Here is a 72,089-nt window from a genome sequence, read left to right as displayed (position 1 = left end):
GCTACTTCTGATGTTGAAAAGCACAAAGGACGACAGACTATTGAGTTTTGGGATGTTGAACTCATTGGTAATAAGTGTTGAACCATACGACTTTTTAATTGATTAGCTAATGATATTGTTATGTTTCTCACATGTTGTGCACATTGTAGACATGAATTTGATTTTTTTTTCTATTTCTAGATTCTGATGGAATAGTCAAGCAAGTTAAAATGAATGTGAGGGAGGCTATGGAGCGGTCTCTTAATGGAAGCAAGGTCATACTGAGGTTCAATGACAAGCTACAAGCAGTCGGAGATGGAGCTGGAATGTTGAGTGACATTCTAGGAGTGCTTGGTTCTGATTACAGCAAGTTTCCTATCTGTGAGAAGAGTTGGGCAAAGGTGCAAGCCAAAGACACGGTTTATAATGATTGCATAAAGGTAAAATGACTTTCAGCATTTGTTGAATCATATCAAACATTCAACTTACAATTACTTACTGTTGGACCTTATTTGTCGCAGGAGATGTTCCACTTTCAAGAAGATAGCGGTGGTAGAATCGAGAAAATATTTTTGCGACAAATAGGGAGGTCCTGGCAATAGAAAGTGTGCTGAGTTATCTGGTCCAAAAGCAAGGTGGGAAGCTGCCACAGACATCGCTGCACGGATGAATTCTTTGGATGAACATGACAGAAATTAGAAATTAGGATATATGTGATAGTTTGTTTTTCAGTATATGCTTTTTTTTTTATAATAACTATGCATTTTTAATTATTAGCTAAGTACTTTACCTTTTTGGGTGAATATTGAATTACTTTATTGATATTAAAATAAATATGTTGGTTTATTTCGTAATTAAATATTCATGAGTTTTTTTTCATAGTGCAAAATTTTAGAGAAAAAAATATAAGATTCTTTAAATAAAAAATAAAAGATAGAAAAAAATTATAATATAATAAAAAGTTCATAAAATTAAATAATGATAATATTCTTTAAATTAAAAAAAGAAAAAAAACTCCCGAATTATAAAATAAATTTTTATAAAATTTTATATAAAACAAATGCTATGAATAGCGGCGGTTTAAAATCGCCGCAAATAAAGTCAAGTAAAAAATCTGTAGCAAATAGTGGCGGTTCGAAACCGCTGCAACTAAATTTCTTAAAAAGCGTTTGTGCAAATTGCGGCGATCGAGGATTGTCGCAAAAACGTGGGTGAAATCACTCTTGGATAATATAGCGGCGGTTTTAAACCACCGCTAAACAGAACGACACAAAATACCCAATTTGCGGCGGTTATGCTAGTGGTTGCTGGAAACCGCCGCAAAATGTGATGCCTGCGCCTTTATGTGCTGCGGATAATGTGTCGCTGAATCGCCGCAAATCAGCAATTAAACCGCCACTATTCTCCGCATGTGCCATAGTGAGCTGCCATCAGACATCGCTGTAGGGATGAATTTCTTGGAGGGACAGAGCAAAAAATAGATATTAGGATCAGATGTTGTTTTATTTTATTTGAATTATATATTTTTTAAGGTTGACTATGCAACTCTTAACAAAAGATAAACTTTTATTGATATTTTTATAAATATATTAAGTTGTTTCGCAGGTATATCTTCATTTGTTTTTACCGTTAATTTAGATTTTTAGATGACAAATAATAAGATTTGTAATATTAAAATAATCAAAAAAGGGGAAAAAATATCTCTAAAATATTAAAAAAACATGGCAATTTGGGCTGCAAGATACAACCATTTGTGGCATTTTATACTGTAATGAGCATAACAGTGGACAATAAATTTAAAAATTGCGCCGTCGAATTTTGCAGCGGTGGATAACTGTAAAAAAAAATTTGAAAAAATTAGTTGATTTGGATTGCGGCAGTTTCTGTCAATCACAAAATATGAGGTTAATTCTGTCAGTTCTATATTGCGGTGGTTATGAACTACCGCAATATTATCTCACGCTATATATATGATTTGTTGCAGTTATACCAGTAGTTGTTGAAAACTGTTAGAATTAAGTTTTGCGACAGTTTTAAATCGTCGCAAATAGCAAATAAAATCGCTGCAATTTTCTATGTTTCTTGTAGTATTTATTGTTTAAATGTATGGTTATTTTATATGTTAAAAGTGCACAAAATAAACTTATGAGAGAAAGATAAATATATCATAACTTTTTAATTCAAAGACACATAGTTTTTGACTAATTAAAGATATAAAAACATCCATGAATTTTTAAATTAGGAGACATTTAAGTTCCTCCGTCTAAAATATATAAAAATAAATCAATTTTTCAAAGGGACTTAGATGTCTCGCGTTTTAAAAAGCGAGAGATGTTTTTGTATTTTTAATTAGTCAATAATTATTTGTCTCGAAGAGAAAAAGTTAGAAACTCATTTATTGTTTACTCTAAACTTATTATATAATAATTGTGTATCAATAGTTACTAATATTTTATGATTCTACTTTTATATCTATTAAATATGTAAAAGGATGATAAAATTAAAATTAGTTGAGATGCAATTTATTTATAACTTAATTAAGAGATTTTATATTCAAATTTTAGAAATAGTTAAACAATAATTTTATAAATTATATATAATAAAAAATGTTAAAAAAGATTGTAAACTAACCCTTCTTATATCTCTATTTTATATGGTATAAATATATTAGAGATAATAGTTTATTGTCTAATTTTAAAAAGAATACGGGAGTAATTAATTATCATAAGTTTATATTTATATGGTAGAAGAAAATTTTATAAATATTGATATCCAAACCCGTATTTTTAAGTAAAGTCAAAACTCAAAAGTTCATTCTTCGTAAGCACTTTACAGTTTACACTCGAGATCGTATAAACTACGTAACCTTTTACCCCTTTATATATACGTACATAAATACAGACGACGCTACGGAAACGCGGAAAGATTCAGAGCAGAACAGAATATCAAACAACTCGCTTTATCCCTTCCTCCGACACCGAGTCCGACTCGGTGGGCTTCCCTTCCAACTTACAGTTACATACACTATTTAACCATTTTTCCCGCAACACATACACAGACACTGCCACAATTACACAAACATTTCTCTCACAATACACACAGTGTTAGAGAGAGAGAGAGACACACGCGCGCACTTAAAGCACAAAATCGAAATCGTTTATTTTCAGTGCCAACCGAAACGTGCATTTTGCGTCGTTTAATCCCCGTCTCCGTCGTTTAATACGACGGATCACTGTGACACGCCGTTTTCACAATCCCCGCCGTCGTTTCGCGATCTCCGTCATTGTTGTCGTCGTTGTCGTATTAAATTATAGCAATAACAGTTGAAAACCCCAAGGAACAGAGCTGGAGCCGCTACAAGATTCCAAGCAGTTGAAGGCTCCGCCAGTCGCCGCCGCCAACGGTCAGATCCGTTATCGATCGCCGTCCTCCGCCGAGCTCTTCGACGGACAGTCCAGCGGGAACTCACCTCCGTCACACGCCGCGGACCACAACTCGTCGGAATTCGAGCATTCCGGAAAAATGCTGAAGCGCCCCGGCCGCCAGGAGTCCCTCGCCGACAAGATCTACCGGTTCCGAGCAACGCTGCTCGTGGTGTCGATCCCGCTTATCCTCATCACCTTCGTTCTCTACATGATGCCTTCTTCTTCGTCTAATGAGTCCGTCGCAGAGTTCACCCTCGTCAACCGGAAGATTTCGCCGGAGAAGAATCCCGGCGGATCCTATGCCGTGATCTTTGACGCCGGCAGCTCCGGCAGCCGCGTCCACGTCTTTCACTTCGATCAAAACATGGATCTCGTCCACATTGGAAAAGATCTCGAGCTCTTCATTCAGGTCAAAATTAAATCGCTGATCTGTTTGCGGCTTTAGATCTTGCAGTTTTCTTTTTTTATCGTTTAACTTAATAGTGTTTGATTTTGTGTATTTTTGCAGATTAAACCCGGCTTGAGCGCGTACGCTCAGAATCCGCAGCAGGCAGCGGAATCTCTGGTCTCGCTTTTGGATAAGGCGGAGAGTGTAGTTCCAAGGGAATTGCGATCCAAAACACCAGTGCGAGTTGGGGTGAGTGTCTTCCTTTTACTACTATATTTTGTGTGTTAATTTTGCATGAGTTTTCTGAAGAAGACTTGAATTTGGATTTGTTTGATAATGCAGGCAACTGCTGGTTTGAGGGCTTTGGAAGGAGATGCATCTGATAGGATCTTGCAAGCGGTGATTATTGCTGTGTCCCTCTCATGTTGAATTATTTAAGCAGTTAACCGAACCTTCTTATTGATCTGAATTTCATTGATTTAAGGTGAGGGACTTGCTTAAACAAAGAAGCAGCTTGAAATCTGAGGCCGATGCGGTTACAGTGTTGGATGGAAATCAAGAAGGTGCTTTTCAATGGGTATGACTTGTAAACTTAATCTTGTTTGTACCATTATGTATCCTGAATAGAGGAGGATTGTCAAGCTTTTCATTGACATAGATTGGATTTATAAATCTGAGACCAGGTTAGGGACTAGAGGAGCATCGGCTTTCTATTACTTATGTAGGTCATAGAGCATATTACTAAAATTATCCCTTGATTTACCTGATGGTGATTGTTGTGGTGGTTGTGGGATTTGAATTCTATACAACAGGGTTTAATTGCTAGTGGTTGGGGAAACAAGATCCAAATGCCTCCTGGTCAAACTTTGTCCATTTCCAACCATAAAACAAGCAAGCCTGTAGGATGTGAATTCTCCAAAAAGAATGAAATGTTTCAGAATTACTATACTTCAGTTCATTGGCAGTCCAGTTTAATTGCTGATTCAGTCTATAATGAAATAGCAGTCAGATGTACAATCGATACTATTACAGTTCGAGTTAGTGCATTTTTTCTATAATAAATATTTTACAGGGGATTAAATTAAAATTTATGTATCATTTATAAAGAAAATTTGAGATTTGGGGGGTTCTCCGCCACTGGCAGTGGCTAGCTTGGTAGTCCTATCCTAGTTGAAGCAACCTTTTAACAAACATGCCCCGGTATCTACTATCATGATGGGGAGCATGTTTACAACTTAAACCAACTACATTGCATCTTTTGAAAAACCTGCAGGCCGAAATTGAAACATAAACAAACATGCGGATCACTAGTGTGTTTTTAATGTATGCTAGGCCAAAAGCTATTGTCTACATTCCCATCTTTGCTTGGTTTCAAAAACTGATATGGCAACTTTTACAACATGATTTGTTTCTGAGTTTGTGTAGTGCATAAAACTTGAGCCAGACCTGTTTTGACAGCTCCAATTTTGCATCCAAATTCCAATGGATTGTGATTGCATCTATTACTCATTGCCTCGGGGAAAATGAAAATATGGGTGTGGAGTGTTACTCGCTCTACGATTTTTGGGTAATTTAGTGAAGCTTGAATTATTATCTATTAATGCCATTCTGCTTAATGAGAAAATATTTTTTGTTAGTTGAAGAATGGGTTAAAAAGTTTGCTGGTTTACATATATTACTAGCTCTTCCATGGAATATGCGCTTGAAAATATTCTCTTAACATGCAGAAGTAGAATAACCTGCTTCTATGCTTGCTCTAGAGAGTTTCATTCTTCCTAATTCATTTTGATCTCCTGTTCCATGTAGGAACTTTTCATAATTTTATCCATCCTATTTGTATGATGGAATTCTTATTTATTTTGACATGCAGTCCTTGTTGAAAATGTCTGGCTTGTGAGTAATCTTAATGCATGCACTTTGTACTTTGGATTGTAATTGCATCACCTTTCTGTGACTTTGTGATTTTCCTCTGTAGCTTTAACTTGAGTTTTACCTGCTCCATATTCTCTTGAATTAGTGAACGCTTTGTTAACCGTTTTCTTATTGATCCAAAATGTTTTAAAGCCTATTAATATTTTGCTAACGACTGATGTATGTATAATAAGATTTTTCCAGGTAAAATTGATTTTATAATTTAACTATTATCTGTTGATTTGCAGCATCAATTTTCATATATTTTCTTTAAGTGTAATTTAATATTTTAGTTATTAAAAACTATTCAATCTGAATTAATATAGTGTTCATATTAATTCAAGTTTCCTAATTATTACTCTAGCAATCAGCCAACGTTGAAGATCCCTCACTATTTTTGTAGGGTGTGATTTTTATTTTTTTTTATTAAAGAAAGTAAGAGAAAGAGAAGGGAATGGATCCTCTCAATTGGAACTCAATTGTAAAATCCAATTGAGAGGGCTGGTTTAAATGAGAGTTGTTTTATACAAGACTGATATGATTTAATATGATTCTCTTGCATTAATGATCTAGACTAGAACAAAACGTCATGTGAGCATTTTAAGTGATCATCTAACCTTTTGATAACTTTTGATCCTGCCAACCATGTAGGTTGGTTATATGTTTATGTGTAAATGTGTGAGTTATGTACCGAGCCAATTAGAAATTAAGGACCTAATTGTAATTGTGTGGGTTGGGTAACTAGCCTAGTTGGGAAGTGAGTGAGGGTGAGCGTTCTGTTATGAGAGAGAGAGGTGAGAACTATAAAGGACTATGGGGAAGTAGTGGGAAGGGGTTAAAAAAAGAAAGAAGCAATGGGATCAGAGGCTAGGAGAGAATCAGATCTCTTGAATACGTGATACTTTCTTACACCTTTTTAGTAAATAATATAAACAAATACTAGGAAATTGGGTGATATCTCATTGATGAACTCCATCTTCCTTGCCCTATTATTACTGCTTCATTCTTCTACTTACTCTAGATGCCAGGTTCTTACATTGTTAAGTACCTAAAGAAATTAGGCAACAACACAACTTAAAAACTAGCTATTAAGGGGGAAGGACTACTCTGTTTAAATACAACATCAAGCATCTCATACCAACCGATATAGGACTTTGGGCACTCTATAATACCCAAGTCCCTAACAATACACCGCCCTTGGAAAGCCGAGTTCTACAGCGTCTTCACTCTATCTACACTGGTCAAGTGGTAGCCACTTTGCTACTAGCTATTAGTATTCGGTATTCACCTTAATCCAGCCTATGGGTAGCCCTTTCTATGACGCCGACAACCAAGGCTCTGATGCCATTGTAAAGTACCTATGGAAAGTGGGAAGCTACACCTTAAAAGCTAGCTACTAAAGGGGAAGAACCACTCTTTTTAAATATAACATCAAGCATCCCATACTACTTGATGTAGGACTTCGGCCATCCCATAATACCCAAGCCCCTAGCAGTGTGTGCGTGAGAGTGTGGCATCAGGAAATTATTATTTATTTTAGATCTCCAAAATTTAGAAAATAGATTTGTTTAAAATAACAGAAAGACCAAATTACTACAATATTTCGGTTGTTGGGTACAAAATTTTGAGTTGCAGCTTTGAGGGAATTAGGATATTGTATATTCTATCCCTTCTAAGAGAAGATTCAGTAATTTATTGATCTGACCTGGTCCTGTTTTTATTTAGGTGACTATCAACTATTTATTGGGAAATGTAGGAAAAGATTATTCAAAGACTGTTGGTGTAGTTGATCTTGGGGGTGGATCTGTTCAAATGGCATATGCCATTTCAGAGACGGATGCTGCCATGGCTCCTAAAGTATTGGAAGGAGAGGACCCATATGTTAAGGAGATGTTCTTGAGGGGAAGGAAATACTACCTCTATGTTCACAGGTTTCTACTTACTCTTGATATGCTATTTTGAGATGTTATCTTCTACAGCTTCTAGGAGCATTAACTTTTGGACCTGAATACTTCCACTTTTTGGTCTTTATCATGATATATATTCAGATATATAAGTTTTCCATGAGTACCATGCTCCAAGGCTAATATATTTTATAATATTTCAGTTATTTGCACTATGGTTTACTAGCAGCCCGTGCAGAGATTTTAAAGGTGTCTGATGATGCAGAAAACCCTTGCATCTTAGCTGGCTTCGATGGTAAATATAGCTTCTAATTTTTGTATGCTTATTGTTTGTTTTGATGCCCCTTTTTCTTTTAATTTTAACCGAATAGGGACAAGAAGCTCTTGAAGTCAGTTTTTGTTCATATTATTGTCATATGTATATATTTTCCCTTTGCACCTTATAATTTTGATAACAAGTAAATGTTTTCAATTCTTCTTAGGATCATATAATTATGGGGGAAAATCAATTAGGGCCTCATCTTCCCCTTCTGGTGCAAGCTTAAATGAATGCAAAGGCATAGCTCTTAAGGCTCTCAAAGTTAATGAGTCAACATGTACTCATATGAAGTGCACTTTTGGTGGGATATGGAATGGTGGAGGTGGGGATGGACAAAAGAACCTTTTTGTTGCCTCGTTTTTCTTTGATCGCGCAGCTGAGGTATTTTATCATGTTATCCAACCTTGGAGCAATTGCTGATAGTCGTCATTTCTAATGCCTCCTGTATGGCCATTCTAATCATGCTATTCATTCACAGGCTGGTATTGCTGACTCAAACTCACCTGTTGCAATAGTTCGCCCAGCAGATTTTGAGGATGCAGCTAAGAAAGCTTGTCAAACAAAACTTGAGGATGCCAAATCCAGTTATCCACATACAGAGGATGGAAACCTTCCATACATTTGCATGGATCTTGTATACCAATATACATTGCTTGTTGATGGATTTGGTAGGTTTTATTCAGATGCTAGTATAGTTGTGCATGAGAATGGTATTCGTGCGAAGTCTGAGTAACAGTGTTTTCTTCCTGCACTGATTTCTTCCATTTGTTGGCAGGTATCTATCCATGGCAAGAGATTACATTGGTGAAGAAAGTAAAATATAATGATGCCCTTGTTGAGGCAGCATGGCCCCTAGGCAGCGCCATAGAAGCTGTATCATCTACGTAACTGATACGTATATCGTCTAAATTGTTGGGGCACGAGTTTTATATGAACGTTTTTGAGCCAAAATACCGCCATCAATTATGATCAGAAATTGCTTTCAGGCTGAATTGACATTGGATATGAATATGAATTGTGTCGACATTTCGGGAATAATGGGAGAAGGTTAGCTTCATTAATTTTTCACATGTAATTAATTCAGATTATACCACCTGATTTATGGCCTTGGAAGATTCATTCGATTCATTAGTGCATCTAGATATATGTTGTTTTTAAGAGGTGAACTAAATGGTGATACTTATACCATTTCATTTTTGTTCTATAAATGATTGTATCCGTGGTAATAGTCAATCCTTTCCTTTCTCTCGTTGGGTTGTTGAGCTTTAGCAAAGGTTAAACATGCCAGCCAGTGGAGTACTGGAGTATCAGATAACTCATCGTTGTTTTACTCATACAATTAATCGCTAATTTATACAAACCACAATGGCACAGACTCGTTAATTTGGTATGATGTTTAAAACTTTCTCGATACTTCTGGCTGAGCAACATAGCATTTTATCCACTTTTGATTGGTGAATGTCAATTTTTTTTCATTCGTTTCTATAGTACCTGTGGTGGGTGTCTACCAGATATCACAATGGTGCCTTATTTCATATCACAAGCCATGATGAGTCCCGTTGGAAGTGAATTCATTGATTGCTTAAACTATATCTGCTGGGATGCAAGTTTTGAGTAGGATTGTAATGAATCTTTCATATACAAAATAATATGCTAATATCTCTCGGAATCAACCTCTTATTTTGTAAGAAGCCTCCTAGATATGTGATATTACTTGAGGGGTTAATTAGGCATGTGAAAGAAGCTGTCAGTCTCTTTTTTTTTTATTTTACCAAAGACTCAACCCACAACCTCTTAAGTAAATATGGAGAGATTATGTTATTTGAGCTATAACTTATTGGCAAGCTATCAATCTCATTAGAACAATGGATGCTAACAATGTTACTCCAAATTCTGTTAGCCTGTTACTTACAACTCCCTCATGAAACCTTTCTGCAAAGCCTGCGAAATGGATGAAACTAAAGAAGTCTTTGATGCCATGCTGAAGAACGGTCTATCACCAATGATTCGGACTCTTCGTGCTTTCTTTCGTATATTAAGAACCAAAGCAGAAGTATTTGAGCATAAAAATTTTTGAATTTTATAATTATATTAATTCTTTAATTGAATAATATATAACTATATATGATAACAAAAAATTATGACACATAATAAATTGAATTTTGGGTATATTTATTATTTCAATATAATAATCTTCTATTTGAGACCATCAATCATGTGTTTAGTTTTGTAATTCAAAGTTGATGTTGGCTAAATATATCTAATGTATAAGCGATATCAAGTTGTAATCAAAACATGATAACTTCCACTTAAGTAACACAGTATTATTATGCACTCTTTTTAAGTTTTAAGGAAACTTTTTACTGAGATTAATTCTATTATCTATCAATAGGTAACTGTAACTCTTTTTAGAATTTCCCTTTTATAATTTTTAGTTGATATCTTGTTATACTTTTTACTGAGAAAGATTTTCACAAATTAATTGATTCACTCTTTGCCATTAACTGCTGAAATTGATTTCTGATGAGGATCAATTTCTGTAAAACTTTCGTTCTTCTTCTGATGAACAATTCTATGAGGAATGCTTTTTTGAAGACCTGAACCGAGGAGGAAAAAAAATGCCATCATTGATTTCTTATCCGAAGAATATGTAGGATTTGAGTAATGATTGATTTTTTTATTTTATTTTTGAGTTATTGCGGCAGAATCATTTATGGTGGTTTTATTTTTTATTTTTTTTGGTTTTTCACGGTATCTCCCAACTCGGCAAGCCAATGATTAATCCGCCGTGATACTGAGCTTCATTTAAGGATTTGTCGTTGGCCAATGAGTTGCTGCATGCACAAGGCAGAATTCGAACTCCCGACATTAACTTAAACGGACTAACTAGCTAACCACTAATCCAACTTTGGTTCTTTATGGTGGTTTTATAATTATAGCAACTTCATAAAGTTGACTTCTCAAACTTTAAGATGGTTTTAAGTCTCTGTTTTTGACATTTTCAAATTTATGACGGTTCGAATTTGGGACCATGATGAACTGCTGGTTCGCTATACCCGCCTGTGACGTCACATGGGTCGATGGGATAGTCAGGGTAGAGAGCGATGACTAAATAGTCCTTGGAGATTCGGTGGAAGCTCTCCCTCTACCACGACCACGAGATTCACTCGATCTACTTCTGCTACCTATCTTCCTGTCTGTAAAGAGAATATATTATAACAATAATCAGCATATATACTACACAAATAATTCAATATTTAGATTATTTAAAAAAAATTGACATATATCCACCTTTACGGTTTCCACAAATCCAACTAACCTTAATTCACAGCATCAGTCAAAGCACAATTAAATTCACAAATTTTCTAGCAGAATATATTAACTTGTTTTGATACTTGCATTCATACTATATATGTAATGTTGTACATATAATATTATAATGTCTAACACAGTAATTTATTTAATTCAATTAAAGAGTTTAAATAATTCAATATTTAGGTTATTTAAAAAAATTGACATAACCTCTCCTAAAATTTGATATATATCCACCTTTACGGTTCTCACAAATCCAACCAACATCAATGCACAACATCATGAGTCAGAACACAATTAAATTCACAACATTTCTAGCAGATTATAATAACTTATTTTCATATAAAGGTAAATTTACAAACTTTAGAATTAACTATTGCTACTATTAAACACTGCATAATATATAGGTAAGTGTATTATATGAACTTAAGGCTTGTAACATTTTCTTGGTATATTTTCTACTTCGAAATTCAAGCATCTTATACTTCTTCCTAAATCCTAAGTCAACATACAACTAAATATAATTCCTAAATTAACTTCATCCTAAATCCTAAATTACCATATGATAACCAAATCCTAAATCCTAAATTTAACTTTGACCCTAAACCCTAATTAGCATATAATAATCAAATCTTAAATTCTAAATTAACATATGACTAATTCCTAAATCCTAAATCCTAAATTAACTTCATCCTAAATCCTAAATTAGCATATGATAACCAAATCCTAAATTCTAAATAAACTTAATGCTAAATCCTAAATTAGCATATAATAATCAAACTCTAAATCCTAAATTAACATATAACTAAATACTAAATTAACATATAACTAAATTCGAAATTAACTTAAACAAGAAAAAAGAGAGACCATAGAACCTAAGAGGAGAACAGAGGAAGAAGAATAGAGAGAAAGTGGGAGTTGTATTGGTGCTAGACGGCAACAGCGTTAGTGCTGGACGGTGACAGCGTCGGTACTGGACGGAAACGATCGCAAATTAAACGAATAGAGAGAAAGAGGGAATCACGGCTGATGGAGGGGCAGGCGGCGACAGGGCTGAGGACGGATGTCGGGAAGAGGCGGTGGTTAGAGGAGAAAAGAGGTTAGAGAGAGAGAGAGATAGAGAGAAAATTTCAAAATGAAGGGGGAGAGGGTTCACACTTTGAATTTTAGGACTCGTTACCATCGGATTTACCGGCAGATAAATCCGATAGTAACTCATTGCGGGTCACCAAAACACATTATTTCACTAAAATGGGTTTACTGGCAGATTCTTCTGACGGTAAATCTGACGCTAAATTTCGCGCCTATTTCTCCCATTTTTCCTCCAAGTATTACTGGCAAATTTACTATCGAAAACTGGAATACACTAGTAACGAATTGACCAAATGAGTTCCACATCAAAATCGTTCATAAATCTGTCAGCAAATCCGACGCTAATGTGTAACGCTAAATCCGAGAATAAATCCGATGGTACACAACATTTTTCTTGTAGTAAAGAGGAAGAAGAAGGAAAGGGGGAGACATCGCAACGGCTCTGTGGTTGCCGGCGGTGACAGTGAAGATGGAACAATGGTAGTGGCGGTGATGGTAAGTGGCTGTTCGCGAGGGCTAAGGTGTGACCAAAGGGAAAGAGAAGAATGGGAGAAGAAGAAGAAGGAGAGAGGGGTCTTTGCGGTGGGTTGATAGCTAGGAGAGCGGGCTGCGATGGTGGTAGTTCCGGTGGTGACAGATGATGGTGTTGGGGAGAGCAAAAAAAAACGGATGGGAGAGAGAGAGAGTGAGATTCAAATGAGGGGAGAAGAGGGTTCATTCTTTGAATATACGGCTCAACTACCGTCGAAAAAATTCGACTGTAAACCATTGCGGGTCACCAAAACGCAACATTTAACAAAGTGGGTTTACCGTTGGATCTTTCCAACGGTAAATCTGACCCTAAAAGACGCACCAATTTATTTTTGTTTTCCCCCAAATATTACCAATGAATTTACTATCAGAAACATAAATCTGCCGGTAATTACTTAACCATACGAATTTGACTCCGTTACTACCAGTACATTCGCCGCTACTCTTCGACACTAATTTCAATGGTAAATTCGACGGTATTCAGCGTTTTTCTTGTAATATCGTGTGACATATTTTAGTTGATAAATTAATAATATAATGTAGTTATACTTTAATTTTAATTTTAATATTTTAATTTTAATTATAATTAGAGTATATCATGTTATACATTTTGATTATTAAATTTGTAATTAGTCATTGATAATGATATATAAAAGAGATAGAGTAGGTGAATGAACGAGAGAGATGGAGAAAGAAAAAAGAGGAGAGAACTCATTAATTTTAGAAGAAAAAATTTTATTTCAATTACAATGAGAGACTAAATTAGTAAAATTAGTACTAGATAATAGATAAAATAATAAAAAAAAGACTAAATTGAATCACAATTTGAATTTGTCCACATCATCTAGTTGTTGTAGTGCCCAGTGTGGCAATATAGTGCTATATCATTATTGCAATTGCTGACTTAGAACTGAAAAGAATTCCAGAAATCACTATGGTGCCTGAAACTCAATCCAGGAGACTACTATAATAAAATTAGAATCTTAAGAACTAAATTATGTAATCGCATGGATCTCATAGACTACTACGAGAATTTACTTGATGCTTATCGGTATGGACGCAATTTAACTACACTACTTCCATACTATAAATTGGCCCTTGTTAGGGATTTTTTTAAATAAATAAAAGGATAAGTATAATAATTACTACAAACACTATAAGAAAAATGTTGAGTATATTTACCAAAAAATAATCTATCGATAATATATTTATTGGCAGATTTCCATTAAAACTAATCCGACAGTATAATCGTTGTTGGTAATAAATTATCGTCAGATTTTTCAATCCACCAGTAGTTACCGTCGGATTTTGTGACAGATTTTTTGCCTAAAAACTATTTAATTACTGACGAAAATTTTTTGCCGATAATTTTAGCGCTCTATTATTTTCTTTTTTGCCTAATTATCGTTGAATTTTTTTCTCGATAAATTAAATTTTTTTAAAAAAATATATGCACAATTAGTGGTCAAATTCATTTTTTTTTGCACAATTAGTAGTCAAATTCTAAATAATAGGAACCAAATATGATAAATTAAATATCAAGTGTACAAATAAAATGAAAAGTCAAATAAATAAAATTCAATGAAACAATCTAAAACAAAACTCTGATCACTAAAGATCCTGATAGTCGTCGTCATCATCCCCTACCTAGTCCTGCTGAGACGATGGATTAGGCGGTGATGTCAGTGCCCCTTCAGTAGCGCCATTGCCACTGGTGTGCATATGATCTTGGTACACCACCATCTATTATTCCATTCGCTGAAGCCGCTCCAGCTCTCGCTTCCACTCCAGCCTGAGAGAATTTGTGTCTAACATGCATGTGAGGATCTTTTGATAGCTCTCCTCAGACTGTTGCAGCCGCTAAGCCTGATAGTAAAGGCTCTAGATGAGCTCCAGCATCTGCTTTCTTAAATCAATGTTGTCTTCGGGATCGACAGGATGGTTGGTGGAAAAGATGGATGAAGGTCTCAATGTGGAGGCGCGGAGGTTGTTAGCGAAGAACGATCCCAACCCATAGACACAATGCTTGTACAACTCAGATGTGGTCTTGTGCCAAACCGTATTAGGATCGACTTCTGATGTAGCGAAATTTTTGCCGTCGTCTCGAGTATGTTGAGATTGCTGGATTGAGGCCTCCAATCTCTACGTGTAGGACTCCTATGTAACACATATTATGATTACGACTATAGTTAATTGCAAATTTCTCCTTATTCTCCTTCAAGATGTGAGTATACTTGAAGGTCTTCGCTATCATCACATCACAATCCAATGACTTAGACTACACTTGTTGAAACAATATATTTAACCAAGTAATAATGACATTATATTTCAAAAACAAAGAGAATTTAATAACAAAATAAAGCAAGTTACATACCAACCTGGCCTTTGTCTTCATGAAAGTTGCTAATCCAACGATCTACTTTGATGACTTGGACAATGCGCAGTTAGCTCTGTTTGTGAGATGGTGATGCCTGAACCCCCCATTAGTCTTCCAATGGACATACAGTGCCTTCTTGATGTCGGGACAGAGCCAAATAGTGAGGTGGTTGCACCTCTCACGTACGTCCTCAATCATTTATTGAAGCTACCTAGTCATCTGATGGTCGAAGATCTTCCTGATGATGACATCGTGAGTCTTGTCTCATATAAATTTCTCCTACTCAAAGAATATTTAGCACTAGTTAATCAAAATTAAATACATAATTAAACAAAATAGAAGATATAAACTAAAGTTTGAATATGTTGAGTTTTTACCGCCCACTTCTGAAACTATTGCTCTCTGGTTTCAGCAGGGATTATTTTACAGCTCGGCCATGGGTACTCGCACATCAGCTTGATGACATTGGTACACTCTTGCATACATGCATTGTTATTTGGCACAAAACTATCAATGAAAAACTTAAAGATTAGTAGTTTAGTAACAAGTTATTTGAAGTAATCTATAAACTTCAATTATTTTTAGATTTTTAGAAATTTTGACAAAGTTTCATCTATAACTAGAAGGTGCCAAAAACTCTATTCATCAACAATTCACTTAAACAATTCACAAACAAACTAATATGAAATTATATGACTTAAGCAGCAACATCTATTAACAATAAAGAATTCTTAAATACTTTCAACAGTTCAAACCTACTAACCTAAATCGAACCTATCTTAACAATCTAATTCCGCTAAAATTAGAAATTTGAGTGTAACTAAATTAAACTAACAAACTAAAGAAGAAAACTTTAGATTAGCAACCACATATTGAATAAGAATGTCAAAATAGTTTGCATATAAAAGACTTAAAATAGTACTCACGCCCTCAAACCATCAAGCCAAATCGTCATCTGTACAATAAGAGGTGGTAGAGGGACATCTGGCTAGGATCCGGGAGAAGATTCTGGCACCACGGTGTTTGTCGCGAGAGAAATCATCATCGAAATAGTGGGCTGCTAAACGGATGGAAGTGGTAGAGGAATTCACTCTGGTGAAGCAGTCGGATGATTTTTTGGTGGCGGAGGTGGTGTAGCATAAGGAGCCACTTAGTTAGGGTTAGAGACCATGATGAATGGCTGATCCTATGCACCCATTGCCTGTGATGTCCCACGGGTAGAGGGTGATGATTGAGAAGACCTAGGGGTATTAGTAGACACCCTCCCTCTACCACAACCACAAGGTCGATTTATGATACATCTGACTATCGTCTAATAAACCACAATTTTATAGTTTATATTGGATTGAATTGAGTGGATTTTGTCATCTTTTGTCACACTTATTCATATAAATTGCATGTATTTGAGATTCCTTCCTAATTGTGCTTAAGAATGAAAACGTGCTTCCTAGGCCTTAAAATTGCTAATTTTTAATCATCTTTTATCACCATTCGATGTTGTGATATGTTTGTTAAGTAATTTCAGAATTTATAGGATAGAAATGACTTAGAGGATGAAGAGGAAGCACGCTAAGAGAAAAGAACACAAGAAATTAAAGATTTGAGAAGCTGGCTTCGACGAGTACGCGTGGCTGACGCATGCGCGTGACCAGGAGCGTCGTCCAGTGACGCGTACGCATGATTGACGCGTACGCGTGGCCAGGTGCAAAGTTCAACGACGATACGCATGGCTGACACGTACACGTGACAAATGGCACATGCCTCAGTAAAGCAAAAATGTTGGAGGCAATTTTTTGGGTGATTTTGGCCCAGTCTCAAGCTCGAAAATAAAGACAAGAGGCTGGAGATGGAGCTGGGGGGATTCATTGATTCATCCTTCATTCCTACACTTTAGTTTTAGGTTTTAGATGTATAATTCTAGAGAGAGAGGCTCTATCCTCTCTCTAGGTTTTAGGGTTTCTTCTTTTATTTTCAATTTCATCTAGGTTTAGGTTCCGCTTCTTATTTTGATTCAAGTTCCTCTTTTAATTTTTTGTTATTACCTCTTCGCTTCCTTAGTTTTATATGTTGTTTCCTATCTTGTTGCTTTATTGTTCATGACTCTTTGTTGATTCCAATTTTCTTTTAATACACTTTGAGGCATTCTATGTTTATTGTCGCTTTCTTCAATTTGCTGTTATTGTCTCTTGCAATTGTTACTCTTAGATTTTACTATTTTGTGTTAATTTTCTATGTTTTTATTTTGTATCTTCCAAGTGTTTGATGAAATGCTTGGGTGTATTTTAAACTAGATTTTGTGTTCTTGGTTTGGATTGAGTAATTTTGAGACTCTTGAATTGTCAAAGTCTCTTGTTGATTGGTGATTGAAAGTTGCTAGTTGGCTTGAGTTTCACTAAATCTCGTCTTTAATTAGGACTTGTGAATTAAGTTGATTTTGCTCACTTGACTTTTCTTCAATTGTTAGAAGTTAACTAAGTGAGAGCAAAAGGCAATTACCATCACGATTGACGATGATAATGAGAATAGGAATTCCAATTCTTAACCCTTGCTAGGACTTTTCTTAGTTGTTAGTTTATTTTCTTGTTACTTACATTTTATTGTTAATCAAACCCAAAAACCCCAAAAAAGATACAATCTCATAACCAATAATAAACACACTTCCCTGCAATTCCTTGAGAGACGACCCGAGATTTAAATACTTCGGTTTATTTTTATTGGGTTTGTACTTGTGACAAACAAATTAAACGTTGATTAAGGTTTAATTGTCGGGTTAGATCTATACTTCGACGAGATTATTTTTGTGAAATTCTATACCGACGATTTTTCTCCATCAAGTTTTTGGCGCTGTTGTCGGAGATATGCAAATGTGTGCTTTGTTATTGGTTATATGTTAATATTGTGAATATCTTGATTTTTGGTGTGTTTGTTAGTTTTTGTTAGTTTTAGAACTTTGTTTGCTTACTTTTTATTAGTATTTGTTTTTATTTTCTCTTGCTATTATGAATTCTCACCCCTTTGGCTATGAGTGTGATTACAACTATGTTGTAGGAAATGAGAACTACAATGAAGGCTTGCATAAAAAATGAGAGAATCAAAGGTGGGAGGAGCCATATGCTTATGATCAACCATCTTGGCAACAACCTCCTCCAATGTACTATGAGCAAGAACCATTCCATGATGCATACCAACCCAATGGATATGGTGGACTTCCTTATGATTATCAACAACCACCACCATATGCCCATGAACTCCCTCCTTAACATAGTTTTGAACTACTATACTCACAAGCCCCACACCACCAAACACCTTCATATGACCTTAACCCTTATCCACCATACCAACAACCATCATATGAGCCATATAAACCATACATAGAACCACAACTATTCCAACACAATTACTCCCAAGAACCACCTCAATATACACCATCTCAATATCCTTATCAAGATGAACTACCTTCCTATCATGAATCCTTCGTCCCAAGCAATGAACCCTCATATCTACTCCAATCTCCAATGGATAACACCCTTGGTCTTATTCTTCAAGGATAAGGAGAGATGCAAAGGACGACACTAGAATTCATGGCTACCTTGACCGAGGTAGTAAATACTCTAGCCTCCCAATGCTTAGACACTCAAAGCACTCCCATGGCCGCATGTGGAGAATCTAATGAGGAGCGTAGCATGAAGGAGAGATTAGAAACTCCAGTGGAAAATGAGAAATGTGACTTTGTATTGGAACAATTGGAGGAAGCCGTAATTATTGAAGAGGAAGAAGTGGTCGAAGACTTAGGAGATGTTGAACCTCCATGGGAATATAAAGTTGTAGAGTATTCCTCCAAAAAGATTGAAATTGATGTTGAGGAGGATAGTGCACAACCTCAAGGCATGTTCTCGATGAAGAATTGGATGGAATAGAGCAAGAAGCAAGTTCCCTTAGTGATGATGATCATGAATCAAGTCCTCCTAGTGATGAACTTACATCTACAATTGAACTCCTTGAGTTTGAAGAACCTTCTCTGAGTGAATCTGAAAGTGATGTGATGAATTCACATTTTATGGTATTTATTTGCTCTAATTGGGTGGATTTCATTAACTTTTCTTGCATTTATTCAATGAAATAGCATGGTTTTGTAAATTCTCCATAAATTATGCTTAAAAGTGAAAACATGCTTTTTAGGCCCTTAATTGCTAAATTTTATTTACTTTAATTCCATTTGATGCCTTGATGTGTTTTGTTGAGTGATTTCAGGCTTGTAAGGAAAAGATTGGATTGAAGAAATGAAGAAAAAGCATGTAAAAGTGGAGAATTCATAAAGAAATGGAGTTTCGAGCTTTTCAGCAAGATTTCGTATGCACAACTACGTGTGCGTACGCACAGGTGGAAGCGTGCAGTTATGCGTACGCACAACCCTTCGTGCGTACACACAAGTGGAAAAATCAGAAAGTGTGCGTACACACACATCTATGCATACGCACAGATCCCAGCACCTGACCTCATTAATTCAATTCGCTGGCAGCGTATTTTGGGCCTCCAAAATCCAATCCAAATCATTTTTAAAGCTAGTCAACCCTAATCCAGGAGGAGAGGAGGCAAGGGGGAGCAATTAGGTTTAGATTTTTCCATATTTTTTTCTTAGTTTTCTAGAGAGAGAAGCTCTCCCTTCTCTCTAGAATTAGGTTAGGTTTAGTTAATTTTCTCTTAGTTTGATGCTTTGATTCTTGTCTTGATTTAGTTTCTCTACTATTTCTTCTTCTAGCTTCTTATTTCTTTTAGTTTTACTTATTATTTCTTTTATTTGGTTATTTCATTGTAATGAACCTTTGTTAATTTGAATTTCTATTAATGGAATTTAATGTTTCTTTTTTGTTTATTGTTATTTAATTCAGTTGTTGTTTTCTTGCACTTGGTAGTTTTACATTTTATTTTGATTGCAATTTAATAAGCTTTTATTTTCATGCACACCAAGTGTTTGATAAACATGCTTAGCTTAGTTTTTGCTTAGGTTTTTCCTCACTCTTGGCTTGAAATTGAGGACTTTGGTGACCTTGAGTCATTGATGTCCATTCTTGATTGATATATTAGAGTAGTTAGTTGATTTGGTTTCTACTAACTCTAAGTCTTCCATTAATAGAGTTGACTAAGATTTGTGGATTGAAATCAATTTTGCCTATTTGACTTATCTTCGATGTTAGTGTTGATTAAGTAGGATTAACTCTTCATAATCATCATATGTTTGTGGTCAATGGCTAGGATAGGTAACCTTAACTCTCAATCCATGCCAAGAGGTTCCTTAGCATTTAATTTTCCCTTTTCCTTGATTAATTGCTTTCATTTAACTTCTTGCATGTTTATTTACTTTCTTCATATTTACATTACTTGCTTCTCTTGCCATCAACCCTCATTCCCCCTCATAGCCAATAATTGAGCACTTCATTTGCAACTCCTAGAGAATACGACCCGGGAATTTAAACTCCCAGTTTATATTTGTTTTGGATTGTGACATATTTATTCTAAACTTTGATTGAGATGATCTATTGCCGGTTTGGACTATACTTGCAACGGAAGAAATTCTATTTTGTCTAAATTCCGAATTGGCATAAATCTTCTCTATCATGATGTTGAGGTAGACTTTTCTCAACCTCCAACTTATGAATTGAGTGACGAGAAAGAATTAGAAGAACTCGATAAGGAAGCGGTTGAAGTGAAAGAAGCTTGTCAAGAGGTGGAAGTTATCAAGGAGGAGTCAAAGGGAGTGAAGCTCATTTACCAAAGTTGTTTGCAACCCCTCTTCCTAAGTCACCATCATCCTTTACACCATTCAAGTGAGTAAAATTCATATCCCTTAGCTTTATTATCCCACTTGAATATGGTTTGCTTGAGACGGACGGATAACTTAGAGCTCTTTGTGGTTTTAAAAGAAAAATGGGAGATGGTTAGTGGTTGGCAACACAATCCTAGGTTCATTATAGTTGGCAGTTCAAGGTCTAAGTGCAATGGATGGTATAGTTCTCAATTGATTGGGTCTAGGAAGATGTCTTGGTGCTTAAATGAGAATTCTTCAACTTTGTCACCCGTATGGAAGCACGAAGATCAAGAAGAAAGAGTGATGACAAACAAGGTTTGGGACCACCGGAATACACCTCAACCATCATCTATCTTGGGGCCTTGTCTCTTGTTCAAATTTTCTAGGAAGCTTGATGCGCCTAGTTTGGCATCCCGAAGGCTATTGAAAATGCAAACGTTGGTGGGGATTCCAGGAAGAGTTCAAGCATAAGCCACCCTAGCAAGGACCCCACAAAATGTCCAACTTAAAGACAATAACTAAAAGTGCTAGGTGGAAGACAACCCACCATGGTATGATCTTCCTTTTCTATAGTTTTTTTTGTTTATTTGCTTATCTTTGTTTCATTAGGTGCGTATGATACATTTCAAATATGCATCTTTGCCTCTGTTTTGAAAAAAAACATGCATCTCACACGTGGGCATGGCCGACACGCACGCGTCATATTTAATCTTGCAACGCTTCTGGTACAAAATGCAGAGAATTGTGCTGGAACCATGCGGGTGGGGTGCTTGGCGCACAACCCAATCCACGTGGGCGTCTTGCTGGCACGTTCGTGTCATTTGAATTTTTGGCCATCCACGCATAGGCGTGACCGACACGCACGCATCGGATCTCAATGTTGCTGCTGCACAATACAAAATCCAGAAAGTTGTGATGGTATTGTGCAGACTTCGTGCGCGAAGCACAATAGGTCTTCACGTGTACGCGTAGCCGACGCGTACGCGTCATGGTGCACGAAATTGTGATCATCAATGGCGCCATCAACATGGTACGCTCAATTGCAATCTCAACTCTTTATCACAACTTCGCACAACTAATCAGCAAGTGTACCGGGTCGTCCAAGTAATAAACCTTACGCGAGTAAGGGTCGATCCACAGAGACTGTTGGTATGAAGTAAGCTATGGTCATCTTGTAAATCTCAGTCAGGCAGATTCAAATGGTTATGCATGATTGATAACTAAAAGATGAATAAAACAAAAAATAAAGATAGAGATACTTATGTAATTCATTGGTGAGAATTTCAGATAAGCGTATGGAGATGCTTTGTCCCTTCTGTCTCTCTCCTTTCCTACTGTCTTCATCCAATCCTTCTTACTCCTTTCCATGACAAGCTGTATGTTGGGCATCACCGTTGTCAATGGCTACAGTCCTGTCCTCTCAGTGAAAATGTTCAACGCGCTCTGTCACAGCACGGCTATTCAGCTGTCGGTTCTCGCTCATGACGGAATAGAATCCAGTGATTCTTTTGCGTCTGTCACTAACGCCCCACAATCGCGAGTTTGAAGCTCGTCACAGTCATTCAATCCTTGAATGCTACTCAGAATACCACAGACAAGGTTTAGACCTTTCAGATTCTCTTGAATGCCGCCATCAATTCTAGCTTATACCACGAAGATTTTGATTAAGGAATCCAAGAGATAAACATTCAAGCCTTGTTTGCTTGTAGAATGGAAGTGGTTGTCAGGCACGCATTCATAAGTGAGAATGATGATGAGCGTCACATAATCATCACATTCATCATGTTCTTGGGTGCGAATGAATATCTTAGAACAAGAATAAGCTGAATTGAATAGAAGAACAATAGTACTTGCATTAATACTCGAGGTACAGCAGAGCTCCACACCTTAATCTATGGTGTGTAGAAACTCCACCGTTGAAAATACATAAGAACAAGGTCTAGGCATGGCCGAGAGGCCAGCCCCCAATGATCTAAGAACTAGACGTCCAAAGATGATCAAAAGATCTAAAATGATCCAAAGATGATAATACAATAGCAAAAGGTCCTATTTGTAGAGAACTAGTAGCTTAGGGTTTACAAAGATGAGTAAATGACATAAAAATCCACTTCCGGGTCCACTTGGTGTGTGCTTGGGCTGAGCATTGAAGCTTCTATGTGTAGATACTTTTCTTGGAGTTAAACGCCAGCTTTTATGCCAGTTTGGGCGTTTAACTCCCATTCTTGTGCCAGTTCCGGCGTTAAACGCCAGAATTCTTGAGCTGACTTGGAACGCCTATTTGGGCCATCAAATCTCAGGCAAAGTATGGGCTATTATACATTACTAGAAAGCCCAGGATGTCTACTTTTCAACGCAATTAAGAGAGCACCAATTGGGCTTCTATAGCTCCAGAAAATCCACTTCAAGTGCAGGGAGGTCAGAATCCTACAGCATCTGCAGTCCTTTTCAGCCTCTGAATCAGATTTTTGCTCAGGTCCCTCAATTTCAGCCTTAGGTTTCTCCGGCCTTAGATTTCTCCGGCCTTAGGCTTTTGCCTTCCTTTTTCTCTTTCTAGAGGTTTCTCCGGCCTTAGATGCCATAAATGGTTATGGAAAAACTAAAAGCAACGCTTTTACCACACCAAACTTAAAAGGTTTGCTCGTTCTCGAGCAAAAGAAGAAAGAAGGATGGAGAAGAAGAAGAAAATGGAGGAGATGGAGAAGTGGGAGTGATTCGGCCAAGGGGGAGAAGTAGTGTGTATGATGTGTGAAAATGAGGGGGTGAAGATGGGTTTATATAGGGGTGGAGAGGGGGGTAAGTGGTTTGAATTTGAATGGTGGGATTTGATAGGTGAGGGGTTTTTGAGGTGATTGGTGAATGGGTGAAGAAGAGAGAGAGAGGTGGGGTAGGTGGGGATCCTGTGGGGTCCACAGATCCTGAGGTGTCAAGGATAATTCAACCCTGCACCAAGTGGTGAGCAAAAATGCTCCTTATGCCAATCCTGGCGTTAAACGCCAGGCTGGTGCCCATTTCTGGCGTTTAACGCCAGCTTGGTGCCCCTTTCTGGCGTTAAACGCCTGTCTGGTGCCCCTTTCTGGCGTTAAACACCCATAATGGTGCCAGGCTGGCGTTAAACGCCCATTTGCTGCCCTTACTGGCGTTTAAACGCCAGCAAGCTTTTCCTCCAGGGTGTGCTATTTTTCTTTCTATTTTTCATTCTGTTTTTGCTTTTTCAATTGATTTTGTGACTTCACATGATCATCAACCTACAGAAAACATAAAATAACAAAGGAAAATAGATAAATATAACATTGGGTTACCTCCCAACAAGCACTTCTTTAATGTCAGTAGCTTGACAGTGGGCTCTTATGGAGCCTCACAAACACTCAGAGCAATGTTGGAACCTCCCAACACCAAACTTAGAGTTTGAATGTGGGGGTTCAACACCAAACTTAAAAGTTGGTTGTGGCCTCCCAACACCAAACTTAGAGTTTGACTGTGGGGGCTCTGTTTGACTCTGTTTTGAGAGAAGCTCTTCATGCTTCCTCTCCATGGTTACAGAGGGATATCCTTGAGCCTTAAACACAAAGGATTCTTCATTCACTTGAATGATCAATTCTCCTCTGTCAACATCAATCACAGCCTTTGCTGTGGCTAGGAAGGGTCTGCCAAGGATGATGGATTCATCCATGCACTTTCCAGTCTCTAGGACTATGAAATCAGCAGGGATGTAATGGTCTTCAATCTTTATCAGAACATCCTCTACAAGTCCATAAGCTTGTTTTCTTGAATTGTCTGCCATCTCTAGTGAGATTCTTGCAGCTTGTACCTCAAAGATTCCTAGCTTCTCTATTACAGAGAGAGGCATAAGGTTTATACTTGACCCTAGGTCACACAGAGCCTTCTCAAAGGTCATGGTGCCTATGGTACAAGGTATTGAGAACTTCCCAGGATCCTGTCTCTTTTGAGGTAATCTCTGCCTAGTCAAGTCATTCAGTTCTTTGGTGAGCAAAGGAGGTTCATCCTCCCAAGTCTCATTACCAAATAACTTGTCATTTAGCTTCATGATTGCTCCCAGGTACTTAGCAACTTGCTATTCAGTGACATCTTCGTCCTCTTCAGAGGAAGAATACTCATCAGAGCTCATGAATAGCAGAAGTAATTCCAATGGAATCTCTATGGTCTCAGTGTGAGCCTCAGATTCCCATGGTTCCTCATTAGGGAACTCATTGGAGGCCAGTGGACGTCCATTGAGGTCTTCCTCAGTGGCGATCACTGCCTCTTCCTCCTCTCCAATTTCGGCCATGTTGATGGCCTTACACTCTCCTTTTGGATTTTCTTCTGTATTGCTTGGAAGAGTACTAGGAGGGAGTTCAGTAACTTTCTTACTCAGCTGACCCACTTGTACCTCCAAGTTTCTAATGGAGGACCTTGTTTCAGTCATAAAACTTTGAGTGGTTTTGATTAGATCAGAGACCATGGTTGCTAAGTCAGAGTGGCTCTGCTTAGAATTCTCTGTCTATTGCTAAGAAGATGATGGAAAAGGCTTGCCATTGCCAAACCTGTCTCTTCCACCATTATTGTTGTTGAAACCTTGTTGAGGTCTCTGTTGATCCTTCCATGAGAGATTTGGATGATTTCTCCATGAAGGATTTTAGGTGTTTCCATAGGATTTTCCCATGTAATTCACCTCTTCCATTGAAGGGTTCTCAGGATCATAAGCCTCTTCTTCAGATGAAGCGTCCTTAGTACTGCCTGGTGCAGCTTGAATTCTAGATAGACTTTGAGAAATCATATTGACTTGCTGAGTCAATATTTTGTTCTGAGCCAATATGGCATTCAGAGTATCAATCTCAAGAACTCCTTTCTTCTGATTCGTCCCATTGTTCACAAGATTCCTTTCAGAAGTGTACATGAATTGGTTATTTGCAACCATTTCAATGAGTTCTTGAGCTTCTGTAGGCATCTTCTTCAGATGAAGAGATCCTCCAGCAGAGCTGTCCAATGACATCTTGGACAGTTCAGACAGACCATCATAGAAGATACCTATAATGCTCCATTCAGAAAGCATGTCAGAAGGGCACTTTCTGATCAATTGTTTGTATCTTTCCCATGCTTCATAGAGGGATTCACCTTCCTTCTGTCTGAAGGTTTAGACTTCCACTCTAAGCTTACTCAATTTTTGAGGTAGAAAGAACTTTGCCAAGAAGGCATTGACTAGATTTTCCCAAGAGTTCAGGCTTTCTTTAGGTTGTGAGTCCAACCATATCCTAGCTCTGTCTCTTACAGCAAAAGGGAATAGCATAAGTCTGTAGACCTCAGGGTCAACCCCGTTAGTCTTGACAGTGTCACAGATTTGCAAGAATTCAGCTAAAAACTGATGAGGATCTTCCAATGGAAGTCCATGGAACTTGCAATTCTGTTGCATTAGAGAAACTAATTTAGGCTTAAGCTCAAAGTTGTTTGCTCCAATGGCAGGGATAGAGATGCTTCTCTCATAGAAGTCAGGAGTAGGTATAGTAAAGTCACCCAGCACCTTCCTTGCATTGTTGGCATTGTTGTTGTTTTCGGCTGCCATGTTTTCTTCTTGTTTGAAGATTTTTGTTAGGTCCTCTACAGAGAGTTGTGCTTTACCTTCTCTTAGCTTTAGCTTCAAGGTCCTTTCAGGTTCAGGGTCAGCCTCAACAAGAATGCTTTTGTCTTTGCTCCTGCTCGTATGAAAGAGAAGAGAACAAGAAAATATGGAATCCTCTATGTCACAGTATAGAGATTCCTTGAGGTGTCAGAGGAAAAGAAAAATAGAAGGAAGAGGTAGAAGAATTCGAACTTATCAAGAAAGATAGAGTTCGAATTGTGCTTTGAGGAGGAGTGTTAATCCATAAATAGAAGGATGTGAGAAGAGGGGAAGAAATTTTCGAAAATTAAAGTGAAATAATTAAAAGAAATTTTGAAAAAAATGGTAATTGATTTTCGAAAACTAAGATTTGGAAAGAAGTAAAGTTAAATTGAAAAAGGTTTTGAAATTAGAAATCAAAAAGATATGATTGAAAAAATTAAATTTAAAAAAAATGTAATGAAAATATATGATTGAAAAGACATAGTTTTAAAAAGATATGATTGAGAAGATATGATTTGAAAAACAATTTAAAAAGATTTGATTTTGAAAATTAATGACTTGGCTAACAAGAAATTTAAAAGATATGATTCAGACATTAAACCTTTCTCAACAGAAAAGGCAACATAATTGAAATGTTGAATCAAATCATTAATTGTTAGCAAGTATTTTTGAAAATGGAAAGAAATTGATTTTGAAAAATATATGATTGAAAAGATATGATTTGAAAAAGATTTGATTTTGAAAAATTATGAAAACTTGAAAAAAATTTGAATTAAAAACAAAATCTTTCCTCTTGTGCCATCCTGGCATTAAACGCCCAAAACTCTACCCTTTTGGGCGTTAAACGCGCAGCCAGGCACCCTGGCTGGCGTTTAAACGCTAGTTTTCCTTTCTCACTGGGCGTTTTGAACGCCCAGCTTTTTCTGTGTAATTCCTCTGCTGCATGTTCTGAATCTTCAATTCTCTGTATTATTGACTTGAAAAGACACAAATTAAAAAAAAAATTTGAATTTTTAATAATGAGGAATAATCAAAATGAAACTAAGATCAAATAAGCAATGCATGCAAGACACCAAACTTAGAAGTTTGTATACTACTAACACTAACAAATTGAGAATGCATATGAGAAACAACAAAACACTCAAGACAAGAGAAATTAAAGATCAGAGTAAGGAAATCATCAAGAACAACTTGAAGATCAATGAAGAACACAATGCATGCAATTTTTTGAAAATTAGATGAATGCAATTGACACCAAATTTAAAATTAGACACTAGACTCAAACTAGAAACATAAAATATTTTTGTTTTTTTTATGATTTTAAAAATTTTTTTGTGCTTTTTCGAAAATTATATGGAAAAGATGATAAAGAGATTCAAAATTTTTAATAAGAATTCCAGGAATCATGCAATATTAGTCTAAAGCTTTAGTCTAAAGAAATTAGACATGGCTAGCCAAGCTTCAGCAGGACATTGCATTCAAGAGCTAAATTGATGAGAATCAATCAGCTTTGGTGATGATAGAAACATCACCTTGAACTCTAGAATTCATTCTTAAAAATTCTAAAGAAAAATACCTAATCTAAGCAACAAGATGAACCGTCAGTTGTCCAAACTCAAACAATCCCCGGCAACGGCGCCAAAAACTTGGTGCACGAAATTGTGATCATCAATGGCGCCATCAACATGGTATGCTCAATTGCAATCTCAACTCTTTATCACAAATTCGCACAACTAACCAGCAAGTGTACTGGGTCGTCCAAGTAATAAACCTTACGCGAGTAAAGGTCGATCCCACGGAGACTGTTGGTATGAAGCAAGCTATGGTCATCTTGTAAGTCTCAGTCAGGCGGATTCAAATGGTTATGGATGATTGATAACTAAAAGATGAATAAAACATAAAATAAAGATAGAGATACTTATGTAATTCATTGGTGAGAATTTCAGATAAGTGTATGGAGATGCTTTGTCCCTTCCGTCTCTCTCCTTTCCTACTGTCTTCATCCAATCCTTCTTACTCCTTTCCATGGCAAGCTGTATGTTGGGCATCACCGTTGTCAATGGCTACAGTCCCGTCCTCTCAGTGAAAATGTTCAACGCGCTCTGTCACAGCACGGCTATTCAGCTGTCGGTTCTTGATCATGTCGGAATAGAATCCAGTGATTCTTTTGCGTCTGTCACTAACGCCCCACAATCGCGAGTTTGAAGCTCGTCACAGTCATTCAATCCTTGAATCCTACTCAGAATACCACAGACAAGGTTTAGACCTTTTGGATTCTCTTGAATGCCGCCATCAATTCTAGCGTATACCACGAAGATTCTGATTAAGGAATCCAAGAGATAAACATTCAAGCCTTGTTTGCTTGTAGAATGGAAGTGGTTGTCAGGCACGCATTCATAAGTGAGAATGATGATGAGCGTCACATAATCATCACATTCATCATGTTCTTGGGTGCGAATGAATATCTTAGAACAAGAATAAGCTGAATTGAATAGAAGAACAATAGTACTTACATTAATACTCGAGGTATAGCAGAACTCCACACCTTAATCTATGGTGTGTAGAAACTCCACCGTTGAAAATATATAAGAACAAGGTCTAGGCATGGCCGAGAGGCCAGCCCCCAATGATCTAAGAACTAGACGTCCAAAGATGATCAAAAGATCTAAAATGATCCAAAGATGATAATACAATAGCAAAAGGTCCTATTTGTAGAGAACTAGTAGCTTAGGGTTTACAAAGATGAGTAAATGACATAAAAATCCACTTCCGGGCCCACTTGGTGTGTGCTTGGGGTGAGCATTGAAGCTTCTATGTGTAGAGACTTTTCTTGGAGTTAAACGCCAGCTTTTATGCCAGTTTGGGCGTTTAACTCCCATTCTTGTGCCAGTTCCGGCGTTAAACGCCAGAATTCTTGAGCTGACTTGGAACGCCTATTTGGGCCATCAAATCTCAGGCAAAGTATGGGCTATTATACATTACTAGAAAGCCCAGGATGTCTACTTTTCAACGCAATTAAGAGAGCACCAATTGGGCTTCTATAGCTCCAGAAAATCCACTTCAAGTGCAGGGAGGTCAGAATCCAACAGCATCTGTAGTCCTTTTCAGCCTCTGAATCAGATTTTTTCTCAGGTCCCTCAATATCAGCCAGAAAATATCTAAAATCATAGAAAAACACACAAACTCATAGTAAAGTCCAGAAAAGTGAATTTTAACTAAAAACTAATAAAAATATAATAAAAACTAACTAAAACATACTAAAAACATACTAAAAACAATGCCAAAAAGCGTATAAATTATCCGCTCATCACGTCACTTACTCTTTCTCCTTCCCACGTGAACGCATGACTAACGCGTATGCGTCGCATCCCGTATTCAAATAAAAGGGCGCTTTGCCCTGTTTCTCCCTCCCATTTCTTTTCTTCTTTCTTCTTTCTTTCCCTTCCCCATTTCTTCTCTCTTCTCTGCTCAAACTTCTCTCATCTTCTCTCACTTCCATTTCTTCATTTCTTATTTCCCCTCTTTTCAAAATTTTCCTTCTCAACCTCTTTTATTTTCTCCTTTTCTTTTGATGATTGTAGTTGATTACATTTCTTGTTTCTACTTGTATTTATTTTTCTTATTTGTAGTTAGTTGTTTTTCACTATTTTGAAGTTGCTAGTTTACTATTGGTGTTAGATTTTTTCTACTCAACTGTTGAGAATTTTTTGGATTATTTTGGTGCTTCTTGACTTGTTTGATATTGTTGGGTTATGAAACTTTTAAATCAATGTTTAATCTTGTCTGACTTTTATATTCTTTGTGCATTGATATGAACTCACATTGTCTTTCATAACCCACTTTCTCTTACTTATTATTTGCAAATTTAGCCCCACACACAATATTAGTATTTTAGTCCTTCCTAACTCATTATTTTTTGTTCTTGTGCTTCATTATCATTGAGTTAGGATGGGACCAAATACTCTCTTGCTTATCACTAATCTTGTCCGTGTCAATTCTTGTTTAAAATTGATGCTTCCGAGTATTCTTTTCATTTACTTATGCTTTAACTTTACTCTTGCATCAAGTGTTAGTTGATAAGCTATTTGCTTAAATTGTTTTCTCCCTTACATGTTGTAGCTACCATGTAGGGGAGACCCCACTTTTATTCGGCATTAGCCCCCACTTATATTCTAATTGCTTTCATACCTTTATTTTTAGGCTTAATCTTCTCTCTTTTTCTCTCCTTTCAGGCTGGCCACCAAGAGGGGACAGGAAAACTTCTAAATGGGACAACAAACAAGTTTCTCTGCACAATCTTTTGAAGGAACTCATCAGTTGTAGCAACCCACCCTAATCCACCTTGTTGATCTTGGCATGCACCGAGGATGGTGCAATCTTTAAGTGTGGGGAGGTCGAGACCGACTTCCGTGGGTAATTACTTTCTTTTCCAACACCAATCCTTAATCTTCTTGTTAGTTAGTTGCTTGTATTTAGGTACTACTTGGTTGAAGTAATGATTTATTTTTCAAGAAACTATTTTACGGCATTTCACTAATTTGAATTAAAATTTTTGTTGAACTTGTCTGAAGAAATTTATTTTGGAACATGGTTTTTGAGTTAAGAACACACAACCTGTGAGTTTTTTAGCCCAATTAATTGGTTGCATCTTATCAACCAATATATTTTATTTTGGTGTGTGTTGTTCTCTCTAAAATTGTGATCTTTGTCTTACTTGATTCTATATTTCCATTGTTTAATGTATGCATGCACTTATGTGATTGAGGCCTTTGTTTCACTAAAGCCCACATACCCAAATGGCCTTACCTTTTCATCATCCTTTGCAAACCAATGTTGAGCCTATTTTATCCCATTTGTTCTTTATTTTAGCACATCACTAACTCTAAGCGAAAAACAATGATTGTCCTTAATTTGAATCCTTAATTAGCTTAGACTAGTGAGAGTGTACATGAATTAAGTGTGGGAAAATTGGGTTGGAAACATTTGGTTTGGGAATTAGGTATTTTATATTTTGTGAAAAAAATAGTTGGGCGCATATGCTTGCATTCAATACCTTAATCATATGCATCAATCTCTTGTGTGTATATGTACTATCCACCACATATACAAAAAATTAAAAAAAAAGAAAAAGAAAAGAAAAAGAAAAAAGAAAATAAAATAAAAGAAAAAAACAAAAAGAAGAAAAAGAAAAAAAGGAATAAAAAGGGGACAAAATGCCCTAAAGTAAATGGTGGTAGCAATGCATATGTATTGTACTCAAATTTGGGATGCATGAATATGTGAAAAAGATAGTTAATGGGTAGTTAGATTTTGTCTTTTGATTACATGGAATGTCTTAGGTTAGTTGGAAAGTTTAGGTTAATCAAGGATTCAGATTTTAGTCCACTTGACCAAATACATTCAATTCCTACCTTTACTCTAACCCCATTACAACCCATGAAAAGACCTCTTGATGTGTGCATTCATGCATTGAATATATGTTGATTGGTAGAAAAAGGGCAAGCTTTGGAAAGCAAGATTAGTAGAGAATTGAGAGAATCGATCCTTAAACACTTGAACGATAAGAACGGATATATATCCAGTAAGGGTTCGATGCTCAATTCCTTGTTCCCGGATTTCATGAGCATTCTTCTTACAAGTTTATTTGTACTTCATTTTGAGATTTGAATTAGTGGATTTTAGTTCATATTTGTTCTTGGAAGATTGATTTACTTTTAACTAAATAGGTAGAGACATTTTATATTTAGTTGCATTCATATAGATAGGTCGCATTTAATAAATTATACCATCCCTATTCGCCCCTTTATAGCTCCTTTTGAGTTTAGCATGAGGACATGCTAATGTTTAAGTGTGGAGAGGTTGATAAACTACAATTTTATGGTTTATTTGGATTGAATTGAGTGGATTTTGTCACCTTTTGTCACACTTATTCATATAAATTGTATGTATTTGAGATTCTTTCCTAATTTGTGCTTAAGAATGAAAACGTTCTTTCTAAAGTTGCTAATTTTTAATCATCTTTTATCACCATCCAATGCTGTGATATATTTTTTAAGTAATTTCAGGATTTATAGGGCAGGAATGGCTTAGAGGATGAAGAGAAAGCAAGCTAAAGAGGAAGGAACACAAGAAATTGAAGATTTGAGAAGCTGGCTTTGACGCGTACACGTGGCTGATGCGTGCGCGTGACCAGGAGCCTCGTCCACTGACGCGTACGCGTGACTGACGCGTATGTGTGACAAGCGACACATGCCTCAGTAAAGCGAAAATGCTGGGGGCGATTTTTGGGCTGATTTTGACCTAGTCTCAAGTCCAAAAATAAAGACAAGAGGCTAGAGATGGAGCTGGGGGGATTCATTGATTCATCATTCATTCATACACTTTAGTTTTAGGTTTTAGATGTAGAATTCTAGAGAGAGACTCTCTCCTCTCTCTAGGTTTTAGGGTTTCTTCTGTTATTTTTAGTTTCATCTAGGTTTAGGTTCCACTTCTTATTTTGATTCAAATTCCTCTTTTAATTTCTTGTTATTACCTCGTTGCTTGCTTAGTTTTTTAATTGTTTCCTTTATCTTGTTGCTTTGTTGTTCATGACTCTTTGTTGATTCCAATTTCCTTTTAATGCACTTTGAGGTATTCTATGTTTATTGTTGCTTTCTTCAATTTGCTGTTATTGCCTCTTGCAAATGTTAGTCTTAGATTTTACTATTTCGTGTTAAGTTTCTATGTTTTTATTTTGTACCTTCCAAGTGTTTGATGAAATTCTTGGGTGTATTTTAAACTAGATTTTTGTGTTCTTATCTTGAATTGAGTAATTTGGAGACTCTTGAATTGTCAAAGTCTCTTGTTGATTGGTGATTGAAAGTTGCTAGTTGGATTGAGTTTCACTAAATCTAATCTTTGATTAGGACTTGTGAACTTAAGTTGATTTTGCTCACTTGACTTTTCTTCAATTGTTAGAGGTTAACTAAGTGAGAGCAAAAGGCAATTACCATCACGATTGACGATGATAATGAGGATAGGAATTCTAATTCTCAACCCTTGCTAGGACTTTTCTTTGTTGTTAGTTTTTTTTCTTGTTACTTACATTTTATTGTTAATCAAACCCAAACCCCCCCCCCAAAAGATACAATCTCATAATCAATAATAAATACACTTTCCTGCAATTCCTTGAGAGATGACCCGAGGTTTAAATACTTCGATTTATTTTTATTGGGTTTGTACTTGTGACAAACAACCCAAAAGATACAATCTCATAATCAATAATAAATACACTTTCCTACAATTCCTTGAGAGATGACCCGAGGTTTAAATACTTCGATTTATTTTTATTGGGTTTGTACTTGTGACAAACAAATTAAACGTTGATTGAGGTTTAATTGTCGGGTTAGATCTATACTTCGATGAGGATAATTTTGTAAAATTCTATACTGACAATTTTCTTCCATCATCGTCATGTCTGTAAAGAAAAACACATTAATTGAAATCAAGTATATAGTAAGCATAGTTCAATATAACTTAAAAATTTTTCAAAAAGATGTTAATAGACTAAATCATCAATCCAACTTCACAATTTCAAGGCATGCTAACCAAAGCAATAATCTTCCAGTAAAGTAACATTTAAAAAGTTTAGGTTCTAGTATGTCCCCGACAATTAAGTGTACAAATTTAATAATCAAAGCAATAATCTTCTGATAAAGTCGTCGCTAACTTGCAATGCTAAATTCGTCGGTAAATTCAATTGTATTTAATGATTTTTTTGTAAGAAAAATTTTTCACGTGCACATCAAAATCAACCTCCAAAATTAGTCATTGTATATTTATGAATAAATACATATGTAGTTTAATTATTTTTAATGTATATTTTATACTAATAACTAATTTTAGTATATACATAGTATAATTATAATCACTAATATATGTAAACATAGAAAAGATTTATATTTTATATTATATTACACATTTTATTTATGGCACGAACAAAAAATTACACCATAAGTAATAATTTTTTTTTTGCATATCTTGTTTGCAAATAAAAAAAAAAACGCGTTTGCATAATGCCTATTTCATTTGTGGTGTGAAAGAGATTTGCAATACATAATAAAAGTGTAATTTTCCTATAAATATATATTGATAAATATTTGATTTATTTTATTTATAAGAAATAAAAAGCCTAATTGTTATCCTCTTGATGTTGAATTTCTAAAACAACCCAATTTTGTGTGTTCTCTCATCAGTGATATACAATTGAGAATTATAAGATGAACTTTGTAATGGTCTGCGAGACTCCTTTGACATGATGCAAAAGTGGAGCTAGAGCCGAGTCTAAAAAGGTAAGGAACATGTGACAAATAAATAATATATCCTAAAATTGACGTGAGAATTATTTTAAGCAGACGATATATATATCCCAAAATAGCTACAATTATTTTCAATAAATTAGTCTTTTGATATACAATATTCGTGAAAATGAATTTTGTTTTTATTCATCATACATAAGATCTGTTTGTTAAATAAAATAAAATTGTTTTTTAATAAACATAAGTCATACAAATATTATTTGATAAAATTATTCTTAAAATCTAAAATTGGTTAATAGTCAAATTTATTTCTAAAAAATTACTCATTTTCTAAATTAGTTTTCGAAAGATTAAGTTAGTCATATTAATCTATAAAAAATAAGAGAAATTCTTCACATACAAGCGTTTTTTATACAAGTCTTTACAAGTCATTTATATTAACGCGCTTCGAACCGTTACTGCACGTTTTTCACTGTACATTCTTCTTCTTCTTCTTGCTGCACGTTCTTCTTCATCTTCATCTTCTTCTTCTTTTTTTCTTTCGTTTCTTGCCTTCTCTTTCTCCTTCATTTACGTGCTTTTCTCTCTATTTTCTTTCTTCGTTATTCTCGATTTCCATTATTTTTTGACATCAAGCTCTGAAATCGTTTTTGAAGAAGAAGAAGTAGTAGAAGATGAGGAGGAGAAATAGAAAGAGTTCTGAATTATGCATAAGGTGTACTTCAACGAATTTTGGGTGTATTTTTGTAATCCTTTGGGTGTATTTCTCTAACTGTTTGGGTGTATTTCTATAATCGTTTGGATGAATTCCTGTAACCGTTTGGGTGTATTTCTGTAACCCTTTGATGTATTTCTGTAATCGTTTGAGTGTATTTCTGTAATCGTTTGGGTGTATTTCTGAAGTTTCATTATCTTCAAAACTTGATTTCAGAAACCATGAAAATCGAAAAAAAAAACAAAGCAAGAATACCAGTGATAAACGCAAGTAAAACAACGAATGAAAAGGCGAAGAAAAAACGCGCGAAGGAGATAGAACAAATTTGGCAAAAAACTCGTTTTCATGGAGGAAGAAGAAGAGTCGTTCATAATGAATGGTGAGTAGCACGCTTTGTAAACAGGAAGTGGTTGAATAACGTGCGTATATTTACTCTTGAATGTGGAGTAATGCGCGTGTGTTTTGTTGGGTTTGTGCCAACTTGTAAGACTTGTAAGTCAAAAAGACTTGTATGTGTAACAAGTCCCAAAAAAAAAATATAAGTCAAATTAACCCTTCTATTAGTCAGATAATAACATATCACATTAAAGTATCACGTGACATGATGACATAGTAGATTAATGACACGTGTCATAAGATGATTGACCAATATGTACCACGTATTATCTGACATGTTATAAATTTATTTAAGTCAAATTAATCCTAATTAAAAATACGCACACAAATTATTTTTATTTTTAAAATTTTAAAAATTAATCAAATTAATCCTTTTATATATATATATATATAATATTAAATTTTAATATTTTTTAATTCAACTAATTTTAATATTATTTTTTACACTTTAAAAAAATTATTTAAATAAAATAATAAAAATAATCAAATTCTTACAAAATTATTTTTTATTTGTAATTTTAGATTTTATATTTTTGAATTCTAGTTTTTTTACAGTGAAATTTTTTTATATAAGTAATTTTATATACTAAAAGTTTTAATCTTCTAAATCTTACTATTTTTTATTTATTTTTTTATTTTTTCACAATATCTTGTAATTCTATAGGATAAAGGACTACTCGATCATGAATCTAAACTCTATTCAAAAATTTGTCTAACTAATAAATTGTTGCGTATATAAGACAAAAATTTAAACTCTCAACGCCTACTTAAACGAACAAATAAGTTAATCATTCGAATTTATTTATTCCATGTGTATTTTAGTAAAGAACAATTGCACCATATATAATGGTGTATTTCGCACGTGACAGCTAATTAAGTTACTCGAGCAATATATAGAGGTAGAGACTACCGCATGCAAGTGCAAATTGAAATTATATTTCATCAAAAAGATGGATCTCAAAAGCTTCTTCATATTTTTATTTTTATTGATGCCATCATTCTGTTCCTCTCAATCCCTGAGGATTAACAACATTTTCTTTACTCATCGTAAGATACTACCCAAACAGCAATCCAATGATAATAATAATAATAATGTTACTTCTTATGCTGTCATATTTGATGCTGGTAGCTCTGGATCTCGTGTTCATGTCTTCCATTTTGACCAGAATCTCAACCTCCTTCATATTGGCAACGAAATTGAGTTTTATAAGAAGGTAGTGACTAAATTTCATTGTGTTTTTTCTTCGTTCTTTCTCTTTTTTCTTCTTCCGAAGTTTAAAACTAAGAAATTTGTTACACTATTTTGTCGGTGCAACTTGAATAATGGCAGTCATATTACATAAGTATTATTAAGTAGTAATATTATATGCTCCATTTTTTTATATATTTTTTGTATGTTCTTATTTTATATTGAAATAATTGATATGCAAAAGAAAAGAAGTGCACATAAGATACAAAGATCGTTTTTCTAAATATATAAGATGATGTTTTCTCTCTCTTTCTCTCACAAATTCACTCACTCTCTCTCTCTCTCTAAATGTATTCTCCATTTATGGTTTAAAAAAACTGAATCGAATCGGTGGATTCAAAACAATTAACTGAAAATCAGTCACCAAATTAAATTTGGTTCAAATAAAAATTCATTGATAAAAAAATTATCAAAGAATAAAAAAATCAATCAAAAAATTAGTTGAATGATCGAACCAATACAATTTTTTTATAATTAACTAATTTAAAATAATCAAACACAAATAACACTTTATATATATATATATGTTGTATATAAATATATTATTTTATTATATTTGATTTAACTTCGATTGACTGAACCTTTAAATTTTTAAATTTCTATTTTTATCGATTCAATAATCAATTCCATTTTCAAAACTTGCTTTCACTACTTGAAAGGTGAAACTTAATAATTTTTTTACCATGATAGTAAATCAAATAAATATATAAAGATTACAGAATGTCTTCAGAGTTAACATTGCACATTTAATATTGCAGCTAACATTTAACATATAGGAAAAAAAAAAATCCAAAACTCTTAAAAGCAAGAATATTCAAAACTCAATTAGAAGAAACACATCCAAAATCCAAACTCAACAAAAAGTTATCTTTAATGAATTTCGTATTGGACTTATCCGGCAACTTACTATATATAATGTTGGCTAAAGTTAACTGCTATAATATTGATTTCCTAGTATTATTCTAAAATAATTCACAAAAAAAAAATATTAATCTTTTTGTTTGGAATTTGATGATTGTTAATTATATTTCTCTAATTACTGTGATGTAGATCGAACCCGGTTTGAGTGCATATGCAGATAATCCAGAAGAAGCAGCAGAATCTCTGATTCCACTCTTAGACGAAGCACAAGATATTATTCCACCGCAACTCCAACCCAAAACACCCCTTAGACTTGGGGTATCAATCTCTACTCTCTTTTTTTGCATCTTGGATCTCAAAATAGACTCTCTTAATTTGAAATCTAATTCATCATCATATGTCAAAGGTAAATCTTATGCATACTAGATTAAAGAAGATTAAAATAAAAGTAGGTAATAAGAATTTGCTACACGGCCAACAATAATGTTGAATCGAATTTTTGTCTAAAACTCAGTAGTTGATACCTAATTAATTTTTTTAATAAACAATACTATTAAAGACGTCAAAATAATTGGTGATTATAATAGTATATATGATTCAATTATTAACAAATAGATTAGGTTACGATATTAAAATATGTTATCTGAGGGGTCATCATTAAAAAGATTATTCCATGTCTTCTCAATTATTTTGTTCTTTTTTGTTTTTTCTCTGTTGCAAATAAAGGCAACTGCAGGTTTAAGGTTGTTGGAGGGTGATACTGCTGAAAGAATATTGCAGGCGGTAACTAAGCATGATGAGTTCTTAATTATCAGTACAATACAATTTAATTAGATAATTAATTAGATCTTCAAATTTTAATTAATTTAACCTTCATATTCATGTATGTTTTGAAGGTTAGGGATATGTTCAGGACAAGAAGTAACCTGAACGTTCAATCTGATGCAGTAACTGTTATTGATGGAACCCAAGAAGGTTCTTATATGTGGGTATGATTACTTACTAGCTACCAATTTGGTAAATAATAAAAAAATTCATGTGCTTATGTTTTTTTTTTTTTTTTCATTTTAATTAGCTTTTATTTTTAAAATTGAAAATCTATTATAAGTATTTTCTTTTTATATTGTCGTTTATCATAGTCATGTTAAATTGAATAAAGTACTAGTTTAATTTTTAAGATTTGTGTTAAGTTTTAATTTCGTCCCTATTATTTAGAATCTTTTTCTTTCAAATGTTATATTTCATCATATTTTAATTTTTTTTATTAAAATTAATTTAAAAAAATACTATTTTTTATTATTTTGTCATATTCACTCTCAAATCACTACAATTATTATTATGACCACTATAATTATAATTTTTGTTATTATCTAAAAAAAATAAAAAAAATATTTTTATAAGAAACATTTTTAATTTTAATCAAAGGACAAAAATAGGATGAGATAAAACGTTTCGCACAAAAATAAAACATTTAAAGGTTAAAGATAGAATTATGATTTAATTCAAACGTTAGAACTAAAATAATATTTACATGTATACAAAAAAAAAATATTTTATTCTTTTAAATTTTAGAAATATTCTTACTATAGGTTATTATTGTATCTTGTATTTATTAAAAATAATTTTTATTTTATTGTAACTAATTAAATGATTATAACTTGTGAGAAAAAATATATTTTAAAGGTCATAAATTAAAGATAAATTAAATAACAGTAATATAATACCAATAATGCAAATGAACCCAAGTCTTGTGTTCACATCTGGGTCTCTGTACAATAGATTACAATTAGATTCCATTGCTAAAAGTAAGATTTGATTTCTCTCGAGATCAATTCTTTTATTAAGACCAATTATTTCTTAAAATAAAGTTAAAACAAACCAACATATGATCGACTGGTTAATTTTCGGTTTTGTTAGGTAGATAATAATTTGTACGAATAATGTAAATAATGGATTCTAAAATTAATTTAATAAAATAAAAAAATATTTTATCTTAAATTATCTCATAAATCCTAATATTAAGATAACTATTCGCACACCTAGTGAATTAAACATACAGTCATTGTTACTGAATAAAAAAAACTATCTTATTAAGAATTAACATAATCATCTGCAAATTTATTGAATTGAATATCGGATATATTTATTGTTCACATTGTTTAGTATTGTCTCCTTATACTTTTTCATTAATTTTTATTAGGATTTTACTAGGTAGACAATGACTTCTGTGAACAGTGAACTCTAAAATTGACCAAATAAAATAAAAACACTTCATTCCCAAATTATCTCATAAACTCTAACATTAAAATAACCATCTGTACACCTAATAAATTGAACATCTAATATATCTATTATTTACATTATTTAATATTTTCATTATCTATCTAATTTTTTATTTATTAAATGGCAACATGAAACATGTTTAAATGCATTATTATAAATTATAATTAAATAATGGCAGTCTGCCACAAATCATCAATACCCTTTCTCTTTCCTTCATTTTTCTCATCTTTACTTTGTTAATTAATTGTAGGTTAAAAAAACTTGGTTCCTAACAAAGCATATTTGTATTATATATATATATATATATATATATATATATATATATATATATATATATATATATAATACCCAATAATGACAAATATATAATATTGCTCAATATAATAAATACTTTATTATACTTTAGTTAAAAATATTGAGCTCAAACTTTAGAAATGGTAAACAAAATATTTATGATGAACATATATGACAAAAGATATTTTAAAAAGAAAAGTTAATATACTAAACACTTAGGATCTCTATTATATACAGAAGATTAATGTATGTATACTCTTAAAGGTTGGGGCTTTTATACAAAATCTTTTTCACTTTGTTTTGTCATTCATAAACTTTTGGTTATAAATTAAAATATGCAAGTTAATCACGAAAGAAATTTAAGTGTTGAAGCAACGGGGAGAATAAAGAGAGGTATAGAAAACGAGAAAAGGAAAAAGGATTTCTTTTATGTAAGTTGGTTATTTAATTTGAGGGGAAACAACATAGAGTTTAGGGGGAAAGAAAAATTAAGTGGTCTCGAAGTTTTGTGGAAATTAAAATAGGAATAGGGAAAAGGAAAACATGTGATATACACAAGGTAAAAAATGGTTTTAGTTACAAGATAACCACTCTCAAATAGCTTATTATTTAACGGTACTTTTCAACTAACTTCAAAAGAAAACATGTGATAAACCCTCTTTCCAATAAAAAATGTGATAAACGCTCTTTCAAAAAACACATGTGATAAACATACTTAAAAAAAAGGAAAACAAACAAACATATGTGATTTGCACAATACTATAGTCTGGTAAACGACAAGGAAGCATCGAGCACTGGAAAATCGGGTCAGTTAAGAACTGAATCCTCTATTTTTAAAAAAAAAATGATAGTAAAATGTGATTTTTTATCGTACATTTTTTAAATAGAACTAAGAAAACATATATGATAAAAAAATGTTTGATCATGTAAAATCACACTTAATAATATCAAATAACAAAAAAATTAAAAAGATCTATTTCTGTGTCGATCGGTAAAGATAATGATGTTCATATTGTATATTATCTGATTGGATAAAAAAATTAATTTATTCGTTTGTAAATAATATTAAAAGTTTAAATTTTATTTTGTATATACATAGACAATAATTTCTTGAATAATTTTATATTTATTATTATTATAATATTTAATATATAAAATTGTGGATTAGTAAGTACGTTAGTTTATTGTTACACTAGTTATAATAAAAATACAAATGTAATATGTATAAAAAGTTTGATTACTATACTATATATAGAAAAGATTAATTATTCTGATATGACATTTTAATTATTCTATAAAAAAATAATTATTTTAATAATTAATTATTTTGTTAAAAAATATGTTTTGATAATATCTAAACTTTTGGTTAGCTTTTGTTTTTTATAGAATTTGTAATACAAAGAAATACTACAAAGCATTTGTTAATGGGTATGATAATTATATTATATTATATTATATTATATTATTATTTATTTGGAGATATTTTTGAGGGGGAAAAAATCTCAACTCACCAAACGAGGCCAAGTGTAGGGAGAGGATAATTTGATATTTGAAAGGAAAAGACAACAAATACAAAATACTTGAAAAAAAAATTATGTATTCTTTTCTAAATATATATATCAATAATTGATTACATGGATTTCGTATAAGTTTTTGTTGAATTTTTAATTGGACCCTTCTTTCTCTATTTGGGTGAGCTTCACTTTCTTTTAGTGGAAGATAATAGTATTGTATTATATCATATTTATCGTTACCATAATAAAAATATATGCATATTACCACACTCTTCATGACAGTTTGCCACATTCTTCAAGAGTTTGGTTAAAAATACAATTATATATATATGCGTAGGATCATTCTAGTATGTTTATACTAGGACTATAATGGTAGCTATAATATTTTAAAAAATGTTATTAAAATTTAAAAAAATATCTTCAAAAATATGTTGTTAAAAAAATATTATTAAAATATAAAAAAATATTATTTTAATTTAACAATACTTATATAATCATCATAGTTATTATAAATATAGATATGCTAGAATTAACCCAATATACGCATTACTCAAGATCTACTGTGATGAACAAATTTCTATTATTATATTAAAATGCTCTATTAAATTCTACCTCTTAAATTTATCAATAAAAGGTAAGATGATTTGAATGTAACTTTTGATTTATGTATAGGTGGCACTAAACTATCTATTGGGAAACTTGGGAAACAAGTATTCAAGGACGGTGGGAGTGGTTGATCTTGGAGGTGCATCAGTTCAAATGGCATATGCTGTTTCAAAGGACACAGCTCAAAATGCACCATTACCACCAGATGGACAGGATCCATACATTAAAAATGTCATTCTTAAAGGAACCGAATATAACCTCTATGTTCATAGGCACGTTTTTCCTTCTCTCTCTCTCTTCTAAAAATTTTAAATGCAAGATTTTTGTTAGTGTATAATATTTTGGCTAATGCATTTCTTGGTTTAAAAATCTTTCTTTAATTTCAGTTACTTGCGCTATGGTAGTGACGCGGCTCGTGCTGAAATTTTGAACATCACACATAATTCTGCTAACCCTTGCGTTTTAGCTGACTTTGATGGTAATATATTGTATATATAACGCCCTAACTCATCATTTGCATTTAATACTCTAAACTGTAACTATAGAAAAGCTAAAGATAATGGTTATAGATTGTAACTATTGAAATATGGTCACATTTTTTACTTTGTAAGAAAAGGACCATGAAAACCGAATAGACGGTTTTTTATACCTATCATCACTGTTTTAAAATGCGACTTAAAGTTAAAAATGTTATAATGTTCAAAAGATTTTTAGGTTTAATTTAGTAAAATTTTGAATTAGCAAATTTTTTTTCCATGCCTAAGCTTAGCAAAATTTGTATTGTTCCAACTACTAGATATTTCTTTCACAACAGTAGAAACATTTTTTCAAATTAAAAATGCTTTAAAACTTCCAATTTTAAAACCTTAATCAATGACCTTAACCCTTATTATTATTATTATTATTATTATTATTATTATTATTATTATTATTATTATTATTATTATTTTAGTGTGATGGTATGTAACACATTATCTTTGTTTAGATCTGACACATTATTGTTTTCGAAATTCTTTGAAGGGACATATGCATACTCAGGAAATGAGTATAGGGCATATGCACCAACTTCAGGGTCCAGCTTTGAAAAATGCAGGCATATAGTGCGTAAGGTCCTGAAATTGGAAGCACCATGTCCATATAATAAAGAGTGCACTTTTGGTGGAATATGGAGTGGTGGAGGTGGCAATGGACAAAAAAATCTCTATGTTGCTACGTCTTTCTTTTATATAGCATCACAGGTAGATACACACAAAAAAATCTTCATGTTACTAACTGCTAAGTTTTCTTATAATAATATTTTTTAGATTTAATTGTCTTGTAATAAAATTTGGTTAAACATTTGTTGTTGATTAAGTTGTATTAAAATGTTGATTATTATGATTCTTGTAGACGGGTATAGTTGATCCAAACAAACCCAATTCGAAGGTTATTCCGGAGGATTACAAGGTTGCAGCTAAGAGAGCATGTAATACGAAATATGAGGATGCTGCATCCATTTATCCTCTTATTACCATTGACAGACTTCCTTATGTCTGCATGGATCTCACATACCAATATACATTGCTCGTTGAGGGATTCGGTAAGTTATATATACATCTTAAATTGCTGGTTAATATGGTTACTAGATTACATGTAACTAGTGGCGCCAAGCGAAAAAGTCTGTCTTGTCCTGTCCCACGAAAAGTCTATCAAGTCTGTTAATTTTTTTATTATTATTAAGTATTAAATAATATATATAATTTTATAATTATTTTAATAAATTTATAATTTTTTAAGATATAAAAAAAATTATAATTTGTAGATTTATAAATATTAAAGTCTTTATAATTATAAATATGTAATAAACATAATTATAAATCAAATTTTTTATAAAAATTAAATTTTTGGCCCAAAAAATTACAAAAAGTACCCTGGCAAAAAAAATATTAAGCCCGTCCAGTCTTGCCAAAACTCGCTAAAATTCACTGTTTAAGTGGTGCAGGTTAGACGGACTTTTAATGTGTGATAATATTAATTATTCAACCCAACTTGTTCTTTTGATAGATTACGCAGAACAATCCAATGAATTTAAGACTGTTTGCCATTCCTGTATATACTAAGATAGAAAGCCGAGAAACAACTAACTCTGACCGAATTCAATTATTCCAGTTATATTATTATGTCATTATGTTAGAATCTGAGAAAAAATCTTAGTTGCTTTAGATGCAAATTATGAGTTTTATACTAATTTATTAGTGGTAAGACTCTCTGTCACACGTCATTATCAGAGTGGTCTATATAAGTTCATCAGTACGCACTTTAAATGAAGGTGTCTCATATTTAATAATGTCTGGCATTAGCAAATATTATTATAATTTACCATTGTGCGTAACATTATATATATTTTCTTCCAATATTTGTTGATAATTTCATTTGTTGGCAGGCATAGATCCATGGCAAGAGATTACAGTTACTCAGCAAATTGAATATGAAGATGCTTCCGTAGATGCAAGCTGGCCTCTAGGGAGTGCCATAGAAGCCATATCTTCATTACCTAAATTTGAGCGATTGATGTATTTTATTTAAGCTTCTACACTAATAAGTAGGGATGTGACACATTGACGCCTATGCCTTCTATATTAAATAAAAGTCATGTGCTCCTATAAAAAATAGTTTGCTATAACGTATTGTTGTGTATGTGTTAGTTTGTAATTTTGGTAAAGAATATGAAATAAATGCTCTATTTTAAGACAAGTCCAGAATTTCTTATTTATTTTGGATCTACACTTATTTTAATAGTAGAATTCTCATGTTCTCTTGATGGAGGTTAGATGCAAGCGTTTTAATTTTCCAGTATATATCGTTATATACATCTTCTGAATTCTTAACTCTTTATATTCCATGTTTATTATTTATTATATATAAGAGATGTTTATCTTTATGGTTGTCACAAATTCTGTATGTCGATATACCTCTGATTTTTGTCTAACTTAATATATGAAGTCTTTTAATAATCTCAAAAACTATCTCATAAAATAAAGTATTTCAGAAGACACTTTTGAAAGGATCTAAACTTGTTATTTAAAACAACTCTTTCTAAGATTATAATGTTTTTTTTTCAATCTTCTTGGAAGCTGTTTTAAATTCACTATAAAAAAATCTTTTAAATTATATTCTTACAAGAAATACACTGAATACTGACGGATTTACTATTAGATTCTGCGAGAAATAATTGACAGTTTTACCAGCAAATTTTATGGATAGATGACCAATTTCATCGAGCTTAAAAAGTTATCATCGAATTTATGTTTCAATTCCACCAAAAAATTCATCTAAAACAAATGACACATAATATTTAAATTGGCACACCTTTTATTGTCAGATATTTCAACAAAAAATTTTGACAATAACCCATTTTAGTGAAACACACCATTTCATTTAATAAAACCAATAATATTGTCGAATTTTTCTGTGGAAAAATTCGACAATAATTTAAATACGTAGGGTTTATAGTGAACCTCTCTTCCCATTTTCCAAAACAATTAGATTGGAAACTAAACGTAAATATATGCATGCTTGCACTATTTTCGTGGATCATTACAATTTGTCAACTACTGTAATAACCAATTAGATTAGAAGATGGCGCATCATAGAATTTCTAGGTTTAAATAAAGGTAGGCATTCAGTTACACAATGAGAAATTACATACTATGTATAGAATAAACATAATTAAAAGAAAAACTCATAAAATATATATGATATTTAATTCTCTATTTTATATTTTTATATTTTTTTAATATTCATAAGCCAGCAAGAGTAACATGTCTTATCTTTCACAATTCACATTGTATTGTCACTTCCACAGCTGGCACCTTTGTAATTCCTATGCTTACAAACAATGATGGTGATGCACTACTTGCTGATGAAAAGAAAGTGATCAAATTATATATTATTATTAATAATAATTTGAAATTGAGTTTCATCGAAAAAAAATCTATATAAAAAAGATAACTGTAATTTGTTAAACTGAATTAGTCGAATTTTTAGTAATAAAGTCCAAATATTAGTCTAAAGACTGAAAACAATTAAGAAAAAAGTTAAAAGTTATTTAGGAAGTGATTATATAATCTATTCAACTCAGACACTACTAGAAAATTAGTTATTATAGACGGATATTTCTGACGGATTTTATTCCACAAAAATACAGAGAAAATTTCAGAGGGATTTTTTGTCGAAAAACAAAAAAATAGATTAGCATAAATTACAGACGGAAAAGAAAATCCGTCAATAATTCCGTTAAAAAAATTAATTTTTTTTCCGTGATATATAGTTACAAACGGAAAATTCGTCTGTAATTAAACAGGTAAAACGTTGCGTTTTATTAAATTATTACAGAGAAAAAATTCGTCTGTAATTTAAATTTTTCGTCAAAAAATATTAAATTAACCCTAGCTCAGATCTTACCCTCTCGATCTATTCATACTCCACACAAGTTTAGCAGAAGCTTCTCCTTCTCTCCATCCACGCTCTCTCCATTGCTCCGTCCACACTCTCCCCATCGCAGGAGCTTCTTTCACCGCCGCCGTTCTCTCCATCGCTTACGAGCTCCATTTTCCTGCTTCTGTTTGAGCTGTGTTTCAGTCCCCTCCGTTTAGATCTGTGCTTCCCAATTTCAGATCGCGTTCCGATAACCTCTATTTCTCTCTTTTTTTTTCTGTCTTCTCTCTTCTAGTTCTTCATTCACTTGCCCTCACTGCACATTCTTCTCGTCTCACGATCTGATCTCATGGCTCCTAACACTGTTACAGACTTTGTTTTCTTGTCAGTTCAATTTGAGACAATAATCACTTCCGTCATTTCAAAGATCGAACGCAGACATGGTAATCCTATTCTTGAGGTTTCCTTGCTGAATATTTGGTGATGTATTCTCAAGAGTAGTACTCAAATGATGAGCAAAGGTGCGGCGCTGAGTCTTTTCCTGGAAATTCTTATTGGTGCCACTGCCATTGTAAGGTCTCTGACTCTGAGGAGTAGCCTTTCTTGATTCAGATTGTATCTGTGGATCCTGAAAATATAAATTACAATTAGAAAAATTAAGAGTGTGTTCGGTTTGCGTTTTTATTTTCTATTTTCATTTTTAGGATCTTGTGAAAAAGAAAGAGAAAATAGGACAGAAAATAGAATTTTATTGTTCTAAGAACCAAATCAAATTTTATAAGGACTCAATTATCCGGAACCACATGGAGATTAAGAACAATATTGTTAACCAAACAAAGCTTGAGGAGAAAATGGGAAAAAAGATTATATTATTATTGCAAACAGTTTAAGATACCTTCCGTGTCTCCTTGTTTGATTCTATCCTTTCCTTGTAAAAATCAGGTAGTGGCCTTGCTTTGAAGCAAAAGTTTTGGCGAAGTTTTCTGATCTCTGTCTCTGCTTTTTTCTGCAAAATGAGGGGATTGAATGATTTGGTGACCAAACTGAACTGAGGAAGTAAATATTGTTCATAGTAACAGACACTTGGTATTAAATTTTACTTGTCAACCAACCTTGAGTTTTGTATGAAGTTGCACTTTTTGTGCCTCATTGGCATTGAACTTTTCTTCAAGTTTCTGAAATTGATTTAGATCAATAGAGAAAGGAAAGGCAAGTAATACTCAGTTAATTAATTCTGATTTTTATTTGTAGTAAGGTTAATTAAAGCTCATAAACAACTAAATTTGATTGATGACAGAACCTTCTTTCTTCTTGCAGCCCTTTCTTCTGTCCTCAAGCTAAAAGGTGAGGATATCATTGGGGATCTCATTTTATTTCTGAATTCAAGTAGAAACATTGTAAATACTAATGTAAAGAAGAGTATTCACAAAAGCCATAAAACTTCTTTAAGCCAGAGATAGATTATGTAAACTTGTGGTCCTTGAAACGAAAGATAGCATGTTTCAACTATTGACAAACTCTATATTATGTCTGGCATGGATAACATTTGAACTTAGAAACAATCCAAATCCATATAGAACAATGAAAAATCTTATTATTTAATAAGTGGTATCTTTTTGGTTGTAAAACTCTCGTGATCGGAGTACTTCTGTGCAGTAAGATATATCATTATATTATTGCACAAAAGGATGTTCACTTGTCAAGATCATCTCTAGGCTTATTTTTGTTAATTAGTTTAACTTGCTATTAAAATTCTTGTCCCATTTTTTCATGTAGATTCTAATTGAGGTTGATCATCTACAAGATATCCTTGGCCCATATATATTCAGATCAAAGGTGTTAATAAAGATGCAGTGTCAGTAGCGGGTTCAATGCTTGAATTGGATGGCTCATATACAACTAAGGTTCAACATGTTTTATTTTTGTTCCTTTTCCCCTTTCGTGCATAATGCTGGGCTGAATATATCTAGATGCTGGTCAACTTACTATTATTCTTGTTCATTATTTTGGTAGAGTTATCTTGAAATAATTTTAAACAGACTACCAACAATAGAAAGAACTTCTACTGGGATTAACTCTCAGCAATCAGCAAGGCTGCTAGAGATTATTGAATTTATTCAATCTCAGGTATACCTTTCCTATATCTATGTGGGTTGCACATGCAATTTTTTCTATTTATTATATTTACACCGTCCTTGAAATTTTAGAATTAGTATAGTTATGCCACACAAGTTTATATTAAATTAATTTGTATAGATACAAATTGCACCAATAATGAATTATCAATATGCAGAGGGAATGTATCTTTTGAAAATGGCACGATAGTTCAATTGAATGGAAATTTTGCAAGTTCGGGCCTTTGTTTGGCTATTGCCATTGTTCAGTTGTATATTTTTGTCTTTCTGAGCTGTTGAGTAATAATCCTGTTTATGCAGACAAATGAGCTCTATCAGCTGGCGTCTGTTGCCTTCTGCTTGCTTGTAGCCTGATAAGGCCTTAGAGCTTGGAATCATAAACAGCCGCCATGAAGCCTTCATCACTTCCAAACTTTGGTGCAACAATGCTCACCATGACCTTGTCCTTTCAGCTCTCAAGACCACACTCAAGTATGTAAAGTAATTAAAAAAGAAAAAAATATATCATATATTGTATATAATCTCACCGATGTATAGTTGCTCTTCAAATTGATTAGGAAACTTGGGTTGGACTATTTAGACCTCTACTTGATTCATATGCTAGTGAGGTTGAAACCTGAAGTTGATGGAGTTCTTGAAATAAGAAAGGATGATTTGCTTCCCTTTGACATACAGGATTTGTCTTCCATGAATAAACATAACTTGTGTGGCATATCTACATTATCATGGATATAACTAAATATACAGGAGATGGTACAGAGTGAATTTTCTTCAGAGGGGGTTGACTTCACCGAGGTCAATGACGTCAACAATGGAAGCATAGGGTTTGGCTTTCATCGAGAACCTTCATTTTCAGGATGGTGTGATAATAATGGAACAGTCCATTTGGAGCAGCAACGCAAGGATAAAGATGTTAGTTTAGAGGAAGACTCGGATTTTGAGTGTAAATCTGCTGCTCCAATTTTTCTATTTCTGTCTGCATTTGCTTTTAGGTGAATTTCTTGTAATTACCTCTATAAATTATGTGATTATTTGAGAAAAGAAAAAAAAATCAAATCTTAAGGAGCTGCTCTAAGAAAATTTGTGGAAGTATTATGGAAAGCAAATGTTATTCTTGAGAGATCTCAAGTGACGTACTTCAGATAAAAACGCTCTCAGCTATATATATACTTTCATGTATATAGCATTATACTACACATTATAATCTTACCTAACATTTAAATGTAAATATATGTTGGAAGGTTGGAGACACCAAGCTTTAAACTATCAGGCATCATCATGGTCATCTCCATTGGGATACTATTAACAGGTACAAATGAGGCCCTTCATTTTTCATGGTGATAATTTAATATTTTAATATGTATCTCAAACCTTGCATCTGGATTTTTTTCTTTGGTATAATGCAGTCGCAAAAGAAACAGAGTTTGAATTATTTGGATTCATACTTGTCATGCTTGCTGCTGTTATGTCTGGCTTTCGCTGGTGCATGACTCAGATTCTTTTGCAGGTATTATGTTTGAATTTCATTTTTTTCTATATTATACTTTTTCTACAGATGCATTATACCTGCATTACCAACACACAATTGCACTTGCACAAGCATGTTCCTTTTTTTTGTATTTTTACCATTCTTTATGCCCTAAACAATGCTGCTTCATGTTTTCTGAGTTGGACCTGATTTTTCATTCTCGTCATGTGTGTTGAATTGCAAAACCAATTGATAGGAAGATCCTATGGTAAGTTCTGTAAATTTTGCATGCAATAATTTGTGGGAAATATTTACTCTTCTAAGGTTTACTGTTTACATGATAGTGGCTCACTGTCTCAATTAAAATGATTGATATTTAAATATTCATTTTTGCTTTTGGTCAATCAATCCATAAATCCCAGTATGTGAATGATCCTGATAGATTCAGTAGCTATGAACAACTTGACTCCGACGATTACTTTTTTGCTGGCTATCATCTTTAGGTAACTAATTACAGGGCAAACATCTATGCATCTATGCATGTTTGGATATTTGCATGCATATGGATTTTGACAATGTCTCTTTCTATATAGACTCTTAACCTTGGAAAGTTAATTTGAAATTGTGCTCATTGGCCTTTTCTTTTCATAAAACTTGTTTGTTTGGTCTTTTATTTCTAAGAGTTAATAAATTATATATTGAAATATTTTCATATTGTACAGATCATGGTTAGTTCTTATGCTTTCAATTGACATAATTTTCATTAAGAATGTTAAGTAATGAGTTTTTTGTGCCATAACAAATTGAATAACTGTTATTATTGACATTTTTCATGTATTTTTCTTTGCTGTGTACTTTTACTGACATGCAGTACTTTGAAATTTTTGCAGCCAAGAAGTGTATTCCTTTTCTAATTGCATTAAGAGATATAAAGCAACACCACATTACTCAAAGCATGTGTAGGATACTAGTTGATTGGCATGTAGAGATTTGCATAATATAATTTTTCTCATATAATACAATGTTATGAATTATAGTTGATAAATTTAGTATGGTTGAACAATACACTGAGGACTATAGTTAATGTATCAATACATTTTGTCTATATTTTGAATTATATTGACTTGCTTGATAAATACGATGAATTTGTTTATTTTTTGAAATATTATAAATACTCGAATACAAATTAGTTAAAATTTTGTATTAAATTTATATTTATTTTGTATGAAAACAAGTTTATTTTGTAATTGAAAAAATAAAAAAAATTCTATTTTATCTTACTGACGGATTGATAGACGAATTTTTTGTCTGTAATCAGAGTGTCAGATGATTTTCCAAGGTTCAAATTACAGGCAGAAAATCTGTCGGAAAATCCGTTTGTAATTACAGACGGAAAATCCGTCTGAAAATTCATCTGAAATTACAGATGAAAAATCCGTCTAAAAATTCATCTGTAATTACAAACGGAAAATTTGTCTGAAAATCTGTCTGTAATTACAGAGAGAAAATTTGTCGGTAACTGGTAAAAATCCGTCGGTAATTTTCTGACGAAAAAAAACCGTCGGTAAATAATTTCCGACGGGGCTTTTACAGAGGGACAAAATCCGTCGGTAATTTCATCAATAACCAAAAATCCGTCTGTAATAGAGACTAAATCTGTCTGTAAATCTGTCTGTATTAATTCATTTTCTAGTTGTGAGATCTTCATATGTAACAAGAAAATTTCTCATTTAGTGTGGGAGAAGATTATCTAGTGGCACCTTCTCAAAATTCTTATTTACTGAAATATAGTGAAGTAATAAGGAGATGCATATTAAAATGACTAGGATTTGAGATTTATTTGAATATATACTTATTTTTATTTATGCTAGCAATTATTTATTTTGTGAAAATTAAGATTTCTTAATTTGGTCTGAATTAAGAGAAAAGCTCTACCAAATTTTTATTAAAATCGTTTAAAAATATTTGTTGAATTATGAATATGTTGTTGAATTTGTTTGGTTTGTAAGAATTGAAAATTATGTTTGGTAGAAGTGTCTAATTATAGGCAAAACTCTCAAAATTTCTAAAACATTTTATAAATGGTGTTCTTGGTTGAATTTTCTAAGTTGTTTGTGGCAAAATAATTCTAAGTCATCGTTAGTGAATGTATGATACGGATAACGGTCAATGGAGGGGGACATTAAAACTTAAGTTCTTTGATGGGGTTGATTAATTTGTTACGAATGTGTTTAACATAGAACCATTTCAATGTCAAGGGGCATCTAGATGTTCGTGATATAGGTATCAACAGACTAAGTAGTTAGGAGCTTCAGATCACTACAAGGGAGGCGTTACTTATCGGCGGTTTTTTTCATAATTAGCGGCGGTTTTAAATTGCCGCAAAATCAAAGGCCAGCGGCTCACTGGACCGCCCTGGTTATAGGCGCGGGGATTAGGTTTGACGGCGGTTTCCAGCAACCGTTGGTATAACTGCCGCTAAATTAAATTTTTGCTAATCATTCAGAAAATCGCCGCCAAAAATGCGAGTGACACGATTTTCAGCATGTTTACCGGCGGAACCGCCGCTATTTACTTCGACGTATTTAAGTTGATGCATGTTTGGCACCGGTCTTAAAACCGCCGTAAAATGGAACTAAGGTTTCGAGCACAGTTATTAGCGGTTGCCACCACAATATCAGACAGATTTTTCAAACTTTGAGACACTTTTCGGCGGTTTAAAACCGCCGCTATATTAAGGGAAAAAAAGTAAATTTGGATTTTTCTAAAAAAATCGTATAATTTTTTAAAATATTATAGAATTATTTTTTTTGCTTTTTTAGATTTTTTATTATTTTAAGAGTTAATATTTTTAACTTTAGAATCTAAACTTGTAGCAAAAATAAAAAAATTATCTGCAAAACAAAATAATATATTCATGAAAATACGAAGAAAACAAATCTCTTGCAAAGAGTTGCATGGTCTAATTCAAAAAAAAAATGCTTGCTTCAATCCAAAATATCTCCAATCCTAATCTACTATTTTTCACTCTATCATTCCACGGAACTCATCCCTGCAGCGATGTCTGGTGGCAGCTCCTCACCCTGCCATTGAAATAGATAAATCAGAGCACTCTTCATCGCCTGTCTCTTTTTCTTCTTTGCTGCTACCTCATCCTCCATCACCTTCCTCTTCAACTTCTCACCTTCCAACTCTGCCTGTAGTTTAAGCAACTTCCTCTGGGTCTCCTCTACTTGGACTCCGTTGCCCGGCGCATGTGAATTTGGATCGAAGAGTTGACTAGGAGTCGGACCGAAACCCACACCACGTACTCTACCCGGTTTTTCTTTTCCAAAAACCTAAGTAATGGAATCATTTTGAGACAACACTCTACAAGACTCATCCTGTTGCTCAATATCCTCAATTCTTTCCTACAGACACAAATTAGCAAATACAATCATTTTGTTTATAGGTCCATCTCATGTCAAGAACACACCAAACATGATGATTAACTGTATCACTTTCATGTGGTAAAAGAACATAAAATATGAATGAAAAAAATTGGTCTAAAAAATTATTTACATAAAACAACCAAAATAGAGCATTTGTTTCATAGGATGCCAACCACTATAAAAAGAAATAAGGGATAATTGAAACTAAATTATTTCAATTCTACCTCAACTATTTCTAAATTACATTGAAGTTCTAGCAACATTTGAGGTAAATTTGTAACAATAATTAAAAGTGAGCAGAATTGAAAATTGTAAACTTCTTTTGGTCCATTTTGACATAGAGGATGAAATTGTAGTTGAAAAGCAGATGGATTAGGATTAATAGAAACTCATATTTGAATATTTTATTACTGTTTCCAACCTAATACCAAACTAATTCATGAAGTAAACCATTCAATAAAGAAATAAAAAACAAAATAAAATAGAGAAGTAAACTATTAACCTATTAGAGATCATAATTTTATTGATCAATTATAATAAGTAGTACTTACACCAATTGCTCTTGCTTCATCATTGATATAGGAGCCATCTTTTTTGTGCACTGTGATCCATAACTCTCCTCTACCGACTCTCCTCCCTTGTTGTTCTGACTGTAACAACAAAGTTTATGCCACTACCGTATTCCACACAATCAAAGAAACTTAAGTCATAGAGATAGTCCAAAGAGTGAATAAAAAAGTGAAGTACCTCTCCCTTAATCCGCCGTGTGAAGCTTTTTGAACCGCCAGTGTGGATATATAATTGTTTTGATTGATTAATCGCGTTTTTTCTGCATTTTTCCTATTGGTCCATCAGAAATAAAGGGCGATAAGAATCCGATTTAAAAAGACTCAATGCAACATAAATTGTATTGTTATGTATCAATGATATACTCGATTACCTTCGTCTCAGCCTTGGCGCGATAGTCAAGGAACCATCTCCAATGCTCTCGATTAATTCCCAGCGGACGGTGCTCAACATTTTGTTCAGTCGTGAATGTTGGGTCATAAAAAGCATTATACAACCTCAGCCTTATTTCCTTCCAAGACTTTCCTATACTTTTCAAAAAATATTTTTCTTGATAGTTTCTTCACTATCTTCATCAAAGTGGAAAATTTGCTATACAGATAATACAATTTGTCAATAATTGTAATAATAAGAAATTTAATTCAACATGGGTATAAACTTTTACCTTGACACATTCGTTATAAAGCTTGTCTTTAGTGGTAATCTTATGCCAACTTTCCTCACAGATAGAAAATTTTTCATAGTCAAATCCTAGCAGACCAAGCACGGCACTCACAGTCTAGCTTCGTCTCCAATCGATTGCTTTTCGTTGTTGAACTTGAGCACGATCCTTCTATCGTTAGGCCGTTCCATAGCCTCCCTTACGCTTAATTTTTCCGGCTTGATTTTGCCGTCGGAATCTAAAAAAATATAATACCTTATATGTGTAACCGTTGTGGACAGCATACAAGAAAAGAAGAAATAAAAAGCACGATTCAAGTATTGGAGAAGTTCTTTGTCGTTGACTGTGTTGTAATGGAAAGCACTTGGGATGAACGAATTATGGTATAGTGTAAATTAAGGATGGGTTTGATGCTCTTCTCATAGTTGGAACTTAGAAAATTAATATATAATAGAGTCTAAATCATGTTGAACAAAGAAAAGAAGTTAAATACATTACCGATGATCTTAATTGTCCAAAACTCTATAGTCTTACGTCCTTTGCGACTCAGAGCTCTAGAATCAACAAAGGGTCATCAACTTCTTGATCAAGAGAATCTACATCATTTGCATTAGCTGCCATGTTTACGCGTGGCCTGGCTCTGAGTTCTGAATGTTATTTGTGCTCGTCTGTGGAGCAGGCCTTGGTACACTACACGGTGGAAGGAACGGGCGTGAAGTTGCAGGGACACTATCACCACTATCCGGGAGAATTTGAGAGTCATCGCGGTGGGAAGCCAAAGCCGAAGGCGGAGCTGTTTGAGGTTGCTGACATCCTGGTCCAGGTTTTGGTTTTTTCGTGTAACGACCTTTCCTAGTGGTGGGCGAAATTGTGATCATCAATGGCGCCATCAACATGGTACGCTCAATTGCAATCTCAACTTTTTATCACAACTTCGCACAACTAACCAGCAAGTGTACTGGGTCATCCAAGTAATAAACCTTACGCGAGTAAGGGTCGATCCCACAGAGATTGTTGGTATGAAGCAAGCTATGGTCACCTTGTAAATCTTAGTCAGGCAAACTCAAATGGTTATGGATGATGTATGAATAAAACATAAAGATAGAGATAGAGATACTTATGTAATTCATTGGTGGGAATTTCAGATAAGCGTATGAAGATGCTTTGTCCCTTCCGTCTCTCTGCTTTCCTACTGTCTTCATCCAATCCTTCTTACTCCTTTCCATGGCAAGCTGTATGTAGGGTTTCACCGTTGTCAGTGGCTACCTCCCATCCTCTCAGTGAAAATGTTCAACGCACCCTGTCACGGCACGGCTAATCATCTGTTGGTTCTCAATCAGGTTGGAATAGAATCTAGTGATTCTTTTGCGTCTGTCACTAACGCCCAGCCTTCAGGAGTTTGAAGCTCGTCACAGTCATTCAATCATTGAATCCTACTCAGAATACCACAGACAAGGTTTAGACCTTCCGGATTCTCTTGAATGCAGTCATCAATTCTAGCTTATACCACGAAGATTCCGGTTAAAGAATCTAAGAGATATCCACCCAATCTAAGGTAGAACGGAGGTGATTGACAGTCACACGTTCATAGGTGAGAATGATGATGAGTGTCACAGATCATCACATTCATCAAGTTGAAGAACAAGTGATATCTTAGAACAAGAATAAGCCGAATTGAATAGAAGAACAATAGTAATTGCATTAATACTCGAGGTACAGCAGAGCTCCACACCTTAATCTATGGTGTGTAGAAACTCAACCGTTGAAAATACATAAGAACAAGGTCTAGGCATGGCCGAATGGCCAGCCTCCCAATGATCTAAGATAGCATAATAACAAAGATAGCTACCCAGATGATCTAGAGATCTAAAGTGATCAAAAGATTAAAATACAATAGATAAAGGTTCTATTTATAGAGAACTAGTAGCCTAAGGTTTACAAAGATGAGTAAATGACATAAAAATCCACCTCCGGGCTCACTTGGTGTGTGCTTGGGCTGAGCATTGAAGCATTTTCGTGTAGAGACTCTTCTTGGAGTTAAACACCAGCTTTTGTGCCAGTTTGGGCGTTTAACTCCCATTCTTGTGCCAGTTCCGGCGTTTAACGCCGGGCAGTTTTGAGCTGATTTGGAACGCCGGTTTGGGCCATCAAATCTTGGGCAAAGTATGAACTATTATATATTTCTGGAAAGCCCAGGATGTCTACTTTCCAACGCCGTTGAGAGCGCGCCAACTAGGCTTCTGTAGCTCCAGAAAATCCACTTCGAATGTAGGAAGGTTAGAATCCAACAGCATCTGCTGTCCTTTTCAGTATCTGAATCAGGTTTTTGCTCAAGTCCCTCAATTTCAGCCAGAAAATACCTGAAATCACAGAAAAACACACAAACTCATAGTAAAGTCCAGAAAAGTGAATTTTAACTAAAAACTAATAAAAATATACTAAAAACTAACTAGAACATACTAAAAACATACTAAAAACAATGCCAAAAAGCGTACAAATTATCCGCTCATCAAATTATCCGCTCATCACAACACCAAACTTAAATTGTTGCTTGCCCTCAAGCAACTAAAAATCAAATAAGATAAAAAGAAGAGAATATGCAATGAATTCCAAAACCATCTATGAAGATCAGTATTAATTAGATGAGCGGGGCTTTTAGCTTTTTGCCTCTAAACAGTTTTGGCATCTCACTCTATCCTTTGAAATTCAGAATGATTGGCTTCTTTAGGAACTCAGAATCCGGATAGCGTCATTGATTCTCCCTGTTAAGTATGATAATTCTTGAACACAGCTACTTATTGAGTCTTGGCCGTGGCCCAAAGCACTCTGTCTTCCAGTATTACCACCGGATACATACATGCCACAGACACATAATTGGGTGAACCTTTTCAGATTGTGACTCAGCTTTGCTAGAGTCCCCAATTAGAGGTGTCCAGGGTTCTTAAGCACACTCTTTTGGCCTTGGATCACAACTTTATTTCTTTCTTTTTCTTTCTCTTTTTTTTTTCGTTTTTTTTGTATTCACTATTTTTTTCTTGCTTCAAGAATCATTTTTATGATTTTTCAGATCCTCAGTAACATGTCTCCTTTTTCATCATTCTTTCAAGAGCCAACATTCATGAACCACAAATTCAAAAGACATATGCACTGTTTAAGCATACATTCAGAAAACAAAAGTATTGCCACCACATCAAAATAATTAATCTATTATAAAATTCAAAATTCATGTAATTCTTCTCTTTTTCAATTAAGAACAATTTTTTATTTAAGAGAGGTGATGGATTCATAGGACATTCATAACTTTAAGGCATAGACACTAAGACACTAATGATCACAAGACATAAACATAGATAAACATAAGCATGATTTTTCGAAAAACAGAAAAATAAAGAACAAGAAAATTAAAGAACGGGTCCACCTTAGTGATGGCGGCTTGTTCTTCCTCTTGAAGATCTTATGGAGTGCTTGAGCTCCTCAATGTCTCTTCATTGTCTTTGTTGCTCCTCTCTCATGATTCTTTGATATTCTCTAATTTCATGGAGGAGGATGGAATGTTCTTGGTGCTCCACCCTTAGTTGTCCCATGTTGGAACTCAATTCTCCTAGGGAGGTGTTCAGTTGCTCCCAATAGTTTTGTGGAGGAAAGTGCATCCCTTGAGGCATCTCAGGGATTTCATGATGAGAGGGGTCTCTTGTTTGCTCCATCCTTTTCTTAGTGATGGGCTTGTCCTCATCAATGAGGGTGTCTCCCTCTATGTCAATTCCAATTGAATAAAAGAGGTGACAAATGAGATGAGGAAAGGCTAACCTTGCCAAGGTAGAGGACTTGTCCGCCACCTTATAAAGTTCTTGGGACATAACCTCATGAACTTCTATTTCTTCTCCAATCATGATGCTATGAATCATGATGGCCCGGTCTATAGTAACTTCGAACCGGTTGCTAGTGGGAATGATTGAGCGTTGGATAAACTCCAACCACCCCCTAGCCACAGGCTTGAGGTCATGCCTTCTCAATTGAACCGGCTTCCTTCTTGAATCTCTCTTCCATTGGGGGCCCTCTTCACAAATGTCTATGAGGACTTGGTCCAACCTTTGATCAAAGTTGACCCTTCTAGTGTAAGGGTGTTCATCTCCTTGCATCATGGGCAAGTTGAATGCCAACCTTACATTTTCCGGACTAAAATCCAAGTATTTCTCCCGAACCATTGTAAGCCAATTCTTTGGGTCCGGGTTCACACTTTGATCATGGTTCTTGGTGATCCATGCATTGGCATAGAACTCTTGAACCATTAAGATTCTGACTTGTTGAATGGGGTTGGTAAGAACTTCCCAACCTCTTCTTCGGATCTCATGTCGGATCTCCGGATATTCACTCTTTTTGAGTTTGAAAGGGACCTCAGGGATCACCTTCTTTAAGGCCACAACTTCATAGAAGTGGTCTTGATGCACCCTTGAGATGAATCTCTCCATCTCCCATGACTCGGAGGTGGAAGCTTTTGCCTTCCCTTTCCTCTTTCTAGAGGTTTCTCCGGCCTTGGATGCCATAAATGGTTATGAAAAAACAAAAAGTAATGCTTTTACCACACCAAACTTAAAAGGTTTGCTCGTCCTCGAGCAAAAGAAGAAAGAATAGAGTAGAAGAAGAAGAAATGAAGGAGATGAAAATGGCTTTGTGGTTTCGGCCAAGGGGAAGAAGTAGTGTTTAGGTTGTATGAAAATGAAGGAGTGAAGATGGGTTTATATAGGAGTGGAGAAAGGGGTAGGTTTCGGTCATGTATGGGTGGGTTTGGGTGGGAAAGTGGTTTGAATTTGAATGGTGAGGTAGGTGGGGTTTTATGAAGGATGGATGTGAGTGGTGAAGAGAAAGATGGGATTTGATAGGTGAAGGGTTTTTGGGGAAGAGGTGTTGAGGTGATTGGTGAATGGGTGAAGAAAAGAGAGGGTGGTAGGGTAGGTGGGGATCCTGTGGGGTCCACAGATCCTGAGGTGTCAAGGAAAATTCATCCCTGCACCAAGTGGCGAGCAAAAATGCCCTCTGTGCCAATTCTGGCGTTAAACGCCGGGCTGATGCCCATTTCTGGCGTTTAACGCGAAGTTCTTGCCCTTTTCTGGCGTTTAACACCAGACTGGTGCCCCTTTTTGGCGTTAAACGCCCAGAATGGTGCCAGACTGGGCGTTAAACGCCCATCTGCTAGCCTTACTGGCGTTTAAACGCCAGTAGGTTCCCCTCCATGGTGTGCTGTTTTTCTTTTTGTTTTTCATTCTGTTTTTGCTTTTTCAATTGATTTTGTGACTTCTCATGATCATCAACCTACAGAAAACATAAAATAACAAAGGAAAATAGATAAAATATAGCATTGGGTTGCCTCCCAACAAGCGCTTTTTTAATGTCAGTAGCTTGACAGAGGGCTCTCATGGAGCCTCACAGATACTCAGAGCAATGTTGGAACCTCCCAACACCAAACTTAGAGTTTGAATGTGGGGGTTCAACACCAAACTTAGAAGTTGGTTGTGGCCTCCCAACACCAAACTTAGAGTTTGACTGTGGGGGCTCTGTTTGACTCTGTTTTGAGAGAAGCTCTTCATGCTTCCTCTCCATGGTGACAGAGGGATATCCTTGAACCTTAAACACAAAGGATTCTTCATTCATTTGAATGATCAATTCTCCTCTATCAACATCAATCACAGCCTTTGCTGTGGCTAGGAAGGGTCTGCCAAGGATGATGGATTCATCCATGCACTTCCCAGTCTCTGGGACTATGAAATCAGCAGGGATGTAATGGTCTTCAACTTTTACCAGAACATCCTCTACAAGTCCATAAGCTTGTTTTCTTGAATTGTCTGCCATCTCTAGTGAGATTTTTGCAGCTTGCACCTCAAAGATCCCTAGCTTCTCCATTACAGAGAGAGGCATGAGGTTTACACTTGACCCTAAATCACACAGAGCCTTCTTAAAGGTCATGGTGCCTATGGTACAAGGTATTGAAAACTTCCCAGGATCTTGTCTCTTTCGAGGTAATTTCTGCCTAGACAAGTCATCCAGTTCTTTGGTGAGCAAAGGGGGTTCATCCTCCCAAGTCTCATTACCAAATAACTTGTCATTCAGCTTCATGATTGCTCCAAGGTATTTAGCAACATGCTCTTCAGTGACATACTCATCCTCTTCAGAGGAAGAATACTGATCAGAGCTCATGAATGGCAGAATTAAATCCAATGGAATCTCTATGGTCTCAGTGTGAGCCTCAGATTCCCATGGTTCCTCATTAGGGAACTCATTGGAGGCCAGTGGACGTCCATTGAGGTCTTCCTCAGTGGCGTTCACTGCCTCTTCCTCCTCTCCAAATTCGGCCTTGTTGATGGCCTTGCACTCTCCTTTTGGATTTTCTTCTGTATTGCTTGGAAGAGTACTAGGAGGGAGTTCAGTAATTTTCTTGCTCAGCTGACCCACTTGTGCCTCCAAATTTCTAATGGAGGATCTTGTTTCAGTCATGAAACTTTGAGTGGTTTTGATTAGATCAGAGACCATGGTTGCTAAGTCAGAGGTGTTCTGCTTAGAACTCTCTATCTGTTGCTGAGAAGATGATGGAAAAGGCTTGCCATTGCTAAACCTGTTTCTTCCACCATTATTGTTGTTGAAACCTTGTTGAGGTCTCTGTTGATCCTTCCATGAGAGATTTGGATGATTTCTCCATGAAGGATTATAGGTGTTTCCATAGGGTTCTCCCATGTAATTCACCTCTTCCATTGAAGGGTTCTCAGGATCATAAGCTTCTTCTTCAGATGAAGCTTCCTTAGTACTGCCTGGTGCATTTTGCATTCCAGACTGACTTTGAGAAATCAAATTGACTTGCTGAGTCAATATTTTGTTCTGAGCCAGTATGGCATTTAGAGTATCAATCTCAAGAACTCCTTTCTTCTGATTTATCCCATTGTTTACAGGATTCCTTTCAGAAGTGTACATGAATTGGTTATTTGCAACCATTCCAATTAGTTCTTGAGCTTCTGTAGGCGTCTTCTTCAGATGAAGAGATCCTCCATCAGAGCTATCCAAAGACATCTTGGACAGTTCAGACAGACCATCATAGAAAATACCTATGATGCTCCATTCAGAAAGCATATCAGAGGGACACTTTCTGATTAATTGTTTGTATCTTTCCCAAGCTTCATAGAGGGATTCTCCTTCCTTCTGTCTGAAGGTTTGGACTTCCACTCTAAGCTTACTCAATTTTTGAGGTGGAAAGAACTTTGCCAAGAAGGCATTGACTAGCTTTTCCCAAGAGTTCAGGCTTTCTTTAGGTTGTGAGTCCAACCATATTCTAGCTCTGTCTCTTACAGCAAAAGGGAATAGCATAAGTCTGTAGACCTCAGGATCAACCCCATTAGTCTTGACAGTGTCACAGATTTGCAAGAATTCAGCTAAAAACTGATGAGGATCTTCCAATGGAAGTCCATGGAACTTGCAATTCTGTTGCATTAGAGAAACTAATTGTGGCTTAAGCTCAAAGTTGTTTGCTCTAATGGCAGGGATAGAGATGCTTCTCCCATAGAAGTCGGGAGTAGGTGCAGTAAAGTCACCCAGCACCTTTCTTGCATTGTTGGCATTGTTGTTGTTTTCGGCTGCCATGGTTTCTTCTCCTTTGAAGATTTCTGTTAGGTCCTCTACAGAGAATTGTGCCTTAGCTTCTCTTAGCTTTCACTTCAAGGTCCTTTCAGGTTCAGGATCAGCCTCAACAAGAATGCTTTTGTCTTTGCTCCTGCTCATATGAAAGAGAAGAGAACAACAAAATATGGAATCTTCTATGTCACAGTATAGAGATTCCTTGGGGTGTCAGAGGAAAAGAAAAATAGAAGGCAGAAGTAGAAGAATTCAAACTTATCAAGAGAGATGGAATTCGAATTGTTCATTGAGGAATAGTGTTAGTCCATAAATAGAAGGATATGAGAAGAGGGGAAGTAATTTTCGAAAATTAAGTAAAAGATTTTAGAAAAAAAAACATTTTGAAAAATACCATTTGATTTTCGAAAACTAAGTTAAAAAAATGATTTTTGAAAAAGATTTTGAAATTAGAAGTTAAAAAGGTTTGATTGAAAACTATTTTGAAAAAGATGTGGTTAAGAAGATATGATTGGTTTTAAAAAGATGTGATTGAGAAAACATGATTTGAAAAACATTTTAGAAAGATTTGATTTTAAAAATTAATGACTTGGCTAACAAGAAAAGATATGATTCAAACATTAAACCTTTCCCAACAGAAAAGGCAACATACTTGAATTGTTGAATCAAATCACTAATTGTTAGCAAGTATCTTTGAAAACAGAAAGAAATTGATTTTGAAAAAGATTTGATTGAGAAGATATGATTTGAAAAAGATTTGATTTTGAAAAGATTTTGAAAACTTAAAAAAAATTTGATTTGAAAACAAAATCTTCCCTCTTGTGCCATCCTGGCGTTAAACGCCCAGAATGGTGCACATTCTGGCGTTTAACGCCCAAACTACTACCCTTTTGGGCGTTAAACGCCCAGCCAGGCACCCTGGCTGGTGTTTAAACGCCAGTTTGCCCTTCTTCACTGGGCGTTTTGAACGCCCAGCTTTTTCTGTGTAATTCCTCTGCTGTATGTTCTGAATCTTCAATTCTCTGTATTATTGACTTGAAAAGACACAAATTAAAAAAATATTTTTGGATTTTTAATAATGAGGAATAATCAAAATGCAACTAAAATCAAATAACAATGCATGTAAGACACCAAACTTAGCAGTTTGTATACTACTGACACTAACAAAATGAGAATGCACATGAGAAACACAAAACACTCAAGTCAAGAGAATTTAAAGATCAGAGCAATGAAATCATCAAGAACATCTCGAAGATCACTTAAGACACATGAATGAATGCAAGAAGAACAAAAACATGCAATTGACACCAAACTTAACATGAGACTCTAGACTCAAACAAGAAACATAAAATATTTTTGGTTTTGTAATTTTTTTGGATTTTTCGAAAATTAAGTGAAGAGGAAAAATAAAAATATCAAAATTCTTAATGAGAATTCCAGGAATCATGCAATGTTAGTCTAAAGCTTCAGTCTAAAGAAATTAGACATGGCTAAACAAGCTTCAGCAGGACATTTCATTCAAGAGCTAAATTGATGAAAATCAATCAGCTTTGGTGATGATAAGAACATCACCTTGAAACACTAGAATTCATTCTTAAGAACTCTGAAGAAAAATACCTAATCTAAACAACAAGATGAACCGTCAGTTGTCCAAACTCAATAATCCCCGGCAACGGCGCCAAAAACTTGGTGCTGTTGCCTGATCAGAAATTTGGCACTGATGTTACCGGACCAAAAGCTTGCCGAAAACTCGAACAATCCCCGGCAACGGCGCCAAAAACTTGGTGGGCGAAATTGTGATCATCAATGGCGCCATCAACATGGTACGCTCAACTGCAATCTCCACTTTTTATCACAACTTCGCACAACTAACCAGCAAGTGTACTGGGTCATCCAAGTAATAAACCTTACGCGAGTAAGGGTCGATCCCACAGAGATTGTTGGTATGAAGCAAGCTATGGTCACCTTGTAAATCTTAGTCAGGCAAACTCAAATGGTTATGGATGATGTGTGAATAAAACATAAAGATAGAGATAGAGATACTTATGTAATTCATTGGTGGGAATTTCAGATAAGCGTATGAAGATGCTTTGTCCCTTCCATCTCTCTGCTTTCCTACTATCTTCATCCAATCCTTCTTACTCCTTTCCATGGCAAGCTGTATGTAGGGTTTCACCGTTGTCAGTGGCTACCTCCCATCCTCTCAGTGAAAATGTTCAACGCACCCTGTCACGGCACGGCTAATCATCTGTCGGTTCTCAATCAGGTTGGAATAGAATCCAGTGATTCTTTTGCGTCTGTCACTAACGCCCAGCCTTCAGGAGTTTGAAGCTCGTCACAGTCATTCAATCATTGAATCCTACTCAGAATACCACAGACAAGGTTTAGACCTTCCGGATTCTCTTGAATGCAGTCATCAATTCTAGCTTATACCACGAAGATTCCGGTTAGAGAATCCAAGAGATATCCACCCAATCTAAGGTAGAACGGAGGTGATTAACAGTCACACGTTCATAGGTGAGAATGATGATGAGTGTCACCGATCATCACATTCATCAAGTTGAAGAACAAGTGATATCTTAGAACAAGAACAAGCTGAATTGAATAGAAGAACAATAGTAATTGCATTAATACTCGAGGTACAGCAGAGCTCCACACCTTAATCTTTGGTGTGTAGAAACTCCACCGTTGAAAATACTTTAGTGATAGTGTGATCATTGGCTTCAGCCCCCAGAGAGGGAACCAGAAGAACCAAGATCTGATCTAAGATCTAAAGTGATCAAAAGATTAAAATACAATAGATAAAGGTCCTATTTATAGAGAACTAGTAGCCTAAGGTTTACAAAGATGAGTAAATGACATAAAAATCCACTTCCGGGCCCACTTGGTGTGTGCTTGGGCTGAGCATTGAAGCATTTTCATGTAGAGACTCTTCTTGGAGTTAAACGCCAGCTTTTGTGCCAGTTTGGGCGTTTAACTCCCATTCTTGTGCCAGTTCCGGCGTTTAACACCGGGCAGTTTTGAGCTGATTTGGAACGCCGGTTTGGGCCATCAAATCTTGGACAAAGTATGGACTATTATATATTGCTGGAAAGCCCAGGATGTCTACTTTCCAACGCCGTTGAGAGCGCGCCAATTGGGTTTTTGTAGCTCCAGAAAATCTACTTCGAATGCAGGGAGGTTAGAATCCAACAGCATCTGCAGTCCTTTTCAGTCTCTGAATCAGGTTTTTGCTCAAGTCCCTCAATTTCAGCCAGAAAATACCTGAAATCACAGAAAAACACACAAACTCATAGTAAAGTCCAGAAAAGTGAATTTTAACTAAAAACTAATAAAAATATACTAAAAACTAACTAGAACATACTAAAAACAATGCCAAAAAGCGTACAAATTATCCGCTCATCACAACACCAAACTTAAATTGTTGCTTGTCCTCAAGTAACTGAAAATCAAATAAGATAAAAATAAGAGAATATGCAATGAATTCCAAAAACATCTATGAAGATCAGTATTAATTAGATGAGCGGGGCTTTTAGCTTTTTGCCTCTGAACAGTTTTGGCATCTCACTCTATCCTTTGAAATTCAGAATGATTGGCTTCTTTAGGAACTAAGAAAATCGGATAGTGTCATTGATTCTCCTAGTTAAGTATGATGATTCTTGAATACAGCTACTTATTGAGTCTTGGCCGTGGCCCAAAGCACTCTGTCTTCCAGTATTACCACCGGATACATACATGCCACAGACACATAATTGGGTGAACCTTTTCAGATTGTGACTCAGCTTTGCTAGAGTCCCCAATTAGAGGTGTCCAGGGTTCTTAAGCACACTCTTTTGGCCTTGGATCACAACTTTATTTCTTTCTTTTTCTTTCTCTTTTTTTTCGTTTTTTTTTGTATTCACTGTTTTTTTCTTGCTTCAAGAATCATTTTTATGATTTTTCAGATCCTCAGTAACATGTCTCCTTTTTCATCATTCTTTCAAGAGCCAACATTCATGAACCACAAATTCAAAAGACATATGCACTGTTTAAGCATACATTCAGAAAACAAAAGTATTGCCACCACATCAAAATAATTAATCTGTTATAAAATTCAAAATTCATGCAATTCTTCTCTTTTTCAATTAAGAACAATTTTTTATTGAGAGGTGATGAATTCATAGGACATTCATGACTTTAAGGCATAGACACTAAGACACTAATGATCACAAGACACAAACATAGATAAACATAAGCATGATTTTTCGAAAAACAGAAAAATAAAGAACAAGGAAATTAAAGAACGGGTGCACCTTAGTGATGGCGGCTTGTTCTTCCTCTTGAAGATCTTATGGAGTGCTTGAGCTCCTCAATGTCTCTTCCTTGTCTTTGTTGCTCCTCTCTCATGATTCTTTGATCTTCTCTAATTTCATGGAGGAGGATGGAATGTTCTTGGTGCTCCACCCTTAGTTGTCCCATGTTGGAACTCAATTCTCCTAGGAAGGTGTTCAGTTGCTCCCAATAGTTTTGTGGAGGAAAGTGCATCCCTTGAGGAATCTCAGGGATCTCATGATGAGTGGGGTCTCTTGTGTGCTCCATCCTTTTCTTAGTGATGGGTTTGTCCTCATCAATGGGGATGTCTCCCTCTATGTCAACTCCAACTGAATAACAGAGGTGACAAATGAGATGAGGAAAGGCTAACCTTGCCAAGGTAGAGGACTTGTCCGCCACCTTATAAAGTTCTTGGGATATAACCTCATGAACTTCTATTTCTTCTCCAATCATGATGCTATGAATCATGATGGCCCGGTCTATAGTAACTTCGGACCGGTTGCTAGTGGGAATGATTGAGTATTGGATAAACTCCAACCATCCCCTAGCCACAGGCTTGAGGTCATGCCTTCTCAATTGAACCGGCTTCCCTCTTGAATCTCTCTTCCATTGGGCACCCTCTTCACAAATGTCTATGAGGACTTGGTCCAACCTTTGATCAAAGTTGACCCTTCTAGTGTAAGGGTGTTCATCTCCTTGCATCATGGGCAAGTTGAATGCCAACCTTACATTTTTCGGACTAAAATCCAAGTATTTCTCCCGAACCATTGTAAGCCAATTCTTTGGGTCCGGGTTCACACTTTGATCATGGTTCCTGGTGATCCATGCATTGGCATAGAACTCTTGAACCATTAAGATTCCGACTTGTTGAATGGGGTTGGTAAGAACTTCCCAACCTCTTCTTCGGATCTCATGTCGGATCTCCGGATATTCACACTTTTTGAGTTTGAAAGGGACCTCGGGGATCACCTTCTTCAAGGCCACAACTTCATAGAAGTGGTCTTGATGCACCCTTGAGATGAATCTCTCCATCTCCCATGACTCGGAGGTGGAAGCTTTTGCCTTCCCTTTCCTCTTTCTAGAGGTTTCTCCGGCCTTGGATGCCATAAATGGTTATGGAAAAACAAAAAGCAATGCTTTTACCACACCAAACTTAAAAGGTTTGCTCGTCCTCGAGCAAAAGAAGAAAGAATAGAGTAGAAGAAGAAGAAATGAAGGAGATGGAAATGGCTTTGTGGTTTCGGCCAAAGGGGGAGAAGTAGTGTTTAGGTTGTGTGAAAATGAAGGAGTGAAGATGGGTTTATATAGGAGTGGAGAGAGGGGTAGGTTTCGGTCATGTATGGGTGGATTTGGGTGGGAAAGTGGTTTGAATTTGAATGGTGAGGTAGGTGGGATTTTATGAAGGATGGATGTGAGTGGTGAAGAGAAAGATGGGATTTGATAGGTGAAGGGTTTTTGGGGAAGAGGTGTTGAGGTGATTGGTGAATGGGTGAAGAAAAGAGAGGGTGGTGGGGTAGGTGGGGATCCTGTGGGGTCCACAGATCCTGAGGTGTCAAGGAAAATTCATCCCTGCACCAAGTGGCGAGCAAAAATGCCCTTTGTGCCAATTCTGGCGTTAAACGCCAGGCTGATGCCCATTTCTGGTGTTTAACGCCAATTCTTGCCCTTCTCTGGCGTTTAACGCCAGTCTGGTGCCCCTTTCTGGCGTTAAATGCCCAGAATGGTGCCAGAATGGGCGTTAAACGCCCATCTGCTAGCCTTACTGGCGTTTAAACACCAGCAGGTTCTCCTCTAGGGTGTGCTATTTTTCTTTCTATTTTTCATTCTGTTTTTGCTTTTTCAATTGATTTTGTGACTTCTCATGATCATCAACCTACAGAAAACATAAAATAACAAAGGAAAATAGATAAAATATAGCATTGGTTTGCCTCCCAACAAGCGCTTCTTTAATGTCAGTAGCTTGACAGAGGGCTCTCATGGAGCCTCACAGATACTCAGAGCAATGTTGGAACCTCCCAACACCAAACTTAGAGTTTGAATATGAGGGTTCAACACCAAACTTAGAAGTTAGTTGTGGCCTCCCAACACCAAACTTAGAGTTTGACTGTGGGGGCTCTGTTTGACTCTGTTTTGAGAGAAGCTCTTCATGCTTCCTCTCCATGGTGACAGAGGGATATCCTTGAGCCTTAAACACAATGGATTATTCATTCATTTGAATGATCAATTCTCCTCTATCAATATCAATCACAGCCTTTGCTGTGGCTAGGAAGGGTCTGCCAAGGATGATGGATTCATCCATGCACTTCCCAGTCTCTAGGACTATGAAATCAGCAGGAATGTAATGGTCTTCAACTTTTACCAGAACATCCTCTACAAGTCCATAAGCTTGTTTTCTTGAATTGTCTGCCATCTCTAGTGAGATTTTTGCAGCTTGCACCTCATAGATCCCTAGCTTCTCCATTACAGAGAGAGGCATGAGGTTTACACTTGACCCTAAATCACACAGAGCTTTCTTAAAGGTCATGGTGCCTATGGTACAAGGTATTGAAAACTTCCCAGGATCTTGTCTCTTTCGAGGTAATTTCTGCCTAGACAAGTCATCCAGTTCTTTGGTGAGCAAAGGGGGTTCATCCTCCCAAGTCTCATTACCAAATAACTTGTCATTCAGCTTCATGATTGCTCCAAGGTATTTAGCAACATGCTCTTCAGTGACATACTCATCCTCTTCAGAGGAAGAATACTGATCAGAGCTCATGAATGGCAGAATTAAATCCAATGGAATCTCTATGGTCTCAGTGTGAGCCTCAGATTCCCATGGTTCCTCATTAGGGAACTCATTGGAGGCCAGTGGACGTCCATTGAGGTCTTCCTCAGTGGCGTTCACTGCCTCTTCCTCCTCTCCAAATTCGGCCTTGTTGATGGCCTTGCACTCTCCTTTTGGATTTTCTTCTGTATTGCTTGGAAGAGTACTAGGAGGGAGTTTAGTAATTTTCTTGCTCAGCTGACCCACTTGTGCCTCCAAATTTCTAATGGAGGATCTTGTTTCAGTCATGAAACCTTGAGTGGTTTTGATTAGATCAGAGACCATGGTTGCTAAGTCAGAGGTGTTCTGCTTAGAACTCTCTGTCTGTTGCTGAGAAGATGATGGAAAAGGCTTGCCATTGCTAAACCTGTTTCTTCCACCATTATTGTTGTTGAAACCTTGTTGAGGTCTCTGTTGATCCTTCCATGAGAGATTTGGATGATTTCTCCATGAAGGATTATAGGTGTTTCCATAGGGTTCTCCCATGTAATTCACCTCTTCCATTGAAGGGTTCTCAGGATCATAAGCTTCTTCTTCAGATGAAGCTTCCTTAGTACTGCCTGGTGCATTTTGCATTCCAGACTGACTTTGAGAAATCAAATTGACTTGCTGAGTCAATATTTTGTTCTGAGCCAGTATGGCATTTAAAGTATCAATCTCAAGAACTCCTTTCTTCTGATTTATCCCATTGTTTACAGGATTCCTTTCAGAAGTGTACATGAATTGGTTATTTGCAACCATTTCAATTAGTTCTTGAGCTTCTGTAGGCGTCTTCTTCAGATGAAGAGATCCTCCATCAGAGCTATCCAAAGACATCTTGGACAGTTCAGACAGACCATCATAGAAAATACCTATGATGCTCCATTCAGAAAGCATATCAGAGGGACACTTTCTGATTAATTGTTTGTATCTTTCCCAAGCTTCATAGAGGGATTCTCCTTCCTTCTGTCTGAAGGTTTGGACTTTCACTCTAAACTTACTCAATTTTTGAGGTGGAAAGAACTTTGCCAAGAAGGCATTGACTAGCTTTTCCCAAGAGTTCAGGCTTTCTTTAGGTTGTGAGTCCAACCATATTCTAGCTCTGTCTCTTACAGCAAAAGGGAAAAGCATAAGTCTGTAGACCTCAGGGTCAACCCCATTAGTCTTGACAGTGTCACAGATTTGCAAGAATTCAGCTAAAAACTGATGAGGATCTTCCAATGGAAGTCCATGGAACTTGCAATTCTGTTGCATTAGAGAAACTAATTGAGGCTTAAGCTCAAAGTTGTTTGCTCCAATGGCAGGGATAGAGATGCTTCTCCCATAGAAGTCGGGAGTAGGTGCAGTAAAGTCACCCAGCACCTTCCTTGCATTGTTGGCATTGTTGTTGTTTTTGGCTGCCATGGTTTCTTCTCCTTTGAAGATTTCTGTTAGGTCCTCTACAGAGAATTGTGCCTTAGCTTCTCTTAGCTTTCGCTTCAAGGTCCTTTCAGGTTCAGGATCAGCCTCAACAAGAATGCTTTTGTCTTTGCTCCTGCTCATATGAAAGAGAAGAGAACAACAAAATATGGAATCCTCTATGTCACAGTATAGAGATTCTTTGGGGTGTCAGAGGAAAAGAAAAATAGAAGGCAGAAGTAGAAGAATTCGAACTTATCAAGAGAGATGGAGTTCGAATTGTTCATTGAGGAATAGTGTTAGTCCATAAATAGAAGGATATGAGAAGAGGGGAAGTAATTTTCGAAAATTAAGTAAAAGATTTTAGAAAAAAACATTTTGAAAAATAGCCTTTGATTTTCGAAAACTAAGTTAAAAAAAATGATTTTTGAAAAAGATTTTGAAATTAGAA

General features: G+C 35.1%; 3 protein-coding genes and 3 non-coding genes across 20 annotated transcripts; all 6 read left to right on the top strand.

Annotated features, from left to right (window-relative positions):
* Positions 1–2,767: 2,767 nt before the first annotated feature.
* LOC112697026 (apyrase 2) lies at positions 2,768–9,171 on the top strand. Its single transcript, XM_025750006.3, has 9 exons — positions 2,768–3,813; positions 3,913–4,041; positions 4,135–4,191; positions 4,277–4,369; positions 7,429–7,634; positions 7,811–7,902; positions 8,090–8,307; positions 8,405–8,594; positions 8,702–9,171. Exons 1-9 carry the CDS (start codon positions 3,502–3,504, stop codon positions 8,812–8,814), a joined length of 1,410 nt encoding a protein of 469 aa, XP_025605791.1. The 5' UTR covers positions 2,768–3,501; the 3' UTR covers positions 8,815–9,171.
* A 1,271-nt stretch (positions 9,172–10,442) lies between these two features.
* Positions 10,443–10,538, top strand: LOC112700620 (small nucleolar RNA Z159/U59). Its single transcript, XR_003153526.1, has one exon. It is a non-coding gene; the product is annotated as a small nucleolar RNA Z159/U59 (small nucleolar RNA).
* A 15,550-nt stretch (positions 10,539–26,088) lies between these two features.
* On the top strand, positions 26,089–26,196 carry LOC112699610 (small nucleolar RNA R71). Its single transcript, XR_003152554.1, has one exon. It is a non-coding gene; the product is annotated as a small nucleolar RNA R71 (small nucleolar RNA).
* Positions 26,197–36,957: 10,761 nt separating this feature from the next.
* On the top strand, positions 36,958–45,588 carry LOC112697027 (nucleoside-triphosphatase). Its single transcript, XM_025750007.2, has 9 exons — positions 36,958–37,262; positions 38,348–38,476; positions 38,885–38,941; positions 39,055–39,147; positions 42,922–43,127; positions 43,242–43,333; positions 43,876–44,093; positions 44,245–44,434; positions 45,278–45,588. Exons 1-9 carry the CDS (start codon positions 36,999–37,001, stop codon positions 45,418–45,420), a joined length of 1,392 nt encoding a protein of 463 aa, XP_025605792.1. The 5' UTR covers positions 36,958–36,998; the 3' UTR covers positions 45,421–45,588.
* Positions 45,589–47,299: 1,711 nt separating this feature from the next.
* On the top strand, positions 47,300–52,010 carry LOC112697025 (probable sugar phosphate/phosphate translocator At1g06470). 15 transcript variants are annotated; one of them, XM_072197351.1, is made up of 10 exons: positions 47,300–47,792; positions 48,214–48,480; positions 48,589–48,615; positions 49,048–49,175; positions 49,285–49,398; positions 49,707–49,877; positions 49,964–50,398; positions 50,648–50,715; positions 50,813–50,913; positions 51,765–52,010. In XM_072197351.1, the coding sequence occupies exons 7-10, from the start codon at positions 50,157–50,159 to the stop codon at positions 51,786–51,788; spliced, it is 435 nt and encodes a 144-aa protein (XP_072053452.1). In that variant the 5' UTR covers positions 47,300–47,792; positions 48,214–48,480; positions 48,589–48,615; positions 49,048–49,175; positions 49,285–49,398; positions 49,707–49,877; positions 49,964–50,156; the 3' UTR covers positions 51,789–52,010. The 15 variants fall into 15 exon arrangements, 11 of the variants coding, with proteins under 11 accessions (XP_072053452.1, XP_072053446.1, XP_072053449.1 ...); XR_011862513.1 differs by having other exon boundaries at positions 47,301–47,842; positions 49,311–49,398; positions 50,813–51,377; XR_011862510.1 differs by having other exon boundaries at positions 47,301–47,842; positions 50,813–51,377.
* A 10,633-nt stretch (positions 52,011–62,643) lies between these two features.
* Positions 62,644–62,751, top strand: LOC112700279 (small nucleolar RNA R71). The gene has a single exon (XR_003153189.1). It is a non-coding gene; the product is annotated as a small nucleolar RNA R71 (small nucleolar RNA).
* Positions 62,752–72,089: the final 9,338 nt, after the last annotated feature.

The sequence above is a fragment of the Arachis hypogaea genome, chromosome 6, assembly GCF_003086295.3.
Source record: "Arachis hypogaea cultivar Tifrunner chromosome 6, arahy.Tifrunner.gnm2.J5K5, whole genome shotgun sequence".
In the NCBI taxonomy this organism is placed as follows: Eukaryota; Viridiplantae; Streptophyta; class Magnoliopsida; order Fabales; family Fabaceae; genus Arachis; species Arachis hypogaea.
This window is presented reverse-complemented; position numbering and strand designations above follow the sequence as displayed.

Bases quoted from the DNA above. Each gene is read 5' to 3' on its own strand.
- LOC112697026 (XM_025750006.3), top strand. From the start codon at position 3,502: ATGCTGAAGCGCCCCGGCCGCCAGGAGTCCCTCGCCGACAAGATCTAC. The intron at 3,814-3,912 runs GTCAAAATTAAA...GTATTTTTGCAG, and splicing joins ATCTCGAGCTCTTCATTCAG to ATTAAACCCGGCTTGAGCGC. The intron at 8,308-8,404 runs GTATTTTATCAT...ATTCATTCACAG, and splicing joins TCTTTGATCGCGCAGCTGAG to GCTGGTATTGCTGACTCAAA.
- LOC112697027 (XM_025750007.2), top strand. From the start codon at position 36,999: ATGGATCTCAAAAGCTTCTTCATATTTTTATTTTTATTGATGCCATCA. The intron at 38,942-39,054 runs GTAACTAAGCAT...TATGTTTTGAAG, and splicing joins CTGAAAGAATATTGCAGGCG to GTTAGGGATATGTTCAGGAC. The intron at 43,334-43,875 runs GTAATATATTGT...AATTCTTTGAAG, and splicing joins CGTTTTAGCTGACTTTGATG to GGACATATGCATACTCAGGA.
- LOC112697025 (XM_072197351.1), top strand. From the start codon at position 50,157: ATGGTACAGAGTGAATTTTCTTCAGAGGGGGTTGACTTCACCGAGGTC. The intron at 50,716-50,812 runs GTACAAATGAGG...GGTATAATGCAG, and splicing joins CATTGGGATACTATTAACAG to TCGCAAAAGAAACAGAGTTT. The intron at 50,914-51,764 runs GTATTATGTTTG...AAATTTTTGCAG, and splicing joins TGACTCAGATTCTTTTGCAG to CCAAGAAGTGTATTCCTTTT.